Source organism: Ranitomeya variabilis, chromosome 4 (assembly GCF_051348905.1).
Source record: "Ranitomeya variabilis isolate aRanVar5 chromosome 4, aRanVar5.hap1, whole genome shotgun sequence".
Lineage (NCBI taxonomy): Eukaryota > Metazoa > Chordata > Amphibia > Anura > Dendrobatidae > Ranitomeya > Ranitomeya variabilis.
The window spans coordinates 306,222,893-306,294,981 of NC_135235.1; the positions used below are offsets into that span (position 1 = coordinate 306,222,893).

The following is a 72,089-nucleotide window of genomic DNA, read 5'->3' on the forward strand; positions in this document are numbered from 1 at the left end:
ATTTTAATGTATAAATATATGAGGGGACAGTACAAAGACCTTTCTGATGATCTTTTTAATCATAGACCTGAGACAGGGACAAGGGGGCATCCTCTACGTCTGGAGGAAAAAAGGTTTAAGCATAATAGCAGACGCGGATTCTTTACTGTAAGAGCAGTGAGACTATGGAACTCTCTGCAGTATGATGTTGTAATGAGTGATTCATTACTTAAATTGAAGAGGGGACTGGATGCATTCTTCAAGAGTATAATGTTACAGGTGATATATACTAGATTCCTTGAAAGGGCGTTGATCCAGGGAACTAGTCTGATTGCCGTGTGTGGAATCGGGAAGGAATTTTTTTCCTCAATGTGGAGCTTACTCTTTGCCACATGGTTTTTTTTTGCCTTCCTCTGGATCATCATGTTAGGGCATGTTAGGTTAGGCTATGGGTTGAACTAGATGGACTTAAAGTCTTCCTTCAACCTTAACTCTGCTGTTCTGTTCACATTTGCTATACACTTGTACTGTTCCCGGGTCAATATGACCCGACCTATTAATTCTTGATTTTTAGCTACTCTGTTTTATTTGAATACTTTTTTCATTGTTATACTGTATGTGAACATGGTTGATTATAAACAAATGAAAAATTTAAATTCAAACTTAATAATTTTATTTTTTTTTCATAAAAAGGTTTCACAGGCTTTTTACAGTTATCTTTGATTGTTGGAATTCTGCACACAAATAACAAAGAAGCTTTACATTACTATTACTAAAACATGAAATTTTACTTTTTGAAAACAATATTTATAAATCAACAAATGAAAAATCATAACCTTTTTAGAAAGAAAAAAGAAAAAACTGAACATGTTCATGCGTTTTTACAATCACATTTGTAAATTACAATTTTACATTTACCAATATAAGCATTTAGAGCTGTCACATCTAATTTTTTCCATTTATCACCATAAACTACTTGTCCCTCAATGTTTGTCATTTGTATTATAATATTTAGGATAGTCATATTTAGGAACAATGCGAATGCTGATCCTAAATCAGATATTCTTGATGTAGCGTACCTTGTAGGACCAGGAGTAGCCTTTATGATATTTTCAGAGGACAATCTACCAGCCTGACTAGGCTGCAAGTTCCAAATTACACACTTGTTTTAAGACGGGATTTCTTGCATCCGGCTAGTTGTCTGGGTATCATGTTCCTCTTCATACTCCACTTCAGAATCCGAATTTTCAACATTGCTTTCCATCTCACTCATGTGGTCCTCCTCTTCGGACATTATTTCCTGTGGGACATCATCTTCTGAATCAGAGGCGTTGACAAGCTCTTCCAATTCAGCGTCAGTCAATATACTTTTTCGAAACATTTTTATCTAAGTTTGGAAAATAAAATAATAGTTGTAAAGATATGTATTCACAGCGTCAGTCAATAGACATTTTAGAAACATTTTTATCCAAGTTTTGAAGAAAAAAAAAGAATACCTGTAAGGCTATGTGCACACGTTGCGGTTTTTACCGCGGAACCGCAGCGATTTTGACGCTGCGGGTCCGCAGCAGTTTCCATTGCGTTTACAGTTACATGTAAACCTATGGAAACCGCAATCCGCTGTGCACATGCTGCGGGAAAAAACGCGCAGAAACGCAGCGGTTTACATTCCGCAGCATGTCACTTCTTTGTGCAGAATCGCGGCGATTCTGCACACATAGGAAAGCATTGATCCACTATGCCCACGATGCGGGAAGTAAGCGGATCATGTGTGGATGGTACCCGGGGTGGAGGAGAGGAGACTCTCCTCCAGGCCCTGGGAACCATATTTGTGTTAAAAAAAAAAAAGAATTACAATAAAAGGATGATATACTCACCTCTCAGCGCTGCACGCGGCCGTCCAGTTGCAGGGTTGCTATGCGAGCAGGGCCTGTTATGACGTCGCGGTCACATGACCGTGACATCACGAAGGTCCTTCTCGCACAGCATCTTTGGAACCGGACCGCCGGGTGCAGCGCCGAGGAGATCGGGACGTCAGAGGGTGAGTATAACCATTTTTTATTATTTTTAACATTACTATTGATGCTGCATATTGCTGCATATGCAGCATCAATAGTGCAGGAGTAAACCCGCAGCGGAAACCGCAAGACGAACCGCGGTAAATCTGCAGGGATAACCGCAGCGGTTTTGCCCTGCAGATTTATCAAATCCGCTGTGGGAGAACCCGCAGAGGACCCTCCCTACATGTGCACATAGCCTAAAGATGTGTATTCACAGCTCAGTGCTCTCTCTCACAGATTCCAGTGTCTCTTTCACAGGACTTAGCTTCAGGGTGTAAGTCAAATGACTGGTGTCCAATTTATAAGACAACAGTGTCTTCTCTCACAAACTGAAAATGCATTTGACTAAATAAATACTTGATTACTCATAACAGTGAAACCCCCAGCCTTTGAATGATAGACAACCAGTCTCCTCTCTCACAAACAGCAAATGGATAATACTAGATAATTACTTGCTTACTGATAAGAACAGTGAAACCACCACCATTTTGAGATGAAGTACACATAAAAAAACCATAACTTTTTCAGTCAGAAATAATCAGAGACCTGTAGAACAGTATAAAATGCTATCGGGTCATATTGACCCGAACAGTACAAGTGTAACAATCAGCATGTAGCAAAAATTAAACAAAAAAACAAAAACAAAAAAAATATATAGAGCTCCACAAATGAGGAGAAGTCAAGATACCACTAGTTTCAAATCCTCATATAAAAAAATCTACAGGGTCTCAAAAATCATTTCGGGTCATATTGACCCGAACAGTACAGCAGGGTTAATAGCTATGTTACTATATACTGCTGCTGCTGCGATTTGAAAAAAAAAAAAATGACATACCTCTCATCGCTGGGCATCTGTTGCTGGTGTCCTAAGCAGCGGGGACACCGGCGCGCTATGGGGGCCAGGTGCTGAAACCCGCACTTGTGAACCTGTCCCCGTTCCAACGCCGCGTGCCACTGTGCCTTCCGGGTCTCTGCAGTGACTGTTCAGGCAGAGGGCGTGCACTAACCACGTCATCACGCCCTCTGACCTGAATGTCACAGCCAGAGGAAGCGGAAGACACATCCCGGCGGTGGAAAGGGACAGGTGAATATCGCAATGCTCACCCTCCCCCATTATACTCACCGCCTCCTAGCACGGTCTCTGCTTCTCAGATGGTCTCTGGCGCCAGCAGCTTGATCCTATGTTCAGTGGTCACATGGTACCACTCATTAAAGTAATGAATATGCGCTCCACGCCTATGGGAGTGAAGTCGCATCCATATTCATTACTTTAATGAGCGGTACCATGTGACCGCTGTACACAGGAAGAGCTGCGGGCTCCTCAGACCATCGGAGAAGTAGGGAAGTGCAGAGACCGCGCCGGGAGCAGGTGAGTATGATGTGACAGCTGCCGCTCCCCCCTTCCCCGCCAACCCCCTGGGTCAATGAATCGAGTATAAGCCGAGAGGGACACTTTTAGCCTAAAAAAATAGCCTGAAAATCTTGGCTTATACTCTAGTATATATGGTACTTTTTTAAGGTTTCAGTTGAAGCTTTTATTGGGAACATTTTGCATGACAATTTAGATCACATTTATTCTGCACTCTACGCTGAGCACTTATATCAAGGTTTCCATGTAAATCTCCGAATGACATGATTCAGATGAAACCCCTGCTGGGTCTATTCACTATAATGACGCCTTGGAGCTTATGTCATGTCATGTTTATTTTCTCCCCCGCTGCATTCAGCAACGCACAGGCTCCAGGCAGCATAATAACACTATAAACCTGTAGATTAACCGCATATCTGCAAGTTATTATAGTTATTTCTGGGGACAGGTTCCCTTTAAAAGACCTGAACCTGAAATCAGCCGACTACACCATCTACAAGTGGGTGTTGTGCTTACAGCCCATCACCATGCAAGGTGATTGGCACTTGCCATAAAACACCAAGATTGGTAAATTCGACAATGGCGCCCTGTGCTCTTCACGGATGAGAGCAGGTTCGCACTGAGCACATGTAACAGACAGGACATTCACCTACATGACCAGTTTGACAGTGGTCGGTAATGGTCTAGGGTGGAATTTCTATGGAGGGCCGCACAGCCCTCCATATGCTCGTCAGAGGTATGCTGACTCTCATTAGATAACGGGATGAGATCCTCAGACCTATTGTGAGACCATATACAAGTGCAGTGGGACTTGAGTTCCTTGTGATGCCTGAGAATTCGAGGCCTCATGTGGCTGAAGTGTGTCAGCAGTTCCTGCATGATGAAGGCATTTAAGCTATGGACTGGCCCGCCCATTCCCCAGACCTGAGTCCAATCGAGCGCATCTGGAACATTGTTGTGAATTCTGCTTTTGGGCTCCCTCCGGTGGTTGTAGGTGGTAATGCAGTTGTCTCTGAGTTGCAGTCCTGGTCAGGTGTATCTGCTGATTGCAGTTCTGACTGGGGTATTTAGGCGTGCAGGATTTATTAGTCCTTGCCAGTTGTCCATGGTTGTTGGGAGGTTTTGGTCCTGGTTTGGTTCCTTCTGCCTTCTGCCAAATCAGCAAAGATAAGTGTCTGGTTTTGGTTTCTGTGGCACACATGCTGTGTGCTTAATAATTCTGTGCTATTCAGTGTTTTTTTTTGTCCAGCTTAGATTGTGTCAGTATTTTCTCAGTCTTGTTGGATTCTCTGGAGTGGCAGATATACATTCCATGTCTTTAGTTAGATTGTGGAACTTTTTGTATTATCTGCTGTGGATATTTTTGGAAGGGTTTTAATACTGACCGCTTAGTATTCTGTCCTATCTTTCCCTATTTAGCTAGAGTAGCCTCTTTTGCTGAATCCTGTTTTCTGCCTGCGTGTGTCTTTCCTCTCCTACTCACAGTCAATATTCGTGGGGGGCTGCCTATCCTTTGGGGTTCTGCTCTGAGGCAAGGTAGTATTCCTATTTCCATCTATAGCGGTATTTAGTCCTCCGGCTGTGTCGAGGTGTCTAGGGTTTGTTAGGCACACCGCACGGCTACTTCTAGTTGCGGTGTTAGTTCAGGTTTTGCGGTCAGTACAGTTTCCACCTACTCCAGAGAAAGTTCATGCGGCTCCAAAGTCACCGGATCATAACAGTACAACTGGCCCACTATGAGTTAAATGCATCTCAGAAGAAGGGAAGAAAGGTGTTGAGTCATTTTTTTTCTGCAGTTTGCTTTGCCTCTTCTTCCCTCTTTTTCTCTGGGTGGCTAAGGAGTCTTGTGTTAGCATGGATGTTCAGGAATTAGCTTCTCGTGTAGACCAGCTTGCTGCTAGGGTACAGGGAATTTCTGATTATATTGTTCAGACTCCTGTTTTAGAGCCGAAGATTCCTACTCCTGATTTGTTTTTTGGTGACAGGTCCAAATTTTTGAGTTTTAAAAACAACTGTAAACTGTTTTTTGCTTTGAGACCTCGATCCTCTGGGGATTCTATTCAGCAGGTTAAAATCGTCATTTCCCTGCTGCGTGATCCACAGGATTGGGCATTTTCCCTGGAATCTGGGAATTCGGCTTTGCTTAATGTAGATTCCTTTTTTCAGGCTTTAGGACTATTATATGATGAACCTAATTCTGTGGATCAAGCGGAGAAGACCTTGTTGGCCCTATCTCAGGGTCAAGAGGCGGCAGAATTGTATTGTCAGAAATTTAGAAAATGGTCTGTGTTGACTAAATGGAATGATGATGCTTTGGCTGCAATTTTCAGAAAGGGTCTTTCTGAATCCGTTAAAGATGTTATGGTGGGGTTTCCCACGCCCGTCGGTCTGAGTGATTCTATGTCTTTGGCCATTCAGATTGATCGGCGCTTGCGGGAGCACAGAACTGTGCGCGCTGTGGTGTTGTCCTCAGAGCAGAGTCCTGAGCCAATGCAGTGTGATAGGATTCTGTCTAGGACAGAACGACAAGGACTCAGACGTCAGAATAGGATGTGTTATTATTGTGGCGACGCTTCTCATGTCATTTCAGTCTGCCCTAAACGGACAAAGAGGATCGCTAGTTCATTTACCATCAGTACTGTACAACCTAAATTTCTGTTATTGGTGTCCCTGATCTACTAATTGTCATCATTTTCTGTCTTGGCGTTAGTGGATTCAGGCGCCACTTTGCATTTAATGGACCTTGAGTTTGCCAGGCGTTGTGGTTTCCCCGTGCAGCCCTTGCAGAACCTTATTCCTTTAAGGGGCATTGATGCTACACCTTTGGCTAAAAATAAGCCCCAGTTTTGGACACAGGTGACCATGCGCATGGGCCAGCCCATCAGGAAGATTGTCGATTTCTGGTATTGCATAATTTACATGATGCTATCGTGTTGGGTTTTCCGTGGTTGCAGGTACATAATCCTGTGTTGGATTGGAAGTCTATGTCTGTGACTAGTTGCGGTTGTCAGGGGGTTCATAATGATGTTCCTTTAATGTCCATCTCCTCTTCTTCCTCTTCTGAAATTCCAGAGTTTTTGTCTGATTTTCAGGATGTATTCGATGAGCCCAAGTCCAGTTCTCTTCCACCACACAGGGACTGTGATTGTGCTATTGATTTGATTCCAGGCTGTAAGTTTCCTAAGGGCCGACTCTTCAACCTGTCTGTGCCGGAACATACCGCTATGCGGAGTTATGTTAAGGAGTCTTTGGAGAAAGGGCATATTCAGCCATCTTCTTCACTGATGGGAGCGGGATTTTTTTTTTGTTGCTAAGAAGGATGGCTCCTTGAGACCCTGTATTGATTATCGCCTCTTGAATAAGATCACGGTCAAGTTTCAATACCCTTTACCTTTGCTTTCCAATTTGTTTGCTAGTATTAAGGGGGCTAGTTGGTTTACGAAGATTGACCTTCGGGGGGGCGTATAATCTTGTTCGTATTAAGCAGGGTGATGAATGGAAAACTGCGTTCAATACGCCCGAAGGCCATTTTGAATACCTTGTGATGCCATTCGGGCTCACTAATGCTCCATCTGTTTTTCAATCTTTCATGCATGATATCTTCCGGACTTATATTGATAAATTCTTGATTGTATATTTGGACGATATTTTGATTTTTTCTGATGATTGGGAGTCTCATGTGGAACAGGTCAGGATGGTATTTCAGATCCTTCGTGATAATGCTTTGTTTGTCAAGGGGTCTATGTGTCTCTTTGGGGTGCAGAAGGTTTCTTTTTTGGGTTTTATTTTTTCTCCTTCATCTATTGAGATGGATCCGGTTAAGGTTCAGGCCATTCATGATTGGATTCAACCCACGTCCATAAAGAGCCTTCAGGAATTTTTGGGTTTTGCAAATTTTTATCGCCGTTTCATTGCTAACTTTTCCAGCGTGGTTAAACCCTTGACCGATTTGACGAAAAAAGGCGCTGATGTGGCGAATTGGTCCTCTGCGGCTGTTTCTGCCTTTCAGGAGCTTAAACGTCGATTTACTTCTGCTCCGGTGTTGCGCCAACCGGATGTTTCCCTTCCATTTCAGGTTGAGATTGACGCTTCTGAGATTGGCGCAGGGGCCGTTTTGTCCCAGAGGGATCATGCTGGTTCCTTGACGAAACCGTGTGCATTCTTTTCCCGTAAATTTTCGCCTGCTGAACGCAATTATGATGTCGGCAATCGGGAGTTGTTGGCTATGAAGTGGGCATTTGAGGAGTGGCAACATTGGCTTGAGGGAGCTAAGCACCGTATTGTGGTCTTGACCGATCATAAGAATTTGATTTACCTCGAGTCTGCCAAGCGACTGAATCCTACACAGGCTCGATGGTCCTTGTTTTTTTCCCGTTTTGATTTTGTGGTCTCGTATCTTCCGGGTTCCAATAATATTAAGGCTGATGCCCTTTCTAGGAGTTTTTTGCCTGATTCTCCTGAGGTCCTTGAACCGGTCGGCATTCTGAAAGAAGGGGTGGTTCTTTCTGCTATTTCCCCTGATTTACGACGGCTTCTTCAGGAATTTCAGGCTGACAGACCTGATCGTTGTCCAGTGGGGAAACTGTTTGTTCCTGACAGATGGACTAGTAGAGTGATTTCTGAGGTTCACTGTTCTTTGTTGGCTGGTCATCCTGGTATTTTTGGTACCAGAGACTTGGTTGGTAGGTCCTTTTGGTGGCCTTCTTTATCACGTGATGTGCGTTCTTTTGTGCAGTCCTGTGGGACTTGTGCGCGGGCCAAGCCTTGTTGTTCCCGTGCTAGTGGGTTGCTTTTGCCATTGCCGGTCCCTGAGAGGCCCTGGACGCATATTTCTATGGATTTTATTTCTGATCTTCCGGTTTCCCAGAGGATGTCGGTTATCTGGGTTGTTTGTGACCGGTTTTCTAAGATGGTTCATTTGGTGCCTTTGCCTAAATTGCCTTCCTCTTCAGATTTAGTTTCGTTGTTTTTTCAGCATGTGGTTCGTTTGCATGGTATTCCGGAGAATATTGTGCCTGACAGAGGTTCCCAGTTTGTTTCTAGGTTTTGGCGGGCCTTTTGTGCTAGGCTGGGCATTGATTTATCTTTTTCCTCTGCATTTCATCCTCAGACAAATGGCCAAACTGAGCGAACTAATCAGACCTTGGAGACTTATTTGAGATGCTTTGTGTCTGCTGATCAGGATGATTAGGTGGCCTTTTTGCCATTGGCCGAGTTTGCCCTTAATAATCGGGCTAGTTCGGCTACTTTGGTTTCGCCTTTTTTTTGTAATTTTGGTTTTCATCCTCATTTTTCTTCTGGGCAGGTTGAGCCTTCTGACTGTCCTGGTGTGGATTCGGTGGTTGACAGGTTGCAGCAGATTTGGGCTCATGTGGTGGACAATTTGGTGTTGTCTCAGGAGGAGGCTCAACGTTTTGCTAACCGTCGTCGGTGTGTTGGTTCCCGGCTTCAGGTTGGGGATCTGGTCTGGTTGTCTTTCCGTCATGTTCCTATGAAGGTTTCTTCTCCTAAGGTTAAGCCTCGGTTTATTGGTCCTTATAGGATTTCTGGGATTATTAATCCGGTGTCTTTTCGATTGGCGCTTCCGGCCTCTTTTGCTATCCATAATGTCTTCCATAGATCTTTATTGTGGAAATATGTGATACCCGTTGTTCCCTCTGTTGATCCTCCGGCCCCTGTGTTGGTTGATGGGGAGTTGGAGTATGTGGTTGAGAAGATTTTGGATTCTTGTTTTTTGAGGCGGAGGCTTCAGTATCAGTTGATGGAAGGGTTATGGCCAGGAGGATAATTCTTGGGTTTTTGCCTCCGATGTCCATGCTGCTGATTTGGTTCATGCTTTTCATCTAGCTCGTCCTGATCGGCCTGGGGGCACTGGTGAGTGTTCGGTGACCCCTCCTCAAGAGGGGGGTACTGTTGTGAATTCTGCTTTTGGGCTCCCTCCGGTGGTTGTAGGTGGTAATGCAGTTGTCTCTGAGTTGCAGTCCTGGTCAGGTGTATCTGCTGATTGCAGTTCTGACTGGGGTATTTAGGCATGCAGGATTCATTAGTCCTTGCCAGTTGTCCATGGTTGTTGGGAGGTTTTGGTCCTGGTTTGGTTCCTTCTGCCTTCTGCCAAATCAGCAAAGATAAGTGTCTGGTTTTGGTTTCTGTGGCACACATGCTGTGTGCTTAATAATTCTGTGCTATTCAGTGTTTTTTTTTGTCCAGCTTAGATTGTGTCAGTATTTTCTCAGTCTTGTTGGATTCTCTGGAGTGGCAGATATACATTCCATGTCTTTAGTTAGATTGTGGAACTTTTTGTATTATCTGCTGTGGATATTTTTGGAAGGGTTTTAATACTGACCGCTTAGTATTCTGTCCTATCTTTCCCTATTTAGCTAGAGTGGCCTCTTTTGCTGAATCCTGTTTTCTGCCTGCGTGTGTCTTTCCTCTCCTACTCAGTCAATATTCGTGGGGGGCTGCCTATCCTTTGGGGTTCTGCTCTGAGGCAAGGTAATATTCCTATTTCCATCTATAGGGGTATTTAGTCCTCCGGCTGTGTCGAGGTGTCTAGGGTTTGTTAGGCACACCCCACGGCTACTTCTAGTTGCGGTGTTAGTTCAGGTTTTGCAGTCAGTACAGTTTCCACCTACTCCAGAGAAAGTTCATGCGGCTCCAAAGTCACCGGATCATAACAGAACATCTTGTTTCCTTCCATCCACCAACGCCACGTTGCACTAGAGACTGTGCAGGAGTTGACGCATCCTTTAATCCTGGTCTGGGAAGAGATCCCTCAGGAGAACATCCACCACCTCATCAGGAGCATGCCCAGGTGTTGTAGGGAGGTCATACAGGCAAGTGGAGGCCACACACTACGGAGCATCATTTCAGTTTTTTCAATAGATCTTAAAATAATAAGTTCCCCATGTAGATGTGATTTAAAAAAAAAAGTTCCTGTACTGAGATAATCTTATAACTATGCCCCCGCTGTGTACTGGGTAATGGCCGTGTCTGACCGTACAGGGACATGGTCTCATCATACCACAAATCCTGGGCAGGGGAGGAAGCAATACATACATGATAGCACGGGATCACAGCTGATTCTTTTTGTGACATAAATCATTTCACTGCCTGTTTTTAAAAATGTTAGTTTTACCTCAAAAAAAGAATTATTTGTTATCCCTTGCAGTAATGTCTGTACACTTTTTTGCGTCCTCACCTGTTCAGGAGTTGTGGTATGATCAGACTATGTACAGTCAGACACGGCCATGACACAATACATAGCAAGGACACATTTATAAGATGATCTCAGCACACAAACATTTTTTTTAAACACATCCAATTGTGGAAATTATTAATATTCCAAGATCTATTAATTAAAATGAACTTTGTTCATAGGACTACCTCTTTAACCCCTTTGAGACGAAGCCTGTTTTCACCTTAATGACCAGGCTTTAAAATCCTGGCCACTGTCCCTTTATGAGGTGATAACTCGAGAATGCTTCAACAGATTCTGGTGTTTCTGAGAAAGTTTTCTTGTGACATATTGTACTTTATGATAGCAGTAAAATTTCTTCGATATGACTTGCGTTTATTTGTGAAAAAAAAACTGGAATTTGGCGATCATTTTGCAATTTTCAAACTTTTAATTTTTATGTCCTTAAATCAGAGAGTCATATCACTCAAAATAGTTAATAAATAACATTTCCTACATGTCAGCCCAATTTTGGAGCCAAAATTATTTTTTGTTAGGAAGTTATACGGGTTAAAAGTTGACCAGCGATTTTTCAACAAATTTAACAAAACCATTTTTTTAGGGACATCACATTTGAAGTGACTTTGAGGGGTCTATATGATAGAATGGTGTCACACTTGGGTATTTTCTAAAAGCTGCACCCCTCAAGGTGCTCAAAACCACATTCAAGAAGTTTATTAACCCTTCAGGTGCTTCACAGGAGTTTTTGGAATGTGGAAAGAAAAAATAAACATTTACTTTTCTGTCACAAAAATTTTCCTTTAGACCTTATTTTTTTCTACTTTTGCAAGGGTAACAGGAGAAATTGCTCTGTACAATTTGTTGTGCAATTTCTCCTGAATACGCCAATACCCCATATGTGGGGGAAATCTACTGTTTCGGTGCATGGCAGGGCTTGGAAGGGAAGGAACGCCATTTGACTTTTTGAATGCAAAATTTGATGGAACAATTACCAGACTCCATGTTGCATTTGCAGAGCCCCTGATGTACCTAAACAGTGGAAACCCCCACAAGTGACACCATTTTGGAAACCACTGATGCGGGAAAAGCTCTCTGAGGGAAGTGGGAGGAGGTGATCTGAGGCCATCAACTGTTGTGAATGGTGATTGTATATAAAGGTGTTGTAATTCTGAATGTAATGATAATGAGACTGCTGGAAAGTCATCTGTACAGAACAGGAAATCCGGTATTATGCTTAGTAACATGTGAAAATTGCAATATTTCTGATACCGATAATGGAAAGAAAATAATTTTTTCTTCAATATAAATAATGATTTATTGTATCCTTATCATAATGATCTGGAAGACTTTTAAAATTAAGTCCTGGTGGGGGTCTGTTAACTTTAGATTTCAAATTCATTATTTTTTATAAAAATGTTACCTTTTGTCCTCTCCTTCATTAGACATGATAAAGGGTTTTAGGATGATACATAGAAAATATAGAGCAATACCTCTCCGATCCCCTACCCACCCCGCTGTGTTGGCTTACTGCAGGCATATGGCAGAGTTTGGAATATCATTGCTGATTAAAGAGCATCATTTCAGAAAGCTTGCGTAAAGTGCTGGATCCTTTTTTACAATGTTATATTGAGTTTACCTGTCGCTTGATGTTCACCTAGGCGTCCATGTAACCTCTAAGCATCATCAGCATTTTTAGCAATTTGGTGAGAACTGCTTTTTAGACTAATTATCTTCAAAAAACATTATATTATCTGTGTTAAATACCAGACTTTTAAGGATTTGATTGCAAGAGTATTTCCATTATTGAAACATCTTTCTTTCTCTGTCAACAGTTCCTGTAAATTTCAGACCCTGAAGATTAAAAAAAAATTAAGCAATGCCGCTTTCACCGCCTTCAACAAAAAGAATTTCTGTTCTTTACAAATGGTCATCAGGCTGCCCTACTGTAAGTGGGAAAATAGAATAAATATATATATATATACACATATATGTGTGTGTGTGTGTGTTCCATAATGTCCATAGTAACCGTATCTTCATATATATGTACACTGATGCACTCACAGAGAAGGTCTTGATTAGCTTTGGTTTGCACTGGATCCTTGAACTTGAATCTACTTGATTGTCATGTCTCTCCTGTATGTATATAGGAAGAGTCCGCTCAGTTCCCTGGAGCATCACTGTGATAAGCCGTTTGGGAGAGTCACCGGCGTTCCATAGTGAAATACAGCTACGTTCAATTGTTCTGCCAGGCTCTGCTTCGTGCTGCCCATGTTTTAGGCAGCACAAATTAGTTAGCAGGTCCCTTTAATGATTCCCATGCAGTCTACATACTGTATATTGCATTACATTACTGTAGACAACAACTACTATGTTCATCCACTGTTGTTTAGTGAGATGTTGTCAAGTTGTTAAATTGCTTTAATCATTTAGGCAACATGCAAATAATCAAGTTTGTATTTGACTTCCTTTTTCTGCTGTCATTTTCACGCAATTAGACATTTTATCTTTTATAATTTAAAGTGTAGTGTACCAGTAAAATACGATTTTGTCAAGAAACCCATTGACAAAACTTTATATTACGATTAGTTATATACCACCTGATTGTGGAAACTGAATTCAATTGCCTATACACCTGATCGTGGGAACTAAGTGAAGTTTAAACAGCTATTGCCACATAAAGTGTATCGCATTCACTTCACCTCCATACAGGGCCATACTGCCCCTCTGCAACATACAAACACAAAGCCCCTCTTCAAAAAATTCACACTGCCCCCTCTTTAAAAAAATACACACAATACTGCCCCTCTGAAAAATACACACACACACTGCCCCTCTGCAGAATATATACACTACTCTTCTGCAAAATACATACACACTACCCCTCTGCGAAATATATACACACAGACACAGCACCTCTGCAAAATACACACACACTGGCTCTCTGCAAAATGTATATACACACTGCAAAATATATACACACACACACTGTCCCCCTGAACAATATATACATACACTTCGCCATTTTACCGATACCCGTAGCGTCTCCATTTTTCGTGATCTCGAGTTGGGTGAGGGCTTATCATTTGCGCGCTGGTGCAGTTATGATCTTTTGATCGCCCATTATTGCATTTTAATGCAATGTCGCGGCGACCAAAAACACCTAATTCTGGCATCTTGACTCGCTACACCATTCAACGATCGGGTTAATCCTTTTTTATATTGATAGATCGGGCGATTCTGAACGTAACGATACCAAATATGTGTAGTTTTTTTTTTTTTTTTTTAATTGCTTTATTTTGAATGGAGCGAAAGGGGGGAGTGATTTGAACTATATTTTTAAAAACTTTTTTTTTTTTTTTACTTTTGGCATGCTTCAATAGACTCCACAGGAGACTATATGGCCTCTTTCACACTACCGTCGTACTCGGCCCGTCGCAGAGCGTCGGGCCGACGTACCGACTCCAGCGTTGTTTACGCCGCACAACGGGGGCAGCGGATGCTGTTTTTCCACGCATCCGCTGCCCCATTGTGAGGTGGGGGGCGGAGTTCCGGTCGCACATGCGCGGTCGGAAATGGCGGTCCGTCGGCCGCAAAAAAACATTACATGTAACGTTTTTTGCAGCCGACGGTCCGCCACAACACGGCGCAACCGTCGCACGATGGTTGCGACGTGTGGCAAAGCGTAGCGACGCTAATGCTAATCAATGGTGAAAAAACACATCCTGCAAGCACTTTTGCAGGATGCGTTTTTGCAGCCAAACGACGCATAGCGACGTGCAGTGCACGACGCTAGTGTGAAAGAAGCCTAAGCTGCCATAACTTGATTGTGTTTGCTACATACAGGTGATGATCATACCACCTGTATGTAGCAGAATTACCGACTTGCTATGAGCACCGACCACCAGGTGGCGCTCACAGCAATCCGGCACTAACAATCATAGAGGTCTCCAGGAGACCTCAGGTTGTCATTCCAACACACCAGTGACCCGCGATCACGTGATGGGCGTGATTGCCGGTAGCGCATGTTAAATGCCGCTGTCAGCATTTGACAGCGGCATTTAACTAGTTAATAGCCGTGAGTGGATCGCGATTCCACCCACGGCTGTTCCGGGCACATGTCAGCTGTTCAAAACAGCTGACATGTCCTTGGAAAGATGTGGGCTCACCGCAGGAGCCCACATCAAAGGTAGGGATACCGACATCGGCGTAAATCTACGCCATTTGTAGGATAGGGATTAAATGTGCTAGCGTCTAAAAGACCCAAATACAGGAGCATCACACAAAATTAGAATATAATCAAAAAATTAATTTATTTCAGCTCTTCAATACAAAGAGTGAAACTCGTGTATTAGGCTGCTTTCACACTAGCGTCGGTACGGGGCCGTCGCGCTGCGTCGGCCCGACATGCCGACGCATACTGTGACAAAAATGCCCGACGTGGGCAGCAGAAGCAGTCTTCAGACGCTTCCGCTGCCCCATTGCAAGGTCCGGGGAGGAGGGGGCGGAGTTTCGGCTGCGCATGCGCGGTCAAAAATGGCTGTCCCGACGCACAAAAAACGTTACATGTAACTTTTTTTGTGCCGGTGGTGCGCCAAAACACGGCGCAACCGTCGCACGACATAATGTTGATGATTATGGCTTACAGCCAATGAAAACCCCAAAGTCATTATCTCAGTAAATTAGAATACTTTATAACACCAGCTTGAAAAAATTATTTTATAATCTGAAATGTTGGCCTGTGAAAATTTATATTCAGTAAATGCAGTCAATACTTGGTCGTGGCTCCTTTTGCATCAATTACTGCATCAATGCTACTTTGCGTAGAGGCGATCAGCCTGTGGCACTGCTGAGATGTTATGGAAGCCCAGTTGCTTTGATAGCAGCCTTCAGCTCCTCTGCATTGTTGGGTCTGATGTCTCTCATTTTCTTGACAATACCCCACGGGATTAAGGTCAGATGAGTTTGATGGCCAATCAATCACAGTGATACTGTGCTTGATTGGCCAGCAAACTCGCCTGACCTTAGCCCCATAGAGAATCTATGGGGTATTGTAAAGAGGAAGATGAGAGACACCAGACCCAACAATGCAGACGAGCTGACGGCTGCTACCAAAGCAACTGGGCTTCCATAACATCTCAGCAGTGCCACAGGCTGATCACCTCCATTTGCCGCATTGATGCAGTAATTGATGCAAAAGGAACCCCGACCAAGTATTGACTGCATTTACTGAACAAACATTTCAGTAGGACATTTTGGATTTTAACCCCTTCATGACCTTGGGATTTTCCGTTTTTCTGTGTTCGTTTTTTGCTCCCCTCCTTCCCAGAGCCATAACTTTTTAATTTTTCCGTCAATTTGGCCATGTGTGGACTTATTTTTTGCGGGACCAGTTGTACTTTTGAACGACATAATTGGTTTTACCATGTCCATTTTACCATTTTTTTTAATTTTTTTTAACTTTTTTTTTTTACTTTTGCCATGCTTCAATAGCCTCCATGGGAGGCTAGAAGCAGGCACAGCACGATCTGCTACATAGCAGCGATCTGCTGTTCGCTGCTATGTAGTAGAAAATCAGGTGTGCTGTGAGCGCCGACCACAGGGTGGCGCTCACAGCTGCCGGGGATCAGTAACCATAGAGGTCTCAAGGACCTCTATGGTTACTATTCTGAAGCATCGCTGACCCCCGATCATGTGACGGGGTCGGCGATGCCATCATTTCCGGCCGCCCGGCCGGATGCGGTAGTTAAATGCCGCTGTCTGCGTTTGACAGCGGCATTTAACTAGTTAATAGGCTCGGGCAGATCGCGATTCTGCCCACGCCTATTGCGGGCACATGTCAGCTGTTCAAAACAGCTGACATGTCCCGGCTTTGATGCGGGCTCACCGTGGAGCCCTGCATCAAAGCAGGGGAGCTGACCTCGGACGTACTATCCCGTCCGAGGTCAGTAAAGGGTTAAAAATATTTTTTCAAGCTGGTATTATAAAGTATTCTAATTTACTGAGATAATGACTTTTGGGTTTTCATTGGCTGTAAGCCATAATCATCAACATTAACAGAAATAAATACTTCAAATAGATCACTCTGTTTGCAACGACTCTGAATGATATATGAGTTTCACTTTTTGTATTGACGAACTGAAATAAATTAACTTTTTGATGATATTCTAATTTTGTGAGATGCACCTGCTCATTTGAACATTGGAAGGGAGAGGAGTATGTGCAGCGGAAGGTCTGTCGTGCGTGCCTACAGAGAGTGCCCTGTGGCACGCATGCCATAGATTCGCCATCAATGGCATAGTGGATGGGATTTCAAGAAATGTCCACTATGCGTGCACAGAAACCTGCGGCTCACCCTTCGAAGATGGGCATGTGGCGCGTCTCTCCTAACTGCAGCATGTCCAATTCTCTTGCGGAAACACTGGTCTCTGCAAGAGAAATTTCACTAGTAGAATGTATTGGACGCGGTGAATCCGCACAGTTCAGTGAAAACATGCGGTTTCACCTGCATTCAATAGGCTTCAGCGCTTTAGACACAGCAAACATAAGCTGCATCCAAAGCACTGCCACTACTGGATCGTGTGCACCCAGCCTCAGACTCTAGATGAGAAAGTGATTTAGAAAATAAAAAGCCACAATGGAGTAGAGAGAGACTTTGAAAGTTTGAAAAAACAGTGCTATATTACAGTAGAATCTCCTCTCCATTGACATTACTGGGGAGGGCTGGGGGCATAGACATCACTCGGAGGGCTGGGGGGGCATCGACACAACTTGGCTATGCTAAAATAAGCATCTGCATATGTATTCACCCCTTTTGCTACAAAACCCCTAAAAATTTCTGGTGCAAGCAATTACCATCATAAGCCACATGCTTAATACAAGGAAATCCACCTGTGTGCAATCTGTGTCACACGGTCTGTCGGTATATGCATATCTTCCTGAAAGGCCACTGACGCTGCAACACCATGAAGCAAGAGGCACCGCTAACCAAACATCATAACATGTATATTGTCATTGTACAAAATTACCCATTGGTGTACAACACCAGTAGACCATAGATTTTAGTAAAAGGGTAGATAAATAAGGAAATAATGTGTAATAAAATTTAACTTTTAATGTATATAAATAAAAACCTTTTAAATTCACAAACATCCAATAAGGATGTATATTGGATCACAATAATATATTATTAATTCCAGCTGTGATCCACTAATTCCTTATAAATGTAAAATATATTATTATTTATAAGGGACAACTGTAAGAGAACTCTTTTTTTTGTATGATAGATTAATTACTGAGCCTGAGAGGAAACTTTAAATTGCACAGTCACCAATTAGTGATTATAAGCCTGTAATTAGTTTTGGATGATCTTATACTGTATTGTCAGTCAAGATTATTAATAAATTGTGACTGATCCACATGTGTCTGTTTATTGACTGATGTGTACATAGAATATGTTTTACTTAAGAGCATGGCTCCGTCATCGTCTCTGTTTCAGACAGATCGCATTTGATAGATTAGATAGATTATAGATCTCCTGTGATAGGCTATATGCTTGCCATTTATGTAGGGCAGCTTAAGTTGAGTGTTGTAATATGAACTTGTTTCGTCCAATATTGGATTGGCGGCTATTCATTCCACTTTGATAGTCGCATCTACAATACAGACCAAAAGTTTGGACACACTGTTAGGAGTTGAGTTCCCGCCACTGCACAGGGGGAATCTCGAGCCATGTCTGCTGCGGTCTCCCATTCTGCATCAGCCGCAGTGGAGCCTGCTCAGTGGAGATGTCGGTCCCAGAGTCTCACTGAATCTAATACTGTGCAAAGGGTTACTGCCTCTCCAGGCTCTGCTATTGTACCCTGCACTGGTCTGCAGCAAGCAGGCTTTTCTGGGACTAAGTCCTACTTTGCACACACTGAGCATGCCCAGGGTAAGATCTCTCAATGGAGATCAAGGGTCACATGCTCAGGTACTGCAGCAACTTCCATTGGTCCTCCAGGAAGGCCCTGTACCTGATCAAGTTCTGTGGAAGTCTTCCATTGGTCCTTCTGGGAAGGTCCAGAAGTTGCTGCAGCTATAAAATGTTCTCATGACCGCACAGCCCTGCGCTAGTATCGAATGTGTACAAGCTCAGTGCCAGTGTGCTCGTGTGTGTGGTCAGGGACCCGGCTGAAATAAGCCCATAGAATGCTGGCACCTCCGTCGAGGAATTTTGTGTATATGCAGTCAGGGACCCGGCTGAAATAAGCCCATAGAATGCTGGCACCTCCGGCGAGGAGTTTCTTATGAGTGAATTCAGGGCTGGCTAATAGCCATTAGAATCCCGGCTCCACCGGAGAGGAGCAGCGTGTTTGCTTTGGACTGCATGACCACTGTCAGCTCTACTCAGTAGCTCTGTTCCCTGTGAGCTAAACTGGCCACAGTGATCTCTTTACTACGGGCTCTGTGAAGTTACAGAGTTCGTTTATACTAATTTACTTCACCGCCTTACTTAGCAGCGGGTTCTTTCCTGCACGGTGGATCCCGGGTTGCGAACGCACCTATCTCGCCTAATAAATATATTCGGTGCGTTCCGCCAACCCTAACACACACCTTCTCATTTAAAGATTTTTCTGTATTTTCATGACTATGAAAATTGTACATTCACACTGAAGACATCAAAACTATGAATTAATACATGTGGAGTTCTACTTAACAAAAAAGTGTGAAATGACTGAAAATATGTCTTATATTCTAGGTTCTTCAAAGTAGCCACCTTTTGCTTTGATGACTGTGTAGCGCCCCCACTGCCGCAGGGCCGAGGGGTACCCGGTACCGGGCCTCTGAGTCTCTGCTCTGGGGTGGTCACGTGGTTAGACCCGGTCCGTGACCCTGCTGAGGGGCGCACAATGATAGATGCGATGGTAATGTTGCGGTGCAGTGTAGGTCGTAGTAAATAACGAGGACACCAGGTTGCAGTCTCTTTACCTCTTTACTGAAGGTTTTAGAGTCCTCAGTCCAGAGTGCTGTCAACAGGGCTGTCAGAGACCGGCCGGTCCAAAGGCACATCAGGAGTTTCCTTTTCAGGTGGGAATCAGTGTCTACCTTCTAGCGCTGGGTGTTGTAGTTCTTCCCTGCTGAGCTCCCGGGATAGTCCTCACAACTGATTCTGCCTGTCTCTGATGTTCGTTCTCTCCGTCCCCCAGGTGATATGGTAGGACGCACCCGTATGACGGGGTAGGCCTGGAGTTCTTCCGGGACCCTAGAGTCGCCCCTCTCCCACAGCTGCCTCCGTTGTCTGCTTAGGTGATTTGTGTGAGACAGCCAACCTATAATTGGCTGCCCTGCCGTGGTTTGCAGTAGTACTTAGAGTCTCTTACTTGCTCGGCGTTCCGGCCACCGACTGTTTGCGCCTCAGAAGGATGTTGCCTCGGTCTAACAGCACGACTCCTTCTGGTCCTAATTCCTCTTTACTGTATTCCCGTTGTTCACTGGTTAGTTCTGCTCTTAGGAGTCTGCCAGGATCCCATCCCTGACAGGTCCTCTCACTAGCTCTTCCCAGTTACTTCTCTCCCTGTCTTCCTGTCCAACCCCCAGTTTTACCAGAGTGTGAGGAGTGGCCTACTAGATAGAACCACCCCCCCTGGCGGCCGGAGTGTGAAGTCTAGTGTGAGTGTTACCTGGTCAGAGAAACTCCTTTAGTGCAATCAGACGTAACACCACTCCCCTTAGTGGCAGAGCGACATTACTGCAACGACCAGGACTCTGGGGCGCTGCAACTGCTTTGCACACTCTTGGCATTCTCTTGATGAGCTTCAAGAGGTAGTCACCGGAAATGGTCTTCCAACAATCTTGAAGGCATTCTCAGAGATGCTTAGCACTTGTTGGCCCTTTTGCCTTCACTCTGCGGTACAGCTCACCCCAAACCATCTTGATTGGGTTCAGGTCTGGATACTGTGGAGGCCAGGTCATCTGGCGTAGCACCCCATCACTCTCCTTCTTGGTCAAATAGCCCTTACACAGCCTGGAGGTGTGTTTGGGGTCATTGTCCTGTTGAAAAAAAAAAAGATGGTCCAACTAAACGCAAACCGGATGGAATAGCATGCCGCTGCAAGATGCTATGGTAGCCATGCTGGATCAGTATGCCTTCAATTTTGAATAAATCCCCAACAGTGTCACCAGCAAAGCACCTTCATACCATCACACCTCCTCCTCCATGCTTCACGGTGGGAACCAGGCATGTAGAGTCTATCCGTTCACCTTTTCTGCGTCGCACAAACACACGGTGGTTGGAACCAAAGATCTCAAATTTGGACTCATCCGACCAAAGCACAGATTTCCACTGGTCTAATGTCTATTCCTTGTGTTCTTTAGCCCAAACAAGTCTCTTCTGCTTGTTGCCTGTCCTTAGCAGTGGTTTCCTAGCAGCTATTTTACCATGAAGTCCTGCTGCACAAAGTCTCCTCTTAACAGTTGTTGTAGAAATGTGTCTGCTGCTAGAACTCTGTGTGGCATTGACCTGGTCTCTAATCTGAGCTGCTGTTAACCTGCGATTTCTGAGGCTGGTAACTCGGATAAACTTATCCTCAGAAGCAGAGGTGACTCTTGGTCTTCCTTTCCTGGGGCGGTCCTCATGTGAGCCAGTTTCTTTGTAGCGATTGATGGTTTTTGCCACTGCACTTGGGGACACTTTCAAAGTTTTCCCAATTTTTCGGACTGACTGACCTTCATTTCTTAAAGTAATGATGGCCACTCATTTTTCTTTACTTAGCTGATTTTTTCTTGCCATAATACAAATTCTAACAGTCTATTCAGTAGGACTGTCAGCTGGGTATCCACCAGACCTCTGCACAACACAACTGATGGTCCCAACCCCATTTATAAGACAAGAAATCCCACTTATTAAACCTGACAGGGCACACCTGTGAAGTGAAAACCATTCCCGGTGACTACCTCTTGAAGCTCATCAAGAGAATGCCAAGAGTGTGCAAAGCAGTCATCAAAGCAAAAGATGGCTACTTTGAAGAACCTAGAATATAAGACATAATTTCAGTTGTTTCACACTTTTTGTTAAGTATATAATTCCACATGTGTTAATTCATAGTTTTGATGCCTTCAGTGTGAATGTTCAATTTTCATAGTCATGAAAATACAGAAACATCTTTAAATGACAAGGTGTGTCCAAACTTTTGGTCTGTACTGTACCTTTGCGCAGACAGTTGGGATGATCGTATATTATTTGACAGCTGTTATGGCGATCTCAAGAGCCAACTTTATTTCTTTTATACCTTTATTTTCATGCACTCCGCTATTCACACCACTGAATTAGCCGCATCTACTGATACACAGCTACTGTGGGTGATCGCATGTGATTATAGCGTATAGATAGATATTTCAGTCTTTGCTTGGGAATTCTACAGCACCTACTGGGTGACCTTTATTCTCTGTGATGCCTCTCTCAATGCCCTCCTTGCCCTGACTGAGCGTTTTCATGGGTGGCCCTCTCTTGACAGGTTTGCTGTTTTACCATGTTCTTTCCATTTGATAATAAATTTGATGGTGCTTTTGTGGGTCATCAGAGACTGTGATTTTTTTTATAACCTGATCATGACTTGTACTTTTCAACGACTTATTTGGATATCTCCTTGGTCTTCATGATGTTGTTTGGTTCCTGGTGCCTCTGGATTAACGGTGTTGCAGCCTCTGTGGCCTTTCAGAAAAGGTGTCTATATTGACAGACCATGTAACACTGAGGCCTCCTTCACACTTACTGGTGACTTCTGTACTGGAAAAATAAGTACTGGTGAAATCCGTGTTCCATGTCCGGGTACCATCCGTGTGTATGTATGCGACATCTGTGTGCTGTCCGTGTCCCTTTGCTGTCAGTGTGACATGTATGGAGTGAAATACAGCATAGAAATTAAAGAGTTTTATGTATTATTAAATATGTTCAAAGATGGAGCTAGATAGTATCAGTGCTTTGTGTGCTTATTTTTTTGTACTTTTACTTACCGTATATACTCGAGTATAAGCCGAGATTTTCAGCCCATTTTTTTGGGCTGAAAGTCCCCTTCTCGGCTTATACTCGAGTCATACCCAGGGGTCCGCAGGGGAGGGGGAGCGGGGGCTGTCTATACTCACCTGCTCCTGGCGCGGTCCCTGCAAATCCCTGGCTTCGCCAGCAGCTTCTTCCTGTAGTGAGCGGTCACATGGTACCGCTCATTACAGTAATGAATATGCGGCTCCACCTCCCATAGAGGCGGAGCCGCATATTCATTACTGTAATGAGCGGTAACGGTGACCGACCGCTCACTACAGGAAGAAGCTGCGGGAAGCAGGGACTGCACAGCGCCAGGAGCAGGTGAGTATACCGGGGAGGGGGAGCGCTGCGTGATATTCACCTGCTCCTCGTTCCGGCGCCGCTCCATCTTCTGCAGTGACGCTGAAGTCAGAGGGAGCGGTGACGTGGTTAGTGCGCGCCCTCTGCCTCAACGTCAGTGCAGGAGACGCTGAAGACTGAGCGGCGCCGAAACAAGGAGCAGGTGAATATAGCAAGTGCCAAGGGCCTGAGCGACGGAGAGGTATGTGATTTTTTATCGCAGCAACAGCGAATGGGGCCATAAAGTTTGTGCAGCACTATATGGGGGCCATAACGTTTGTGCAGCACTATATGGGGGCCATAACGTTTGTGCAGCACTATATGGGGGCCATAACGTTTGTGCAGCACTATATGGGGCCATATCGTTTGTGCAGCACTATATGGGGCCATAACGTGTGTGCAGCATTATATGGGGCAAGTGTCTATATTGGGCAACTTATGGGACCATAACGTTTGTGCAGCACTATATAGGGGCCATAACATTTGTGCAGCACTATATGGGGGCCATAACATTTGTGCAGCACTATATGGGGGCCATAACATTTGTGCAGCACTATGTGGGGCAAGTGTCTGTATGGGGTCATAATTAACTTTTGTGCAGCACTATATGGGGCCATAACGTTTGTGCAGCACTATATGGGGCAAGTGTCTGTATGGGGCCATAATCAACGTTTGTGCAGCACTATATGGGGCAAATATCTTTATGGAGCATCTTATGGGGCCATAATCAACATTTGTGCAGCATTATATTGGGCAACTGTGTCTATGAAGCATCTTATGGGGCCATTATTAACCTTTATGTAGGATTATATGGGGCATATTTTAATATAGAGCATCTTATGGGGCCATCATGAACTGCATGGAGCATTATATGGGGCTACTGATTCAATATGGATATTCAAAAACACTTAACCTACTGATGTCTCAATTGATTTTACTTTTATTGGCATCTATTTTTACTTTTGACATTTACCGGTAGCTGCTGCATTTTCCACCCTAGGCTTATACTCGAGTCATTACGTTTTCCCAGTTTTTTGTGGCAAAATTAGGGGGGTCGGCTTATACTCGGGTCAGCTTATACTCGAGTATATACGGTACTTTATAAAGACATAAATAAATAAAAAAAAATTGACATGGGGTAACCCATAATTTTCCTAACCAGCTGAGGAAAAGCCAATGGCTGGGGGCTGATGTTAACATACTGGGAAGTAAGTGGCCAGTACCCATATAGATTCCATACTATGAATATAGCAAATTTTCCTTTATTAAAAAATTGTTTAGTACATTTTGTTGGAAAAATGAGAGAGTACATTTTGCTGGGGAAAAATATATTTCAAACATTGTGCTGATGTATAGTAGAGATGTGGGAAATGTTATTTATTAACTATTGTGTTTGACATGACATGACTCTGATTTATTTAAAGACCAAAAAATTACATTTGAAAACTACAAAATTTTCACAATTTTTGTCAATTTTTTTTCTTTTGAAAATAAACGCAAGTTATATGTTACTACTATCATAGAGTACAATATGTCATGAAAAAACAATCTCGGAATCAGTGGGATATGTTGAAGCTTCCAGAGTTATTACCTCATAAAGTGACACTGAGTGGTAAAATTAGGCCCAGTCATGAAGGTGAATACAGACTTGGGCTGTAAATGTGTTAATAGCCTAGGAATGGGCCATGGATATGGACCCCCTCCCAGACGTCAGAACAATAGAACATCAGCTCCCAGCCACCCAAGAAATGGCGAATCAATTACATGCGCCAATTCTGGATCTTAGCCTCCGCTCTTCCCCCTTGCCCTGGTGTGGTGGTAAGTGGGGTATTAGTTGTGGGGTTGATGTCAGCTGTTTTATGTCGTGTACCAGACATCCCAATTACTAACATTTATATGGGAAAGTAGGATCCTGCTGTATATAAAACGTCTAAAGGGGTGGAGTGCTCAGTCAGAGAGCTTAACTATACCAATATCAAAAGACTGGCTGGCACAACCAAACAGAGAACAAGTGCTTACTAAGAGTAGCCCCCTCCATACATAACAGTCAAATAAAGTAGCAATCTGTAGCATTATAGCATGCAAACTTGAAAAATATTAAATTTAAATAGCTTTACTGCTCTAGAAAAATTCAGAATACTTAGCGCATTTATTGGCCAATTCACATTTGCCCAGTAGCCGTCATAAGGCAATACCCGTTGCTGGGAACCTGCCTGGGTGAAGCCTCTCTTGGGCTAAAGCCTACATTTATATGGGAAGATAGTATCCTGCTGTTACTAAAAACGCCTGAGGCTGCGTTGTGGAGTGCTTAGTCTGACAAAAATAAGTATACTTATATCAAAAGACTGACCAGGACATCCAAACAGAAAACAGGTAAGAACAGGTGCTCAGTAAGAGTAACCATCGCCATTCCTAACCAACAAAGTAGCAATCTGTATCGCTATAGCATGCAAAAATTAAATATATTTAATTTTAACTGCATTAATGCTGTGGAAAAATATAAAAATTGAGAATCCTTAGCCATTAGTTGGCCAATTTATATTTATCTAATACCTAAAGACTGACTGGCACATCCAAACAGAAAACAGGTGGGAACAGGTGCTTACTAAGAGTAACCATAGCCTTTTATAAATCGCAAATAAAGTAGCACTCTGTAGCGCTAAGGCATGCAAATATGAAATATATTTCATTTTAACTGCATTAATGCTGTGAAAAATTATAAAAATTGAGAATCCTTAGCGCATTAGTTGGCCAATTTATTTGTACTCAGCAGTCACTTTAAGGCAATTCTCGTTGCTGGAAACCTGCCTGTATTTATATGGGAAAGTAGGATCCTGCTATATTTAAAAACATCTGATAGGTGGAGTGCTCAGTCAGAGAGCTCAAATATACTAGTATCAAAAGACTGACCTCCACATCCAAACAGAAAACAGGTGCTCACTAAGAGTGGCCATCTCCATTTATAACCAACAAATCAAGTAGCACTCTGGAGTGCTATAGCAAGCCAACATGAAATATATGAAACTTGTTTGGCTTTACTGCTCTAGAAAAATTGAGGATACCTAGTGCATTAATTGGCCCATTCATGTTTACCCAGTCACCAACATAAGGCAATTCTCGTTTCTGGGAACCAGTCTGTGTGAATTCTTTATTAGGCTAAAGCCTACATTTATATGGGAAGGTAGGCTCCTGCTGTTGTTAAAAATGCCTGAGGCTAAGGTGTGGAGTGCCCAGTCAGAGAGCTTACGTATACTAATATCAAAAGACTGACCTCCACATCCAAACAGAAAACAGGTGTGAACAGGTGCTCACTGAGTAGCTATCTTCTTTTCTAACCAACAAAGTAGCACTCTGTAGCAGTATAGCATGCAAATATGAAATGTAAACAATTTTATTTGCATTAATACATTAATGCGAATGCTTCGCGCATACATTGGCCATTTTATGTGCACCCGGCAGTCACTTTAAGGCCATTCTCGTTGCTGGGAACCTGCCTGTGTGAATCCTCTCTTGTGATAAAGCCTACATTTATATGGGGAGGGATCCTGCTGTATTTAAAAACAGCTGAGGGGTGGAGTGCAGTCAGAGAGCTTAATTACGCTAGTATCAAAAGACTGACTGGCACATCCAAACAGAAAACAGGTGGGAACAGGTGCTCTGTAAGAGTAACCATCGCCATTCCTGACCAACAAAGTAGCACTCTGTATCGCTATAGCATGCAAAAATTAAATATATTTAATTTTAATTGCATTAATGCTGTGTAAAATTATAAAAATTGAGAATCCTTAGCCATTAGTTGGCCAATTTATGTGTACTCAGCTGTCACTTTAAGGCCATTCTCGTTGCTGCGATCCTGCCTGTATTTGTTAGGGGTCGAGATCCCGTCTCTGCACAAGGGGAATCTCAGGCCATCTCCGCTGCGGTCTCCCATTCTTCTCCTGCCGCAGTGGAGCCTGCTCAGCCTGAGACATCGGTCCCAGCGTCTCACTCAGTCTGACTCTGTGCAAAGGGTTTCTGCTGCTTTTCCAGCTTCTGCCATTGAAGCCAGTGCTGGGCAGCGGCGAGCAGACGCTTTTGGGACTAAGTCTTGCTTTTTCCCTTCTGAGCCTGCCCAGGGTAAGATCTCTCATTGGAGACCGAGGGTCACATGCTTGGATCCTGCAGCAAAGCCCATTGGTTCTCCAGGAAGGTCCTGAAGGTGCTCAGGCTCTGTGGCAGCCTCTCATTGGTCCTTCTAAGAAGGTCTTGTACTTGCTGCAGCTATAAAAGGTTTGCATGGCCGCACGGCCATGCGCTAGTATCAAATCTAAGTTATGAGCTTTGCACCAGTGAGGTTACGTGTGTATGTGTTCAGGGACCCGGCTGAAATAAGCCCCTAGAATACCGGCACCTCCGGTGAGGAGATTGAGTGTATGGATTCAGGGCTCCGGCTGAAATAAGCCCCTAGAATACCGGCTCCTCCAGTGAGGAGATTGTATGGTTGAGTAACCACAAACTGCTATCTGCTCGGCAGTTGCTGTGTACTCCTGTGAGGTTAACAGGACACAGTGCTTTCTTTAGGCGACTCTGTGAAGTAACAGAGTTCGCTTCTACCGCCATATAGGGCCGCCATTTGCCAGCAGCAGGTTCTCTCCTGCACGGTGGACCCCGGGCTGCGAACGCATCAAATAACATCTGTCTATTTACTCGGTGTGTTCCACCAGCCCTAACAGTATTTATATGGGAAAGTAGATCCTGCTATATTTAATAACATCTGATAGGTGGAGTGCTCAGTCAGAGAGCTCAAATATACTAATATCAAAAGACTGACCTCCACATCCAAACAGAAAACAGGTGCTCACTAAGAGTAGCCATCTCCATTTATAACCAACAAATCAAGTAGCACTCTGGAGTGCTATAGCAAGCCAACATGAAATATATGAAACTTGTTTGGCTTTACTGCTCTAGAAAAGTTGAGGATACCTAGTGCATTAATTGGCCCATTCATGTTTGCCCAGTCGCCAACATAAGGCGATTCTCGTTTCTGGGAACCAGTCTGTGTGAATTCTTTATTAGGCTAAAGCCTACTTTTATATGGGAAGGTAGGCTCCTGCTGTTGTTAAAAATGCCTGAGGCTGAGGTGTGGAGTGCCCAGTCAGAGAGCTTATGTATACTAATATCAAAAGACTGACCTCCACATCTAAACAGAAAACAGGTGTGAACAGGTGCTCACTAAGAGTAGCTATCTTCTTTTCTAACCAACAAAGTAGCACTCTGTAGCAGTATAGCATGCAAATATGAAACGTAAACAATTTTATTTGCATTAATACATTAATGAGAATGCTTCGCGCATACATTGGCCATTTTATGTGCACCCGGCAGTCACTTTAAGGCCATTCTCGTTGCTGGGAACCTGCCTGTGTGAATCCTCTCTTGTGATAAAGCCTACATTTATATGGGGAGGGATCCTGCTGTATTTAAAAACAGCTGAGGGGTGGAGTGCAGTCAGAGAGCTTAATTACGCTAATATCAAAAGACTGACTGGCACATCCAAACAGAAAACAGGTGGGAACAGGTGCTCTGTAAGAGTAACCATCGCCATTCCTAACCAACAAAGTATCACTCTGTATCGCTATAGCATGCAAAAATTAAATATATTTAATTTTAATTGCATTAATGCTGTGTAAAATTATAAAAATTGAGAATCCTTAGCCATTAGTTGGCCAATTTATGTGTACTCAGCTGTCACTTTAAGGCCATTCTCGTTGCTGTGAACCTGCCTGTATTTGTTAGGGGTCGAGATCCCATCTCTGCACAAGGGGAATCTCAGGCCATCTCCGCTGCGGTCTCCCATTCTTCTCCTGCCGCAGTGGAGCCTGCTCAGCCTGAGACATCAGTCCCAGCGTCTCGCTCAGTCTGACTCTGTGCAAAGGGTTTCTGCTGCTTTTCCAGCTTCTGCCATTGAAGCCAGTGCTGGGCAGCGGCGAGCAGACGCTTTTGGGACTAAGTCCTGCTTTTCCCCTTCTGAGCATGCCCAGGGTAAGATCTCTCATTGGAGACCGAGGGTCACATGCTTGGATCCTGCAGCAAAGCCCATTGGTTCTCCAGGAAGGTCCTGAAGGTGCTCAGGCTCTGTGGCAGCCTCTCATTGGTCCTTCTAGGAAGGTCTTGTACTTGCTGCAGCTATAAAAGGTTTGCATGGCCGCACGGCCATGCGCTAGTATCAAATCTAAGTTATGTGCTTTGCGCCAGTGTGGTTACGTGTGTATGTGTTCAGGGACCCGGCTGAAATAAGCCCCTAGAATACCGGCACCTCCGGTGAGGAGATTGAGTGTATGGATTCAGGGCTCCGGCTGAAATAAGCCCCTAGAATACCGGCTCCTCCGGTGAGGAGATTGTATAGTTGCGTAACCACAAACTGCTATCTGCTCGGCAGTCGCTGTGTACTCCTGTGAGGTTAACAGGACACAGTGCTTTCTTTAGGCGACTCTGTGAAGTAACAGAGTTCGCTTCTACCGCCATATAGGGCCGCCATTTGCCATCAGCAGGTTCTCTCCTGCACGGTGGACCCCGGGCTGCGAACGCATCAAATAACATCTGTCTATTTACTCGGTGTGTTCCACCAGCCCTAACAGTATTTATATGGGAAAGTAGATCCTGCTATATTTAATAACATCTGATAGGTGGAGTGCTCAGTCAGAGAGCTCAAATATACTAATATCAAAAGACTGACCTCCACATCCAAACAGAAAACAGGTGCTCACTAAGAGTAGCCATCTCCATTTATAACCAACAAATCAAGTAGCACTCTGGAGTGCTATAGCAAGCCAACATGAAATATATGAAACTTGTTTGGCTTTACTGCTCTAGAAAAGTTGAGGATACCTAGTGCATTAATTGGCCCATTCATGTTTACCCAGTCGCCAACATAAGGCGATTCTCGTTTCTGGGAACCAGTCTGTGTGAATTCTTTATTAGGCTAAAGCCTACATTTATATGGGAAGGTAGGCTCCTGCTGTTGTTAAAAATGCCTGAGGCTAAGGTGTGGAGTGCCCAGTCAGAGAGCCTATGTATACTAATATCAAAAGACTGACCTCCACATCCAAACAGAAAACAGGTGTGAACAGGTGCTCACTAAGAGTAGCTATCTTCTTTTCTAACCAACAAAGTAGCACTCTGTAGCAGTATAGCATGCAAATATGAAACGTAAACAATTTTATTTGCATTAATACATTAATGAGAATGCTTCGCGCATACATTGGCCATTTTATGTGCACCCGGCAGTCACTTTAAGGCCATTCTCGTTGCTGGGAACCTGCCTGTGTGAATCCTCTCTTGTGATAAAGCCTACATTTATATGGGGAGGGATCCTGCTGTATTTAAAAACAGCTGAGGGGTGGAGTGCAGTCAGAGAGCTTAATTACGCTAATATCAAAAGACTGACTGGCACATCCAAACAGAAAACAGGTGGGAACAGGTGCTCTGTAAGAGTAACCATCGCCATTCCTAACCAACAAAGTATCACTCTGTATCGCTATAGCATGCAAAAATTAAATATATTTAATTTTAATTGCATTAATGCTGTGTAAAATTATAAAAATTGAGAATCCTTAGCCATTAGTTGGCCAATTTATGTGTACTCAGCTGTCACTTTAAGGCCATTCTCGTTGCTGTGAACCTGCCTGTATTTGTTAGGGGTCGAGATCCCATCTCTGCACAAGGGGAATCTCAGGCCATCTCCGCTGCGGTCTCCCATTCTTCTCCTGCCGCAGTGGAGCCTGCTCAGCCTGAGACATCGGTCCCAGCGTCTCGCTCAGTCTGACTCTGTGCAAAGGGTTTCTGCTGCTTTTCCAGCTTCTGCCATTGAAGCCAGTGCTGGGCAGCGGCAAGCAGACGCTTTTGGGACTAAGTCCTGCTTTTCCCCTTCTGAGCATGCCCAGGGTAAGATCTCTCATTAGAGACCGAGGGTCACATGCTTGGATCCTGCAGCAAAGCCCATTGGTTCTCCAGGAAGGTCCTGAAGGTGCTCAGGCTCTGTGGCAGCCTCTCATTGGTCCTTCTAGGAAGGTCTTGTACTTGCTGCAGCTATAAAAGGTTTGCATGGCCGCACGGCCATGCGCTAGTATCAAATCTAAGTTATGTGCTTTGCGCCAGTGTGGTTACGTGTGTATGTGTTCAGGGACCCGGCTGAAATAAGCCCCTAGAATACCGGCACCTCCGGTGAGGAGATTGAGTGTATGGATTCAGGGCTCCGGCTGAAATAAGCCCCTAGAATACCGGCTCCTCCGGTGAGGAGATTGTATGGTTGCGTAACCACAAACTGCTATCTGCTCGGCAGTTGCTGTGTACTCCTGTGAGGTTAACAGGACACAGTGCTTTCTTTAGGCGACTCTGTGAAGTAACAGAGTTCGCTTCTACCGCCATATAGGGCCGCCATTTGCCAGCAGCAGGTTCTCTCCTGCACGGTGGACCCCGGGCTGCGAACGCATCAAATAACATCTGTCTATTTACTCGGTGTGTTCCACCAGCCCTAACAGTATTTATATGGGAAAGTAGATCCTGCTATATTTAATAACATCTGATAGGTGGAGTGCTCAGTCAGAGAGCTCAAATATACTAATATCAAAAGACTGACCTCCACATCCAAACAGAAAACAGGTGCTCACTAAGAGTAGCCATCTCCATTTATAACCAACAAATCAAGTAGCACTCTGGAGTGCTATAGCAAGCCAACATGAAATATATGAAACTTGTTTGGCTTTACTGCTCTAGAAAAGTTGAGGATACCTAGTGCATTAATTGGCCCATTCATGTTTACCCAGTCGCCAACATAAGGCGATTCTCGTTTCTGGGAACCAGTCTGTGTGAATTCTTTATTAGGCTAAAGCCTACATTTATATGGAAAGGTAGGCTCCTGCTGTTGTTAAAAATGCCTGAGGCTAAGGTGTGGAGTGCCCAGTCAGAGAGCTTATGTATACTAATATCAAAAGACTGACCTCCACATCCAAACAGAAAATAGGTGTGAACAGGTGCTCACTAAGAGTAGCTATCTTCTTTTCTAACCAACAAAGTAGCACTCTGTAGCAGTATAGCATGCAAATATGAAACGTAAACAATTTTATTTGCATTAATACATTAATGAGAATGCTTCGCGCATACATTGGCCATTTTATGTGCACCCGGCAGTCACTTTAAGGCCATTCTCGTTGCTGGGAACCTGCCTGTGTGAATCCTCTCTTGTGCTAGAGCCTACATTTATATGGGACGGTGGGATCCTAAGATATTTAAAAACAGCTGAGGGATGGAGTGCAGTCATAGTGCTTAATTATACTAATATCAAAAGACTGACTGGCACATCCTAACAGAAAACTGGTGGAAACAGATGCGTCCTAAGAGTAGCCATCTCCATATATAACCAAGAAGTGCTCGCCCCCAGTGATAACAACTCATACAGGGAAAAGAAGTGCACGCCCCCAGTGATAACAACTCATATAGGGAGAAGTGCTCGCCCCCAGTGATAACAACTCATACAGGGAGAAGTGCTCGCCCCCAGTGATAACAACTCATATATGGAGAAGAAGTGCTCTACCCCAGTGATAACAACTCATACAGGGAGAAGTGCTCGCCCCAGTGATAACAACGCATATAGGACGAAGTGCTCACCCCCAGTGATAACAACTCTGTGAAGAGCGGAACAAAAATGGTTACCTCAATGAACCAAAAAGGAATTTGTGATCAATATTGACCTGTCCATTCAAGGACATTTTAGCTATAGTGTGAAATCCTATTTTTTGTTTGTGAAACTGCCACTTAGGCGAAACTGTACTGTTTTGTTTGTTGTGAAACTATCACATAGCCGAAACTGTTTTTTTTGTCTTCTCTTTTCTCTCTTTGTTTAAACAAGCAAAACTTGTATAACCACTGAAACTACCTGTACAACTATATAAAGAGGGGATAGCACCTTGAAGGCAGGCGTGCTTCGGAGGCTTCCCAGTGATATACTATACGAGACGTGTCTTGTGTATTATTTCTGGTGATTCCCCACTTCCAAAGGCTGCTCCGACTGAGTGTGGTCCCGACATTTCCTGGCGCCTGAACAGGGACCCGAGGTCTGTGTACTCCTTCAAGAACACCGGCAGAATACGAACGAAAAGAGAATCTGGGATAATGGACGGCAGATGAATAAAAACCTGGCCAGGTAAGAGACACTGTTAGATCTCTTATATCTGCCCTGCACTGTCCGTAAGATTTTCTGTGTCGTGTCCTTTAGCGGGTAGTTCTAGTAGAGGAGGATACCTATAGCTCGGGTTCTTGAACTACTTAGGAATTGACCACCTCACGGAGTACGGCATTGAATGAGAGTGAATGTGAATAGAAGGTGTGTGGAAGTTGGGAATAGCCCTATAAGCCGCCCAGGGTGTTGAAACAGAAGAAGTGACTGTCCCACTGGGCAACGTGGTTGCGTCCTTTCGGGGAGACCTCCGCGCCTATGTTCAATCTCTGATCCTGTCTTTGACGAAAACCTGGTGACGGATAAGTGTATGATAGTATGAGCCCAGGACAGATAAATTAGCCTGGGACAAGATACGTTGTATTTTGATCCTCTGTCTGGTTGCATTTGTGTTGTTTGCTATAGGTGTAGGAATCAGGATTTTCTTACATCAACACGGTACGCAGAAGCCGTTAAACATCCTAGCTCCTTAGGAAGAAGGTAACGAGGTATTCTCATACCCAAACGCCACCTAGGGCAAGAAAAGAAAAAAAGCTCAGGATAAGAAAATGGGGAATAAGCAAACAAAGTCGGAACCAGAAGAATTAGATATCTATACTATCATAAAGGAGAGAAGTGGTGAAGATGCCACTAAGGGGCTGAGAAAGATTTTTAGTAAGTTTGGAGTTACTAAGGCAGAAGCCTTTAGTAGAAAAAAATGGGAAGGAATTCAGGAAAAAAAAAAAGGCATAATCAGAGACAAGAAATGGATAGATCAGATCCAAGCGTTGATTGATGTCTCTAGGGTAGCAGAAAAAGAGGGATGGACATATAATCAACAGAATAAAAAGTGGTGTATTAGACCCGCAGGCTATGGAGAAAAACAAAATGTGGAATATAAGAACACCCCACCCCCATACCTTAACCCACATGCCCCATCTTTTCTCCAAACACCACCTCAAAGTTTAGCCGGACCAGGAGGATGGGTATGTCCGCACTGTGGACAACAAAATCCAGACTGGAGAAATGATTGCCTAGCCTGTGGTACACCTAGACATGGCGCTGTACTTGCCCCTGTTAGGGTAGTACCAAGACCCTTTAGGGAACCTGGTGCTGACGGAGTAATGGGAACTAGATATCACCAAACTCGACAATATTTCCCTTGGTCCCCCGCTGAAGGCATGTCTCTCTTGCATAACGCACCAGATCCCACCCAGTGTCCAGTTAGATTTGCACAATATATACAGCAAATTATGCAGACTCACGCTGGAGTTTGGGCAGATGGAGAAGAATTATGTAGAATGAAAATGACTCCTGGACTCTTCCAGGAGCTATTAGCAAATCTACAGGTACATAGGCCCCAGGCAGGAGATGGTGCCTTACAAACGATAGAATCAGGTACGCAATTTGTAGATCACTTAATGGTTTTTATGAGGGAAAAACAGAGGCAGAGAGGAACAACGGGAGTGGTGGCTCAGAAATCTGGACAATCAGTAGATGAATATTATCTAAGTGTAGAAAATAATTTCAGAGATGAAGGCATGGATCTAACCGCTTCAGGAATGATGAGGTTAGTTACAAAAACCTTTATAGATGGATTGTCTCCAAAAGTGAAGGAAAAGCTTAAGGCCGCAACCCCTGATTGGAGAACCTTGGAAGACCCACACCTGGCTAGACAGAAAGCTGTAGGGATAGAAATGGACTTAAGAGAAAATTCTAAGCCAGTAAGAATTGCACAGGCTAATACTGGCTCTGCTAATCAAAAGTTTACTTGTCATTACTGTAAGAAGCCAGGACATTTCCAAAGGGAATGTAGGAAGAGAAAAGCAGATATAGATTCAGGAACCTTTGTACCCAAAAATAGGATAAATAACCCAGCGCCTGATCAAACAGACAGCTCAGAATGACTGAAGGTTATGCAGGTCTCTCTTCCTTCTAGAAGACCAATAATACAAGTTGAGGTTGAGGGTAAAAATGTACCTTTTCTGATAGATACGGGAGCAACATCCTCCATTTTAAATCAAGACTTTTTACCATATCCTGACAATATATCCTCAAAGGTAACATATGCAGAAGGGTATGATGGTAAAATTCAGGCGTTGCCCTTTACAAAACCTTTAAATGTGAGCTTTGGCCCTAAAACCTTTGTATCCAAATTTTTATTTGCTAAAGGTGCACCTACCTGCTTGCTGGGTACTGATGTCTTAAGTAAAATGCACGCAAACATCCATTTTAGAGAAAATGGCACAGTTATGCTGACCATCCCTGAAGATGCAGAAACTCTGGAACAATATGTTAGAATACAGGCAATGGAGGATTTTCCCGAAATTTACACTCAACAAGCAAAAATTGACTTGTCTCGGGTTCCTGACAGCCTATGGGCAAAAGGAGACACTGATGTAGGATTCTTATCAGTAGCTCCTATACTGTTAGAAACTGCCCCGGGAACCATTTTATCTCAGCTTAGGCAATACCCCATCAGCGCCCAGCAAGAACTGGCGATTTCTCAACAAAATCAGGATTATGTGTTACAAGGTGTTTTGGTAGAAATCAGGTCACCCGCCAATACACCCTTATATCCTGTTAAAAAGAAAGTTTCCTCCAAAGAAACTATGGTGAAATATCGCATGGTGCACGACCTACGGGAAATCAATAAGGTTTTGGCACCGGTCACCCCTGTGGTACCGAATCCTCATACCTTACTGTCTCAAATTCCCAGCACTGCTGCATATTTTACGGTAATTGACTTATCAAACGCATTTTTTTCTATGCCACTACATAAGAACTGTTGCCATTTGTTTGCCTTTACATTCAAGGGTAAACAATTAGCATGGACAAGATTGCCACAAGGTATGGTACACTCACCAACTTTGTACTCTGAAGCAATGCAGACCGTGCTGAAAAATTTCACCCCAGAACCAGGAGTAGTCATTCTACAGTATGTAGATGACTTACTTATTTGTTGCCCTGATGAGCAGACGGCAGTTACCTCAACTGTTAATTTCTTAATTTTCCTAGCGCAAGAAGGCTGTAAAGTAAATAGACAGAAACTCCAGGCTTGTCAACAAACAGTCGTGTTCTTAGGTCACTGCATATCACAGGGCATCAGACACCTCACACCTCAACGTACGGAAGCCATACGTAACATGCTTGAACCCAGGAATCACAAACAGCTGCGTGCTTTCCTGGGTATTGTTTCACACTGTAGACAGTGGATCATACATGCAAGTCAACTCATGCAGTCTTTATATGACTGTATTGCCAACACGCCATATTCACTCAGTGAAGAGGCTAAACAGTCATTTTCCTCTTTGAAAACAGCACTGGTATCAGCTCCGGCTTTGGGACTCCCAGACTACACTAAACCTTTTCAATTGATGGCAGCTGAGATATCCTCACATGCTACAGGGGTGCTCACACAAAAACATGGAAACAAACAGAGACCTGTGGCATACATATCAGCTCATCTGGACCCTGTAGCTAGAGCCGCACCTTCTTGTGTAAGAGTAGTAGCCGCAATTTCACTGTTATTAGATAAAGCTTCTGAGATTGTTCTTGATCACCCACTTCTAGTTCAGACCACTCATGATGTACATGGCATTCTTAACCAGGTCCAACCTAAACATATTTCAATGGCCAGACACCTCCGTCTCCAATGTTCCCTACTACTGCCGCCCAACATTTCCTTTGCCAGGGTTCAGACTCTTAATCTCGCGTCTTTGCTCCCTTTAGAGTCTGAGGGGGGTACCATACCTGAGGAAACTGCACTCTCCAACTCCTTTGACCCATCAGAGTCAATGCATGATTGTGTACAATTAATGGAACAAGAGACTCAGGGCTTACGTAATGTACGTGACAAGCCACTCTGTAATGCTACATTTGAACTTTTCATAGATGGCAGTAGATATGCAGATATGAATGGACAATTTCATACAGGTTATGCGGTAGTAACTCAGCATAAAGTGCTGAAAGCAGAACCTCTCCCTGCTAAACAGTCTGCACAAGAAGCAGAACTTATGGCATTAGTTGAAGCTCTAAAAATAGCCAAAGATCAGACAGCAAACATATACACTGATTCTAGATATGCACATGGCATTATTTTCGATTTTGGCGTAATATGGAGAGCCAGAGGTTATATGACTGCTTCAGGCCAACCTGTTAAACATGCCTCCCTCATTAGACAGATTCTGGAGGCAGCACAAGAAACTAAAGAAATAGCGGTGATAAAGGTAGCTGCACATGTGAGACTCGACACCGAGGAAGCCAGGGGTAACGATAAAGCCGACAAAGCAGCAAAACAGGCAGCACGTAAACCCTTACATCATGCCCACACACTAGATAGCTCTGAAGATGATGAGGAGAGATTGAAGGAAGCTCAGAAACAGGTAGACGACGAAGAACGAGGGCAGTGGCAGAAAAAAGGGGCAGAAGATCAGCAAGGATTATGGAAAAAAGGAACTTTGTTGTGTTTACCCAGAGCCTGGTACCCCGCAGTGGCGAGTGACCTCCACCTACCTACGCATGTATCGGCAAACGGTATGACGCTCAAGGTAAAAGAAAGGTGGTTGGCTCCAGGCTTTGGTAATTTTGCTCGGAACATGTGTGCTGCATGCGCTATATGCCTGGCACACAATCCAGGTCAGACCATTAAAACCAAAACCAAGCATCATGTAAGACCACTGTATCCCTTTCAAAGACTCCAGATCGACTACATCCAGCTTCCTAGGTACAATGGATACGAATATGTGCTTGTGTGTGTGGACATGTTCTCAGGGTGGCCAGAGGCTTATCCAGTTCGTAAAGCCTCAGCAAAAACTACTGCCATTAAAATAGCACATGAACTGATACCCCGTTACGGCATGCCTGAGGTGATCGAGTCAGATAGGGGTACCCATTTTACTGGAGAAATATTCCAGAATGTTATGAAAATGTTGGGAGTAGAAAACCAGTTTCACACTCCGTATCACCCACAGAGTTCAGGTAAAGTGGAAAGATTAAATGGAACAATAAAATTAAAAATCCAGAAGGCCATGGCAGAAACAGGAAAGCCTTGGACCGAGTGTCTACCACTTGCCCTGTATTCCATCCGAAACGCCCCAAGGGGGAAGGCTAAGCTGTCACCACATGAGATTCTTTTTGGTAGAGCAGCAAATTTGGGTTGTTATTTTCCACAACGAATACACAAGGAAAAGACGCTGCTCCAAAGGATGCACACCACAGAAAATAAAACAAAGATATATATATGTATAATATAAACAAGGGATTTTTATTAACACACAGCAACTTCAATACACATAAAACATAATTAAAAACAGTATAAAGTAAAATTGGCACATAGATAGATAACGTGTGCAAAATACAGAGTACAAGTCTGCAAAAACCAGCATATAAATAGCAGGAGTGACCCTCTGGCTCATGGAGCTGATAATGAATGATCATACAGGTGCACCACCTTTATGAACAGCCCAAAGAAACTATCCTCCAACCTGGGAAAACTACTGAAGTGTGGACGCCCAACGTGCGGGGCAAAACCACCTAAATTCAGTGATACCTATGATGACTTATGCAGTCCCAGTAAATCCCATGTCTCTAATAAGATGGGTGGGCTGAACATACCCAAGATGGAGAAGGTAGGCACACCAGCTCCAGACGCAGACAAAGTGTGTGCCAAAAAGAGAGAACGCCCAACGCGTGTCGCCCTTCTCAAAAGGGCTTCGTCAGGGGACATGGGATTTACTGGGACTGCATAAGTCATCATAGGTATCACTGAATTTAGGTGGTTTTGCCCCGCACGTTGGGCGTCCACACTTCAGTAGTTTTCCCAGGTTGGAGGATAGTTTCTTTGGGCTGTTCATAAAGGTGGTGCACCTGTATGATCATTCATTATCAGCTCCATGAGCCAGAGGGTCACTCCTGCTATTTATATGCTGGTTTTTGCAGACTTGTACTCTGTATTTTGCACACGTTATCTATCTATGTGCCAATTGTACTTTATACTGTTTTTAATTATGTTTTATGTGTATTGAAGTTGCTGTGTGTTAATAAAAATCCCTTGTTTATATTATACATATATATATCTTTGTTTTATTTTCTGTGGTGTGCATCCTTTGGAGCAGCGTCTTTTCCTTGTGTATTCCTCATGCTTGGCTGCTTGGTTGCACCCCGTTGAGATATTTTATTATAACCTGTATTGGTAGTGCGCTCTATTTTTTGGTTTTCACAAGAGTTATTTTCCACAACAACTGATGTTGAATACTGAGACTTTAACTGCTTATATACAAGAATTACAAAAACGTTTAACTAAAGTGCATTCGCAAGTTTTTGCTTCCCTTCCAGATCCAGAAAATCTCGAAGGAGGCCACAAGTTGGAACCTGGTGAGCAAATCTACGTGAAAAGACACACCAGAAAGACTCTGGAACCGAGATTTGACGGACCTTTCCAAGTCCTGTTAACAACTCCAACAGCAGTCAAGCTTGAAGGAAAGGCATCATGGATACATGCAAGCCATTGCAAAAAAGCAGTATAAGACTCATGATATTGATGTTAATAATGTTAACCTCAACGGAGGCATGGGAAAGATTGAATTCTCTAGCCCCTTTGAACAATAGATTCGTACAACATCATAGAAAATTAGTGCATGATTTGTTAAATAATACGCAACCCCTGGCAGATTGTTGGATCTGTACCCATTCACCAGTATCAGCCACAAGTATACCTTTTCTAGCAGTTCCCGTGTCAGCTGAAGAAATATTCGCTTGGCCTAATTGTTCAGACAACCTGGCCAACAACCAACCTGGCAATACTAGACTATGGAATACTACAATCGCCATACCAGTTGTGGGATGGGTAGAATTTCCTTGGTGGCAGGGCAATCTTACAGGAAAAATAGGCAACTTACAATATTTAGCACTCAGAGGAGGAGCATGGGTACCTAGGAACTGATTTAGGACAGGTCCCCACTGAAAATCTACAGCTCAGTTTCAGTACAACCACCCCTTCCTCTGATGCTTTCAAACCTACAGTATTGGAAAGGTACATACATAATAGAAAATGGGAACATTCCGAGTTGTTCCCCCAAGGTGATGCAAACAGTTGTACAAGTAAGCCGGGGAACCTGGTTTGTAATGAATCCGATGAGTATGTCAACGGAATGCATGTATGTGGGAATCCCGCAGCCGGGTACTGTAGCCCCTTGGGACAAAAACCCTCTTGGTGTATGCTTCAGAATGTATCTAGTTTTGTGGATTTGGCTCACAGATTGGTATTGCAGCACTCAGCTTTGTGGGATCTGCCTGAGGGTACATTTTGGATATGCGGAGAAGGAGCATATAAATGGCTTCCCGTAGGTATAAAGGGTACTTGTACATTAGGACGCCTAACCCCGGCTACTTTCATAATTTCGAACAAACAAGTGAATATGCAAGCCGTGCCCAAGCACACACTGTATAAAAGAGCTGCAGATAACTCACCACGTCCCTCGGGGAGGCCACATATAGTACAAATGGGAATTCCCAACAAAATTGCTAGTACCATTTTTATTTATCCTATGTTAACACAGATGTGGGATAAATTAGTTAGAGCCACGGATTATCTAGATGACCAGATTTGGGATATATTGGACATATTAAATACTAGTATAGCTGTACAGAATCAGCTTATAATAGTCACTAACCAACATACCCTGGTATTGGATTACCTAACTGCCTCACAAGAGGGTATGTGTCAAATCATCGGACCCACCTGCTGTCATTATATAGACCCGGATAGTACTATGAGTATGAGATTTAAATTAGAAGACGTACAACGACTCAGGGATCAGTATGACAAAGACAATGACCAAAATAAGGATAGCTGGTGGTCAGATACCTTTTCTTTTCTTAACCCGGCCAATTGGTTCAGGGGGATCGGTGGGTGGGTTACCGGGATTATGCAAAGCCTAATACATACAGTTATAGTTATTGTAATTATATATGTATTATTCAAGGTTGTACTCAAGGGTATCTCGGTATGCACAAATAAATTTTGTGTAATGGATGCGAGAATATAAAGTTGTTTTTTTTTGTAATATCACAAAAAGAATGACTAAAATAATCGTCTATATGACAAGGTTTTGAATGGAATATGTCAAAGGGGGGATTGTGAAGAGCGGAACAAAAATGGTTACCTCAATGAACCAAAAAGGAATTTGTGATCAATATTGACCTGTCCATTCAAGGACATTTTAGCTATAGTGTGAAATCCTATTTTTTGTTTGTGAAACTGCCACTTAGGCGAAACTGTACTGTTTTGTTTGTTGTGAAACTATCACATAGCCGAAACTGTTTTTTTTGTCTTCTCTTTTCTCTCTTTGTTTAAACAAGCAAAACTTGTATAACCACTGAAACTACCTGTACAACTATATAAAGAGGGGATAGCACCTTGAAGGCAGGCGTGCTTCAAAAGCTTCCCAGTGATATACTATACGAGACGTGTCTTGTGTATTATTTCTGGTGATTCCCCACTTCCAAAGGCTGCTCCGACTGAGTGTGGTCCCGACAACTCATACAGGGAGAAGGGCTCGCCCCCAGTGAGAACAACTCATACAGGGAGAAGTGCTCGCCCCCAGTGAGAACAACTCATATAGGGAGAAGTGCTCGCCCCCAGTGATAACAACTCATATAGGGAGAAGCGCTCGCCCCCAGTGATAACTCATATAGGGAGAAGAAGTGCTCACCCCCAGTGATAACAACTCATATAGGGAGAAGAAGTGCTCACCCCGTGATAACAACTCATATAGGGAGAAGTGCTCATCCCCAGTGATAACTCATATAGGGAGAAGTGCTCGCCCCCAGTGATAACAACTCATACAGGGAGAAGTGCTCGCCCCCAGGGATAACAACTCATATAGGAAGAAGTGCTCGCCCCCAGCGATAACAACTCATGTAGGGAGAAGTGCTCACCCCCAGTGATAACAACTCATATAGGGAGAAGTCCTCGTCCCCCGTGATAACAACTCATATAGGGAGAAGAAGTGCTCACAACCAGATAACAACTCCAATAGGGAGAAGTGCTCTACCCCAGTGATAACAACTCATATATGGAGAAGTGCTCTACCCCAGTGATAACTCATATAGGGAGAAGTGCTCGCCCCAGTGATAACAACTCATATAGGAAGAAGTGCTCGCCCCCAGTGAAAACAACTCATATAGGGAGAAGTGCTCGTCCCCAGTGATAACAACTCATATAGGGAGAAGAAGTGCTCACAACCAGATAACAACTCCAATAGGGAGAAGTGCTCTACCCCAGTGATAACAACTCATATATGGAGAAGTGCTCTACCCCAGTGATAACTCATATAGGGAGAAGTGCTCACCTCCAGTGATAACAACTCATATAGGGAGACGTGCTCGCCCCCAGTGATAACAACTCATACAGGGAGAAGTGCTCGCCCCCAGTGATAACAACTCATACAGGGAGAAGTGCACGCCCCCAGTGATAACAACTCATATAGGGAGAAGAAGTGCTCGCCCCCAGTGATAACAACTCATATAGGGAGAAGTGCTCGCCCCCAGTGATAACAACTCATATATGGAGAAGTGCTCTACCCCAGTGATAACAACTCATACAGGGAGAAGTGCTCGCCCCAGTGATAACAACTCATATAGGACGAAGTGCTCGCCCCCAGTGATAACAACTCATACAGGGAGAAGGGTTCGCCCCCAGTGATAACAACTCATACAGGGAGAAGAAGTGCTCGCCCCCAGTGATAACAACTCATATAGGGAGAAGTGCTCACCCCCAGTGATAACAACTCATATAGGGAGAAGAAGTGCTCTACCCCAGTGATAACTCATATAGGGAGAAGTGCTCGCCCCAGTGATAACAACTCATATAGGAAGAAGTGCTCGCCCTCAGTGATAACAATTCATACAGGGAGAAGAAGTGCTCGCCCCCAGTGATAACAACTCATACAGGGAGAAGAAGTGCACGCCCCCAGTGATAACAACTCATATAGGGAGAAGTGCTCGCCCCCAGTGATAACAACTCATACAGGGAGAAATGCTCGCCCCCAGTGATAACAACTGATATAGGGAGTAAAGGTGCTCACCCCCAGTGATAACAACTCATATAGGGAGAAGTGCTCGCCCCCAGTGATAACAACTCATATATGGAGAAGTGCTCTACCCCAGTGATAACAACTCATACAGGGAGAAGTGCTCGCCCCAGTGATAACAACTCATCTAGGACGAAGTGCTCGCCCCCAGTGATAACAACTCATACAGGGAGAAGGGCTCGCCCCCAGTGATAACAACTCATACAGGGAGAAGTGCACGCCCCCAGTGACAACAACTCATATAGGGAGAAGTGCTCGCCCCTAGTGATAACAACTCATCTCCCTCACCTCCAGTGATAACAACTCATACAGGGAGAAAAAGTGCTTACCCCCAGTGATAACAACTCACATACGTAGAAGTGCTCGTCCCAATTGACTACAACTCATACAGGGAGAAGTGCTCGCCCCCAGCGATAACAACTCATATAGGAAGAAGTGCTCGCCCCCAGTGATAACAACTCATAGAGGGAGAAGAAGCGCTTGCCCCAGTGATAACAACTCATATAGGGAGAAGTGTTCGTCCCCAGTGATAACAACTCATATAGGGAGAAGAGCTCACCCCAAGAGATCACAACTCATATAGGGAGACGAGCGCTTGTTACACCATCTGTGGCAGGATGGAGAGATGCAGGGCAGAGATTTGTATTTTACAATAATAATTACAAATACATTGATATGGGGCGTGGCCTAGCTCTTGCTATGTGAAGAAGCAAGAGCTGTGAGCTCCAGTCTGCAACCCTATACAAAGCGACTTAAATCGACTACAGAGACCAGGAAAAGCTTTATTGGGAGCCAATCTTGATAATATAGCTGCTGGGAACAAAATGAGCCCTAAATCGTGTCTCTAGCCTCAGGGGATCCTGAGATTTGAATTCTGAACAGCGTGCAGCTCTCCCTGAGGAAGACGGGCGCCATCTTGGAGCCGCATGGTGGGAGATTTGGCCCCTGTATACTGCTGCCTGATCGGAGGAAAGAAGACATTGCCTCATCGGGCTCTCGTGCAACTCAGGGCAGAGGATTTATAACTCCTTTTCCCTTTCATTGCATCGGAAATCAACGCTCATATCGGAGAAGCCTTCCTAAGCCGCATTTAAATCTGTGGTAAGCGGCAGAAGAATCCTCCCCTGGAGTGCTAATAACCTGCTGCCGGGCTGGCATAAAGACCGAAGGTGCCAGGTACGGAGTGCAAAGGAGACTTCCTCCCCCCCTTCTCAAAGCTGTTCGCTAGACTTTGGCAGCCTGGCTACGGAGCTCACCGTAGTTGGACGCACTGGGACAGACCTCCCTTCACAAGCATTGCTGGCTGAAGACAGCGGCTGCAGGATCCGGGGACACAGACGCAGCGGCGCCACCTCTTCAAGCAGGAACTAAGGAGCCCGGCTGCTGTTTGAGACAGGAGGAGAGACAGACGCGGCGACTAGCGGTAAGCGATTCCTATTACCACCGCTGCTCGTGTACTCATCCCCTCACCGCTCCCGACGCTGCCCCCCTGTGGGTTCCTGCAAGCGGCCGCCGGACCTGTGCCGCGATTGAAGGAGCCGGATAAGGAGCGCAGGAGCGACACCCCCTCAAGCCGGGCTCAGGACGTCAGCGGAGACTACCGAGACTACCGCGACTGTGAGCATTCGAACAGCCCTCCTTCTCTTTAACACCGTCGGCAGAGGATTGCGGCTGTAAGACTCAGAGAAAGCGATACAGCAGTGCTGGCTCTGCGGGCAGGAGTTGGAGTACCCGATCACAGCACAGGATCAGAGAGGAGACCGACACAACAGACAACAGCACGGGTCGCAGTATTCGTTCTGGAGCTCCTGCACCAAAGTAGAGACAGAAGCATCACAGCATCGCCATACGGGCACAGGTAACACTCTCAGCGGGAGCCGCATTGTGGAATCTAGCTGATTCAGACAGCGGGAGCCATATTGTGGAACTCGATTGGTGGTACTGGCAGGAGCCGCTCTGTGGTATTAAGCTATAATTGTGGAGGGGAGCCCCACAGTGGAACATTAGTGCTGTTATTTGTGGGAGCCGTGCCGTGGAATACCATTTAGTTTATTAGCGGGAGCCACATTGTGGAACAGTGCTGAAATAGTGGGCGGGAGTCGCGCTGTGGACCGCTTTTATATTACCTGCGGGAGCCGTGCTGTGGAACTTAATGGGTGTTGTACACTGAGCCGGCGGTGTGGAACACCTCTGATACGCATAGGGGAATTTTCTTATCTGCGGAACCGCATTAAGTGTCAAGCTGTGCAAAGATACTGTTACTACCTTACTAAAGCTGTGCTACAGCAAGCTCCAAGCAAGATATATTGGAACCGAGCTGAGCTCTAACCATTCCACAGTCATAGAAGCTGCGCATTATTACTACTGGTGGCAAATTCCACACTGGAAATCATCACGCATATTATCTGTAGAAACTACATGGTGAATTATTGTTGTTTTTTCTTTTTTTACCTGAGAGAACTGTGCTGCGGAATATTACATCTCCAGGCAACCGTGAAAGTTATATCACAGAACTCTGCTTTTACTGTTATTACCTTGAAATTTGGTCGGTCCTAGATTGTAGATTCCTATAATACTGTATAAGATACATTGCGGGTAATCATTTACACCAATATGGCACAAAGAAGTGAAGTTAAAAAATTTGCCCCAAGAGGCAAAAACTCACAACATACATCCTTCTCCAGATCCACGGAAGACATTTCTAATACTCATAAACGCGACAATTCTAGATCGCCCATTAAACCTTTACCTCCTCTTATAGATAGAAACAGGATATCTGGATCCGCTTCTAGTGGCATCCCTAAACCAGGTTCACAAAAGTCAAGGCCCCCACTCTCTCCTAAAGGCAGTTCACACATCTCTCAGAATATTAAAGAACTTAAAAAACAAGCACCTGCTAACCTCAATACTGCCTTCTCTGAACATATGGATACTTCTAAATCAAAAAGAGATATGGCAGCTAGGGATCTGATAGAAGGTTCTGAGTCTGAAGACTCAGATTCATATAGAGACTACTCTCCCAATGAAAGTCCTGCTATACGCAGGAAAATGGACGATCAATGTCCACTAGAGGAGGAGAAACTGATCCCTAACGAAAGCTTCTTTCAAAAAATGTCTGACCTTATTGACAGAAGACTTGAGACAGGCCTGAGCAAATTTTAGATCTCATTTTCTGAGATTTGTGAGGGAATTACAAAAAAACTAGAACTGAGTGAAAAGAAGGTTAAAGAGCTAGAGAACAAGACAGAGGCCCTCGAAAAACAAAACTCGGACATGAAAACTGATATAATTAATCTACAATTCAAACTAGCAGACCTCGAGGATAGAAATAGGAGAAATAATATAAAGATCAGAGGTATTCCTGAAAACATTAACCAACCAAACCTCTCCGATTACACCAAAAACCTATTCAAGTCCGCCATCCCTGAACTAACTGACCTTGAACTATCTATTGATAGGATTCATAGACTACCCAGGCCCTCCAAAATTTCTTCAGACAAGCCAAGAGATACTTTGCTAAGAATTCACTTCTTTGAGACCAAGAATAAGATACAAAACTTTTTGAGAGAAAAAGGTACATTCCCAGAACCATACTCACATATAAAAATATTCGCAGACTTATCAAAACACACCATCGACGTCCGTAGATCTTTCAGAGAAATCACTGCTAGACTAAGGGACAAAGGGATTGCGTATAAATGGGGGTTCCCCACAAAGCTCCTAGCCTCTTATAGAGGCAAAGTGATCCCTCTGATAAGTCCGGATGAGGGATGGGACTTTCTTAAATTCTTGTCTGGCTGATGGATTTGTCTGAAATTTTTTGGTACCTAAATTGGTCTCTCACATCTATTACGGGTGCAGCCGGGGGCTCATTACACGAGTTTTTCCCCTTTTAATAGAAGAGATCTCATCAAGAGTGAGATCCTTCAAGAGGACTTTAGAAAGTTCTCATATATCAAGTTTCAAGTATATTGGTTACTGTTATTGCTAGTTTCATTGTTTATAACGAAATTTTTCTTTTGTGTCAATCTTCTTAGAAATAAAGTTGTCCTGTGTTCAATGTCCCTGCGGAGCCTGTCATACAATGTCAGGGGTCTCAACAGTCCCTGGAAAAGATTCACAATATGGAAAGAGATCAGACAGAGCAAGGCAGACATCATATGCCTTCAGGAGGTAAAGCTGATCGAAAACAACCACCCTCCCTTCTCGCATAAGAATTATCCGCACATCTTTTCCTCCCTACAACACAAAAAAAAGCTGGTGTAATTACCATAATCAAAGATTCTGTCCCTTTTCAGATGACTGAGGAAATCAAAGACCCTCTAGGCAGATTCCATATTCTGGTCTGCTTAATTAATAATACTTCTCACACTATAGTCAATGTATACGCTCCAAATCGTAGACAAATAAGTTTCCTTAACAAGATTCTAAAGAAAATCAAGACCCACCATAAAGGAGTTCTGCTAGTGGTGGGAGATTTTAATATAGTCCCAGATGGGCATATTGACTCATCCTCAATCACCCGCCATCTAGCTCCATCTATCAATAACTGGCTCAAAGAAAACGAACTTTACGACGTCTTCAGGTGCCTTAACTTTTCCTCACGGGAGTTCACACATTACTCTTCTGTACATAAGACCTCCTCAAGGATTGATTTAGTTCTGACGGACATCTTTTCTCTGAATACATTTGAAAGTGTAGATATCCTTAACAAGTCATTTTCTGACCACTCCCCAGTACTATCAAAACTTAATCTCTCCCAAATGCCCCAAAATACCTTTTCATGGAAATGCAATGCCACCCTCCTCAATATCCCTGAATATAAATCTGAAATAGAAGAGACTATCAGAAATTATTTCAACGAAAACTCCACAGAGGGTATCGGTCCTCTTTATGGAACGCTCATAAAGCGGTCCTGAGGGGTAAAATCATGCAGATTTCAGCTAGGTATAACAAATAGAAAAGGGAGAATATAAAAAACCTACAAGAACAAATCAGAGTTAAAGAAGGAATACAAAATACCCTACACCCACCCTCATCAGATATCCACTTAGATGTACTCAACCTTAGACAAAAACTAAAAACAGCCATCCTATCTGACTACGATTCAGCAATAAAAATATCAAAATTTAAGGTTTATTCTTCTCTTAATAAACCGACGAAATTCATGCTAAACAGACTAAAAAAAGAGAGAATTAGAAATAGAATTTCCAATATTAAAAATGAGCAAGGCGAGATAAAATTTCACCCAAAGGAAATTGCCGACACCTTCGCCGAGTATTATCACAGTCTCTATAATTTAAATATAGATCCCAATATCCAACACCCAGACAAATCAATTATAAAAAACTTTTTGGAGAATATACAAATTCCTGAAATAGACCCTGCAAATTTGGAGGTTCTGACCTCACCGTTCCGTGTAGAAGAAATAATAAACATAATACACAACCTCAAATTACAGAAATCCCCCGGACCCGACGGTTTTGTCGGCGAGTATTATAGAGCCTTCTCTGACATTTTATCCCCGTGCTTGGAGCAGGTCTTTAACAGAGCATCTATGTGTGGTTCCTTTCCAAAGGAAATGTTAGAGGCTACGATAGTCATGATTCCCAAGGGCCAGAGTGACTCGGATAAGGTTCAAAATTATAGACCTATCTCACTTATTAATTGCGATCTGAAAATTTATGCAAAAATTTTAGCTGAAAGGCTGAAGGAAGTTCTCCCTGGACTGATTCACAACGACCAACAAGGTTTCATTTTGGGAAGACAGACCTCAGACGGAACCAGGAGGCTTCTAAACATAAATAAAATTAAAGCAAACCAATCCCCTTCACTATTGATTACGCTAGACGCTGAAAAAGCGTTTGATCGCATAAATTGGGACTACCTTAGGGCCGTCCTGGATCGCTTTGGCTTTGGTGGAGAACTGACCACATCTATATTTGCTTTGTATTCCTCCCCTAGCGCGCGGATATATGTTAATAACCAGTTATCCAAAACATTTTCAATAAATAACGGCACCAGACAAGGGTGCCCACTATCTCCGCTTTTATTTGCATTGGCAATAGAGCCGTTGGCGATCCAAATTAAGAATAACATACTGATCAGGGGTATTGATACTCGCCGACAACACAAAATCAGTCTGTTCGCGGATGACCTGCTGCTGTCTCTCTCCGACCCAATCACATCTACTACTACTTTGCTTGAAATTTTGGAATCCTTCTCGGAGGTTTCCTATTTCAAAATTAACAGAAAAAAATCCAAAATTCTTCAATTTAACTTGGATAAACAATCTGAAAAAATCTTGCGAGAGAGGACGGGTTTCATATGGGAAGAGCCATAATGAAAGGACGTTGTTGCTGTCACATGTGATGTCACACTGACATAGAATGTTGTGAGGTTATACAATCTCTGCGCACGGTGACATCAGCGCCATTTTCAGAGTTGAAGCTTTTGCTGAGATTCTACCTTGGCCTTAAAAGTGCAAGCTAGTTTGTTTCATACATCTAGTGCTTTACTTCTACAGCTTTTTATTGATATTTAGCACCATAAAATCTGTGCCATCAGAGAACTTCATTCTCGTTTTCTATTATTCCACCATCTCAGCCCCGGAAAAGCCATAACTTCCCGGGAGCTGCATCAGCTAATGGCTGACAAGACATGGATGAGCAGACCAGAAAGTAAGGGTGAGTGAGAGAATATTCCCACCTTATAGGAAGCTTTTCTGTTAGGAGCTTTCCCTCGGGTACCGGCTTCAGGACACTCAGTGCATCCTCCATCTTACCATTCATATTCCTTGGGGGCTGATTTAGCTGCTGTCTGGTTCCACCCCTGCTTTATGGTGCTGCAGAGAGGGGATACACTGAGCAAATTTATTTACCCCAAACATTAATCAATTGTTCCTCCCCTCCCTAAACCAAGAAGAAACCAAGAAGCATCAGCAAGTTCTATCCCTTTGGTCCAAAAGTGTTCTTTTTATGCAATGTTGCATTATAGAAATTGTTATTTCTTTATAGGTCATGCTACGATTGCCCATCAATTGAGATCTTCTCAAAGGGATCAGAGGAGACCAATTACTACTGATGGACACCGAACAGACACCACTGCCATCACTGCGAGAGGGAGACAGGTCAGAACTCCTCTGTGGCAAAGAGGACAAGAGAGCCGGGAAAGAAGCCGCTCTCCACTTAGACCGGTCCCTGCAGAGCTCTCCAGAGAAGTATCAGAGAGCAGAAGGGATGACAGTGGATCCTCAGACACCGCCACTGAGATTGAGTTCAGATGGCCATTTCCAGTTCCACCCAATCCCAGGCCCAAGGAGTTTCCAGCTGCAAGTGGATCTCCTGTACAACTCGCTTCCAAAACTCAAGACCGCATATTGTGAACCTTTCATAAAAATTAAAATGGGGCTGCTGCAACTATGAGTGACGGAACCCCAAAAAATAATGGTTGCCACCCATCCAGAAACATAGGGCCAGTCTCAGATTTGGGTCAATGCCCTGCTGTACTGCAGACTGATTTTCCCTCATTGCTATCTAACTGGTTAGATAGGGAGACCTATGTCACCTCATTGAGCTGCTTGATGATGGCCGGGGAACAGGGGGGAATCTGAATTTGACCCATAACTATGGGGTATGTTGATTTTTATGTACTCACCTGTATGACCTGATAATTTTCTTGAGGGTCAAGTAGGTGAATTAACTTGATCTGTGACCTTCCAGTTTTCCTCTATTTGCATATCATACCATGACTACGCAGTCATACTTTCCTTTTTTTTTAAATATTATTTATATGTTTTTTTTTTTTTTTCTAAAACTGTATATTTTAAATCATGATGAAACATGAATGGGAAATTTGGATTAATGTAACTGATTGGCTGCAGCGTTCACCTAGTGACTCCTCCTGGAATAGAAAGCCAGGATATTGGTGGAGAGGCAAAGTACTAAGGGTCTGGTAGGTGAGCATGTGGGTTTTCTTTTGCTTTTTTGAAATTTAGAATAACCATAAGAAACATGTTCTGCGTTGGCTGAGGTTTCTATAGGGAAAAATGCACAAATATAAATTACAAAAATACTCTTATTCCAAGACATCTAATATACTTAGTTTGTGTACTCTAATATTCATAAAATTATATATAAATCTTAAAACATAAGATGCCTAGAAATACTAATCTTTTTAAAATATAATATATAATAATAATATATAATCCAATATAATATATAATATAATATTCTATAATACTGTATATACTTTATATATAACAGAGAGAAGGGTCAGCCATAACGACAGCACGTTGTTGCTGTCACATGTGATGTCACACTGACATAGAATGTTGTGTGGTTATACAATCTCTGCGCACGGTGTCATCAGCGCCATTTTCAAAGTAGAAGCTTTGGTGAGATTCTACCTTGGTCTCAGAAGTGCGAGCTAGTTTGTTTCATACATCTAGTGCTTTACTTCTACAGCTTTTTATTGAAATTTTTGCACCATAACATCTGTGCCATCAGAGAACTTAGTTCTCGTTTTCTATCATTCCACCATTTCAGCCCCGGAGCTGCATCAGCTAATAGCCGACAACAAGATATGGATGAGCAGACCAGAAAATCAGGGTGAGAGAATATTCCCACCTTATAGGAAGCTTTTCTGTTCTGTTTTCCCTGTGGTAAGCTGCTTCAGGACACTCATTGCATCCTCCACCTTACCATTTATATTCCTTGGGGGCTGAATAAGCTGCTGTCTGGTCCCACCCCTGCTTTATGGTGCTGCAGAGAGGGGATACACTGAGCAGATATATTTGCCCCAAACAATCAATTTTTCCTCCTCTCCCTAAACCAAGAAGCATAGGCAAGTTCTATCCCTTTGGTCCAAAAGTGTTTTTTTTAATGAAATTTTCCATTATAGAAAATGTTATTTCTTTATAGGTCAGGCTATGATTGTCTATAAATTGAGATCTTCTCAAAGGGATCAGAGGAGACCAATTACTACTGATGGACACCGAACAGACACCACTGCGAGAGGGAGACAGGTCAGAACTCCTCTGTGGCAAAGAGGACAAGAGAGCCGGGAAAGCCGCTCTCCACTTAGAACGGTCCCTGCAGAGCTCTCCAGAGATATATCAGAGAGCAGAAGGGATGACAGTGGATCCTCAGACACAGCCACTGAGTTTGAGTTCAGACGGCCATTTCCAGTTCCACCCAATCCCAGGCCCAGGGAGTTTCCAGCTGCAAGTGGATCTCCTGTACAATTACATCAGGCAAACCGTCTGTTCAACATCATCTTTCAGCAGCAGGGAATGGGAGTGTTGACGCCTCCGCCACAAATGCGGCCACCATCACCACCTGCATAATATAATCATCTGCAGGAAAGGCAGCAGACTTGGAGAGTTCAGCAAATTAGGAACCTCCCAACAAAAAATATATCATCTCAGGAGGCCGAGTCGTGTGTCATCTGCATGACAGAATTTGAGACCGGAGAGGAAGTCACAGTGCTACCATGCAACCATTGTTTCCATCAGGGTTGCATTTCTACCTGGCTCAACTCCAACCTTCAGTGCCCCCTGTGTCGCAAACACTGCTTCCTTTTAAAATTCAGAGGAACATCTTAAAGCTAAACCAAGGAGTTCAGAGTTTGGCAGTGACACTAGGAGAGTCCATCTTCTACTGCAGTCCAGGTAAGAGAGAACTTAGCGATTACAACTGTATTATTTTCAAATGGGAAAATAAAAATTTACCTTAACTTCTATTCTGTCTTTTCTTTAGTTTACCATCAGCTTTGGGTAACATCGTACCAAGTATAAAGGGCTACTACCACCGACAATCACAAAGAACACTTGTTTTCTTGTCGCACAGTTCTCAGATGAGGATCAATGAATAGCAGTCTTCTTTCTGTGATTTTATAGAGACCCCGAAAGTCTATGTATGCATGGTCTCTGAAGAAGAAACCTTCTCCTGCACATGGCTATTTTCGGATGAACCCTCTTCACTCTTTCCTGTGAGGAACTTTTAAAGACTCTCTGGAAAATAGACATAGACAGGAGACCAGGCTCCAATATACACTGAAACCTAGACGTTTATTACAAGAAATATCAGCAAACGTCTGTGTGCAATGGGCCAACGATTGGGTCACATGACCTTGTTTATGGCAAACAAAATATGTATACATCGAATAAAGAATGTTATGCCAATTATACAGACTGCTTATCTTTCACCATATTTGCATGGTATACGGTACATATTGGAAACATCATAACATAGTGTGCAAAACAGTTGGATAGGTGACAAATGTCTTTTAAAAAAAAAGTTGTATAAAGTTAAAAAAGAATGAGCATACGTACTGAAAAGTCAAAATGCCTTGCTGTGCAAATGATCCATCTCTTGTCACTTCTTATAAAACCTTCAAGCTTCGAAAGTTGTGAACTGCCTACAAGACGTAATCGGTCTTATCTTCTAGCAATTTCAGTTTGGAAGCAGCCACTATTTTATATATAGAGTGCAAATAAAAGATTTTGGTAGTAAAGCCGCAACCAAAAAAAACCTACACAAAACATTACAAAAGACGCCCCCAGTGATAACAACTCATACAGGGAAAAGAAGTGCTCACCCTCAGTGATAACAACTTATATAGGAAGAAGTGCTCACCCTCAGTGATAACAACTTATATAGGAAGAAGTGCTCACCCTCAGTGATAACAACTTAAATAAGAAGTGCTCACCCTCAGTGATAACAACTTATATAGGAAGAAGTGCTCGCCCCCAGTGATAACAACTCATATAGGGAGAAGTGCTCGCCCCCAGTGATAACAATTCATATAGGAAGAAGTGCTCGCCCCCAGTGATAACAACTCATATAGGGAGAAGTGCTCGCCCCCAGTGATAACAATTCATATAGGAAGAAGTGCTCGCCCCCCAGTGATAACAACTCATATAGGAAGAAGTGCTCGCCCCCAGTGATAACAATTCATATAGGAAGAAGTGCTCGCCCCCAGTGATAATTCGTATAATAAGTGCTATCCCAGTGATAACAACTCATATAGGAAGAAGTGCTCGTCCCAGTGATAACAACTCATATAGGGAGAAGAAGTGCTCACCCTCAGTGATAACAACTTATATAGGAAGTGCTCGCCCCCAGTGATAACAATTCATATAGGAAGAAGTGCTCGCCCCCAGTGATAATTCGTATAGGAAGTGCTATCCCAGTGATAACAACTCATATAGGAAGAAGTGCTCACCCCCAGTGATAACAACTCACTCATATAGGGAGAAGAAGTGCTCACCCTCAGTGATAACAAATTATATAAGGAGAAGATCACACCTCCAGTGATAATTCGTATAGGAAGAAGAAATGTTCCCCAGTGAAAAGAGAAACATTGTCTGAACTTTAAAAAAAACATGAAAAACACTCCTTCATATAGTCACCAATAACGCATGAAATCAGGGGGGAAATTATTTTAAAAATGTGGCTAAAAATGCAATAACCAAACAAGATTGTTATGGCATAGTTTGGTGAGGACAGCTGCAGAAAACGTGGAAATAAAAAGCAACCAAAAAATTTTTTTACATTCACACTAAGTGTGAACACGGCTTTACAGATGTGTTTGGCAAAATGGCACACTTAAAATAAACTACAACTCGCTTCCAAAACTGAAGACGGCATATTGTGAACCTTTCATAAAAATTGAAATGTTGCTGCTGCAACTATGAGTGACTGAACCCCCCAAAAAAAGGTTCACACCCATCCAGATACAGGGGGACAGTCCCAGATTTGGGTCAATGCCCTGCTGTACTGCAGACTGCTGATTTTCCCTCATTGCTATCTAAGGCTACTTTCACACGTTAACTGCATTACGTCGCAAATCGTCTTTTTGGCCGAAAAAACGGATGCGTCAAAAAAGTGAAAAACGTATGCAACGCATACAGCATTTCGAGGGATCCGTCGCAAATCCGCTAAACATTTCCGTCGAAATACTGGATGCGTTGCATACGTTGCATCCGTTTTTACCATCCGTTGCATCCGTTTTTACGACGGATCCGTTTTTAAAATGGGAGGCTCCCAAATTTGATTGGCTACTGGAAAATATGGAAAACTATATAGTTACTGTTTTTACAGCCCATCTTTGAGGGTTTTAGTTTTGTGGCAGCGATGGAAGGTGTTCTTGTGAGGATTGCTAGTTTGGTTACCGACGTTATCTTTGAGACGAATCGCCTGGATATCATAGTGCGGGAGAAGGAGGCGGCAGCGGAAAAACGTAGGATGCTTCTGCAGGAACGGAGACGGAGGCGACTCTGGATACATCCGATTAATGAACTACGGATGATTCGGGGTGTCCAGTCCACTCTGTACCTGGAGTTGCGGCACAATCCACACAAATTCTACAATTACGTGCGGATGAGGATGGAACATTTTGACCTTTTGCTTCAAAAACTGGAGGATGTCATCCGAAGGCAGGACACAAGGATGAGGCTTGCCATCACACCGGCGGAGCGGCTGATGGTGACCCTGCGGTAAGCCTCTTTTTATTTCATTGCTGATATTGAATGTTATATTACATGCTACAGACAATACTGCGCTGACATATTGCGCACTATTTTCTGCAGCATGTAATTTTTGTTTTGTTTGCGGCCATTCCACTGTTTTTTTTTTTATGTCATTGCTCATATTGAATGTCCTATAACAGACTGCAGAAAATACTGCGCTGAAATATTGTGTTGCATTTTCTGCAGTTTTTTTTTTTTTGTGGGGTTTGTTGACATGCAACTGCTTTTTTTTCTGTCATTGGTCATTTTTAATGTTAGATTACATGCTGCAGACAATACTGCGCTGACATATTGCGCACTATTTTCTGCAGCATGTAATTTTTGTTTTGTTTGCGGCCATTCCACTGCTTTTTTTTTAATGTCATTGCTCATAGTGAATGTCCTATAACAGACTGCAGAAAATACTGCGCTGAAATATTGCGTTGCATTTTCTGCAGTTTTTTTTTTTGTGGGGTTTGTTGACATGCAACTGCTTTTTTTTCTGTCATTGGTCATTTTTAATGTTAGATTACATGCTGCAGACAATACTGCGCTGACATATTGCGCACTATTTTCTGCAGCATGTAATTTTTGTTTTGTTTGCGGCCATTCCACTGGTTTTTTACACCGGTTTCATGCAGGTTTTATTGTGTGTCCCGTCCTAAAAAAAATTTTTCACAGTGCCATTTATTGAAACTTTTTGATCTGTGCAATTTTTTCTAACATGGTGAATCTATGACTTCGCTCCATTACCAATTCCGGCTGGGCATTTCCACTATTTCAGGAATAGTGAAGGACACATGTCGGGCTATTTGGACCACTTTACAGCCAGAGTATATCCCCCAACCATCCATGGAAATCTGGTTGAGAAGTGCAGAACAGTTTCAGCAATTTTGCAATTTCCCAAATTGTGTGGGTGCAGTTGACGGGAAACATATAAGGATTGCGAAACCGGCAGGAACAGGATCGGAGTACTATAATTACAAGAAGTATTTCTCCATCGTTCTTATAGTCCATGAGCCGGGCCAGATATCGGTACCACCCGGAGTGACTAATTTTCTTTGGTATTTTTAGGTAGATGCATGTCTGTAGTTTATTTTTTGATATGATAGCCCTTACATATACGTAGCTTATTAACCCCTTCAGCCCTAGGCCTATTTGTACCCAAGTGCCTAAGCCAATCTGACCTGTGCCACTTCATGGGCTAATAACTTTGGAACGCTTTCACCTATCCAAGCCATTCTGAGATTGTTTTCTCGTGACATATTGTACTTCACGTCAGTGCTAAATGGGAGTCAATATATTTTACCTTTCTATATAAAAAAATGCTAAATATTCGGAAATTTTGGAAAAATCGGCAATTTTTTAACTTTGAAATTCTCTGCTTTTTACAAAAATACTGATACCCCCCATAATAGTTATTAATTTACACTCCCCACATGTTTACTTCATATTGGCATCATTTTGAAAATGAAACCTTATTGTTTTACGACGTAATAGGGCTTATAGTTTTATGCGCAATTTTTCACATTTACAGCAAAACCCACTTTTCAAAGGACCAAGTCACTTCTGAAGTCACTTTAAGGGGCTTACATAACAGAAACCACCCATAAATTACCCCATTTTGCAAACTACACCCCTCAAGCTGTTCAAAACTCATTTTTAAAAACTGTTAACCCTTTAGGTGTTCCACAGGAATTTTAGCAGAATGAAGGCGAAATTTCAAAATTTCATTTTTTTTCCAGATATTACATTGTAATCCAATTTTACCTGCAACCTAGCAAGGGTTAACGGCAAACCCAAACTTGGTTACCCTAATTCTGCAGTTTATAGAAACACCCCACATGTACTCGTAAACTAAAGTATGGGCACACAGCACAGCTCAACACGGAAGGAGCGCTATGTGGTTTTTGGGTGGCGGATTCACTGGAAGAAATCTAGGGGGCCATGTCACATTTGAAGGCTGCCTGAGGTACCCCCACAGTGGAAACACCAAAAAGTGACCCTATTTTGGAAACTACACCCCCAAGGAATCTTTTAGGGGGTATAGTGACCACTTTGACCCAACCAGTGTTTCACAGTAGTTGGAAACACTTGGTTGAGAAAATGGAAAAAGTGCATTTTTTACATGAAGGTGTCATTTTAGGCTCATTTTTTTATTTTTAAGAGGTGTACCAGCAAAAAATGCACCCCACTATTTGTTCACCAATCTCTCCCGAACACAACAACACCCGATATGTTGTCGTACACTGCAGTATTGGGGAACGGCAGGCCTCGGAAGGGAAGGAGCGCCAAATGACTTTTGGAGTGCAAATTTTACTGGAAGAAATCTAGGGGGCTATGTCACATTTGAAGACACCCTGAGGTGCCCCAACACACGCACACACACTGACACATACACGTACACACTGACACATACATGGTCGAGACCATGCTGGCCCTGGTTCGAGCTTCAAGAGAAGGCAACTGGATGCTTCACCTAGGAGCAATCCGACAGATGATACCATGGTGTTTTGCCTATGACAAGGTCAACTATGCCCGATACCTAACCTATTACTATGCCACAATGTCTCGGCTGCCCATAGAACACCCAGAGGTCCATGAATACTTCATGCAAGGTGGCTTTTCGGTCCAGATCGGTAGCAAGAATCCTTTTGGACGAATTCCTGTGGACCAGACCATTGAAGAGACAATCAACAAAGACACCCAGACACCAGGGGGCACAAAAGGCTTCAGCCTCAAAGTTGGAGCTGTTTCCAGGTTCTACCTGACATCAGAGTACCGCAGTATGTACTTGAGGCAGCTGAGGGCCCTGGTAGGCCAACAATATACTGACTTCAGCCATTCAGACCTACAGGTGTCTAGGATTAGAAGAGATGAAGCCGATGTCCAATCTTTCGTTCAACTGCTGGAGACAGGTTGGGTGAACCCCTTCAACAAAGAGCATAATGGTGAACTTATCAGTTTGTCAACAGCGACTGTAGCACCACCAGATGTAGCCAAAGACCTTCAAGGGGCATACAGTATAGGAGAGGATGCATATCAAACATTCAAGGATGAGCGTTTGGGTACCGATAAGCCAACTACATTGTTTCATGACAAGATGACGAAGAACAAACTTAAAACGTTCTCTAACATCCAAATGAAGACACGCAGACAAGGTCTTGGCAAGGAGGTAATTTTGAAGGCTGACAGAAACCTATTTGGCCAGATGATACTTGTAGCTGAGAACAGAAAGCTACAAATGAGTGATGTCTTGACTCATCCCCTGGGTCCATTGCCATGGGCACTTGCCAATGGTGATGGGTCTATCCGCAAGACCAACAAGGCTGCCCTCGCAAGGGAGTTGGAGAGGAATGCTCGTCCTGCAGAAGTGATCCCCGAGCCCTCTGCAACCATCATTGATGGGATGAGCCTGGTTCAGAAACTGAAGGGAAACAATGCAACATTTGGCCAGCTAGCAGGCACAGCAATGAGTCGCGCTATCCATGAGGGTGCTAAGAGCAAGCGCATTGATATTGTCTTTGACGTCTACAAGGAGACATCCATCAAAGATACAGAAAGAGTCAACAGATATGAAGGCACAGGGATCCATTTCAAGAACATTCAACATGGGCACAACATCCAGCAGTGGAAAAAGCTTCTAAGTAGTTCCTCCAACAAGGCAAGTCTCATAAAGTTTCTGGTAGAAGAATGGAAGGCGAAACACCACAGGGAGAAGCTTGAGGAGAAGGAGCTGTATGTCACATGTGAGCAGCTCTGCTTTAAGATCACCAAAGAACAGTGGGAAGAGGCTGCTGACCTTAAGTCAAATCAAGAAGAAGCAGACACACGCCTCCTTCTCCATGCTCTTCATGCAGCAGAATCTGGTTACAAGTCGGTCATCATCACTTCGGAGGATACTGATGTCATGGTCCTGTGTCTGGGCATGTGCCACAAAATCCCATCCCACCTGTTCCAGAAATGCGGTACACAGAACCGGACAAGATTCCTGGATATCACCACTCTGAGCCGAACATTGGGAGGCAGCGTATGTGATTCATTGATTGGTATGCATGCATTTACAGGCTGTGACACCGTCAGTGCATTCGCTGGCCGTGGGAAGATGACGACACTCAAGCAGTTGAAGATGAACAAGACATACCAGGATGCCTTTCAGGAAGTTGGTCGTTCATGGGAAGTGTCTACCGAACTTTTTGAGAAGTTACAGGAAATCACCTGCCACATGTACCTGCCAACTACCCAAACAACTGAGGTAAACAGGCTCCGTTATCAGCTGTTCTGTGCCAGACGTGGAGTGGTAGAGTCAAGTCAACTCCCTCCTTGCCAGGACTGCCTTTTCATGCATGCACTGCGTGCAAACTACCAGGCTGCGATCTGGAGGAGAAGTCTGCAGAGCCAGCCATGGGTTGCAAACCCAACAGACTGCGGTTGGATGATAGATAACGACGGAAAGCTTGTTGTCAAGTGGATGCAAGGGGCACCAGCACCAGAAGCTATTATACAGCTACTGTCCTGCAAGTGTGTGCGGTCATGTGAACTTCCTCAGTGTACTTGCCTCAGCAATGGCCTGAAGTGCACAGACATGTGCAGATTACAGACATGCCAGAACAAGGGTACTGAAGACGAGCCAGTAGAACAACAGTCAGATTCAGAGTCCGATGTTGAAGATATTATGGAGTAACATATATATATATATATATATATATATATATATATATATATATATATATGCACATGACATGTTCAGTGTGTATTTACATAACTTGGATTAAATTTTGTTACAAATACTACATCTAGTCACTCCGGGTGGTACCGATATCGTCATATTTGGTTCTTGGCTCATGCTAAAATTCCTGTGGAACACCTAAAGGGTTAACAGTTTTTAAAAATGAGTTTTGAACAGCTTGAGGGGTGTAGTTTGCAAAATGGGGTAATTTATGGGTGGTTTCTGTTATGTAAGCCCCTTAAAGTGACTTCAGAAGTGACTTGGTCCTTTGAAAAGTGGGTTTTGCTGTAAATGTGAAAAATTGCGCATAAAACTATAAGCCCTATTACGTCGTAAAACAATAAGGTTTCATTTTCAAAATGATGCCAATATGAAGTAAACATGTGGGGAGTGTAAATTAATAACTATTATGGGGGGTATCAGTATTTTTGTAAAAAGCAGAGAATTTCAAAGTTAAAAAATTGCCGATTTTTCCAAAATTTCCGAATATTTAGCATTTTTTTATATAGAAAGGTAAAATATATTGACTCCCATTTAGCACTGACGTGAAGTACAATATGTCACGAGAAAACAATCTCAGAATGGCTTGGATAGGTGAAAGCGTTCCAAAGTTATTAGCCCATGAAGTGGCACAGGTCAGATTGGCTTAGGCACTTGGGTACAAATAGGCCTAGGGCTGAAGGGGTTAATAAGCTACGTATATGTAAGGGCTATCATATCAAAAAATAAACTACAGACATGCATCTACCTAAAAATACCAAAGAGAATTAGTCACTCCGCTTGGTACCGATATCGTCAAATTTGGTTCTTGGCTCATGGACTATTATGGCTATTGCAGACGCAAACTGCAAGTTCCTTGCCGTGGACATAGGAGCGTATGGACGGTCCGACGATTCGCAAGTTTTTAAAAACTCTCCAATGGGTCGTTGCCTTTATGGAGAGACCTACGATTTTCCGTCAGCCAGACCACTGCCAGGAACAAGTGAACCAGCCATGGAATATGTTTGTGTAGGTGATGAAGCCTTTCAACTGTCGCCGCACCTACTGAAACCGTATAGTAGCCGGAACTTAACCCGTACCAAGCGGGTATTTAATTACCGGCTTACTAGAGCACGAGGAGTAGTAGAGTGTTCTTTCGGTATATTGACGGCGAAGTGGCGAGTTCTAATGATGGCAATCAAACTGAAAACCACAACTATAGATGAGGTTGTTAAAGCCTGTGTGGTGCTCCACAACTTTGTCCTTTCAAAGGAGCCCGTTTCCTTGGATGACGAAGAGTTGGAGACAACCTTGTGGGACTACCGCAGCAGCTCGGTTCGCTCTACAGGTTCTGTTACAAGGATGAGGGACCAGTTTGCGGATTATTTTTTGTCACCTGTCGGGCGGATCCCATGGCAAGACATGATTGTGTAACCTGTCTTCCATGTGTTTTGTTTATGTAAAAAATGTGTTTCTCCAAAAAAAAAAAAAGGCCCAAAAGTGTGGTTTTCTTGCTAGTAAAACCAATATGTTATACCTTTCACACGTCTGGTGTTTATTTTTATTTTACCTTTTTTATTTAGTTGCCATATTACCTTAATAAATCCACACACACACAAAGACTAGAATTTAAATCAGACAGAATTTTATTTTAACTCTTTTTTTTTTTTTTTTAATTTCTTTGCCAAAAAATTATATTTTTTATTTTCATTTTTTTTTTTTGAAAACTTTGCAAATTTTTTTAAATAACATTTACATAACTACATTACAAATCTTCAAAGTGTGGGGTGGAGATACAAGGGGAGGAGGGGCTGGAAGGTTGGACCACGTCGATAGGTGGGGAAACCCTACTTGTTTGGGGTGCAGTGGAAGGGGGGGTAAAACCAGGAGGCTGACCAGAGGGGGGTGGTGTTGGGGTAGGGGGAATACTTACTGGGGAAGAAAAGCTGGGCATGGAAGAAAACATTGGGGAAGGAATTTGGTTTGGTGGCCGGGATGGGTATGGGGACTGGGTTGGGTGTTGGGACTGGGTTGGGTATTGTGACTGGGTTGGGTAGTGGGACTGGGTTGGGTAGTGGGACTGGGTTTGGTAATGGTGCTGGTGTGGGGATTGGGGCTGGGTTTGGTAATGGGGCTGGTGTGGGGATTGGGGCTGGGTTTGGTAATGGGGCTGGTGTGGGTATTGGGGCTGGGTTTGGTAATGGGGCTGGTGTGGGTATTGGGGCTGGGTTTGGTATTGGGGGGTATGGTGTGGAAATGGGGCCTGGGGTGGGGCATGGTGTGGAAATGGGGCCTGGGGTGGAATTGTAGTGGATGTGTGGGTAGATTGGGGTTCGTTAAGGGCCTTCATTAGAGCATTATGGCAGGTATTCATTACCCGCATCTGTTGCTGAAGAGAAAGCTTCTCCATGCTTCTGAGCATGGATTGAAAAAAAAGATTGGCCGGAGACTGACTTACATCTGAATGCAGCCTATCCAAGCGACTGCTGGTTTCATGGCTTGTTTCACTGATGCGGGATTGCACCATGTTGAAACCAGCAGTCACTTGCTCTCCCAAAATTTTGAAAGAGCTTTGGAAGGATTCAGATGTAAGAACTCAGGAGCATAGCTCTTTTCCTGACCCCTCTGTCGCTGCCGCCACGAACCTAATGGTGGTCTCGAGGTGGCAGGATCAGAGGGGTGGGGTAAAGGGAACGCTATCTGTTCAGCATCAGATGTGAGCAATGAAGGCTGCAATGAAGGCTGCAATAATGCTCCACTGCTTGGGGCAGATGAGGTGGAGGGGACAGAGGGGTCAGAGGAGGGGTCAGTGGTGTGGGGCCTACCGACGTAGCCCTCAGTGGCGGACTCAGGAGGGATCGCTCCAGAGGGTGCAGAGGAAGATGCAGGTGCCCGGTGGCTGGAGAAGGTGCTGTGAAAGAAAAAACAAAATAAATTAATATATTGATATGAAAAAGCCCTGACTGAAACCAAACTAAGTTAGACAGGTTAACATGGTTATTAGTGGGCTGTAGAATACTTACACTCTGCTCAGCATGGTTCGCCTCAGGAAGGAGAGGGCCGTGCCATATTTATATCTGCTCCTCTTCCTTCCTGCTGAGCCACTCGGGGCCTGCATCTCCGCGTTGAATTCCCTCTTAAAGCGATCCCTCAGTGACCGCCACCGCTTCCTAACCTTTCCACCTGTGAAGACAAGAATAAAAAGAAAAAAAAATTGGTAAATGCAATACATTACAGTCAGCTCAAAACATCACTGAAAAGTGAATACTTACAATGGTGTTCAAAAGTCCTGCATAGGCGTGAAGAAAATTATATGTTTCATACTTCTGCATCTCTACAGTGAAACTGGTGGAACATATATGTTTTTGTAATCCCTCATTGTATGACATACTCATTTTTGAATGTCCCAAGCGTATAAATTGTTATGGTATGCGCATTTTTGATAATTTTTTTTACAGCATAACCATACCTACACCAGTACAGTGTGTAGAATGGTGAACAGGTTTCTAAGTTCATTAACTTCCAATGCCAGTTCACACAGACTTAAATTTTACTTTTTAAGATTTATTATTTTTTATTTAATTCAGAGTCCTGAAAAGGGCCTTTTGAGTGCATCTTAAGCTTCTAATACTTTATTGGCCATCCTTTGCTCTTGAGCACCAGCTTGCATCTCTGTGGCATTGAGTGAACAAGCTTCTGCAGATGTTCCCGAGTGATGATGTGGTTCCAGGCCTGTATCAGAGCCTCAATCAACTCACTCTTGGTCCTTGGCTGTTTTCTAGATATCTCTAATGATACCTTGTGCCACAAATTTTCAATTGGATTGAGGTCCGGGGACTGACCTGGCCAGTCAATAGTAGCCACCTTGTTCTTCCAACACCATTGGCTGCCATACAGCCCCGGACCATTACTTTCATCGGATGTTTCACAGAGAAGCTCAAACACTCTGGCTTGTACTCTTCATGTGGGAACCTTCTCACATAAGACTTGCCATCATTTCCTAAAATGCAAAAAGTGCTTTCATGACTAAATAGCACTTTTTCCCACTCCTCCTTCCTCCATTTTAAATATTTCAATGCCCACAGTTTTCGCCTTTGTCTTTGTATGGCTGTCATCAATGGCTTCTTTCGGACCTTGCACCCTCTCAATCCTGCTTCCAAACATCTCTTCCTAACAGCTGATGTTGCTACCTCAATATTGCACTTTTCTTGCCATTATCACAGAAGCTGAGGAGAGGTGAGCTTTCAATTGGCAAGGGATGTTCTTATCAGTACTCTATCCTCCCTTTTAGTTGACTTTCTGGGCCGACCAGATCTGGGCCTGTCCTGGGTAATGCCAAGCTGCTTATGTTTCTGCAAATTTCTTACGACTGTACTCTGATTACAGCCGACCTTCCTTGCGATCTGGGGGCCAGTATAACCCTCTTCATGTAGCACCACAACTCGCACACGATCCTCTGCTGACAAAAATCTGAAGGCTCCCATCATAAAACTCTACAGTATGTAGTAGTAAAAATATTACAGGGAGAGAATGCAAAATTGTATTCTGAAAAAAACCATATATAATATGTCATATTAGCATCGAAGATATTTGACAGAAAACATTTAAAACTTGAAAAATCAATTTATCCTATGCCTATGCAGGACTTTTGAACACCACTGTACATAGTTTACTCTGCTGCTGTGGATGAAGGTCCTCCCACCTTGGAAAGATGTTACGACACACTTCGTCCCAGAGCCGACGGGTGACACCGGTATCGGCATGCCTGCGGTCACCCATGTTCCACAGCGGCTCCCGCTCGCGAACCTCCTCGATGAGACTGTCAATGTCGATGTCATCATCGAACTCCTCTGCGGGAGCACGCTGTGAAGCCTGTGCAAACAAAGAAGAAAAACAAACAAATTAGTACACTGAAACACTAAAGTACCAATAGAATCCCCCTCCAAAAAAAAAAACTCACTGATGGCCGACCGCGGCGACGATTCCGCCGACCCTGGGAGAGGCTGGGAGAACCTTCACGATTTGCTGACTGGTCAGCAGCAGCAGCAGCAGCAGGAGACTGAAATAAAGGAAACAAATTCTCTGTAATGTAGGCATGTTTTCGGTGTTGTTATGTATGAAAATCTGTTTTGTGTATGGTGCAGTGTGATGTGTGAAGCAACTGTTTCACCACTACTTACACTTGGTTCCTCCTCCACTTGCATCTCTCCACCCATCTCGCCCCCTTCTGACAGCTCATCTGATTCAGCTTCCTGTTGAAACATAATTTATGCATGTAGTGATCCATAAAAATGTAATTTAAAAAAACTAAAAAAAAACCCATTTTTTGTGTTAACTTACCGATACACGCTGTTGCTGTTGAGGAGGGCTGTCAGAAGAGGACATTGTTGCTCAAGCTTGCTGCGGCTGTGGTCCTGGTGTATCTGTAAGTTAAAAGACACTTGCAATCTGCTCTACACATTGAAGTAGCAGATTTGGGGTCTTCAAAACTTACTTGAAAAGATTGGTGGTTGTGGTCCTGCTTGGGACTAGAGGCGGCGGCTTGCTGCGGCTGTGGTCCTGGTTGGGACTAGAGGCGGCGGCGGCTTGCTGCGGCTGTGGTCCTGGTGTATCTGTAAGTTAAAAAGACACTTGCAATCTGCTCTACACATTGAAGTAGCAGATTTGGGGTCTTCAAAACTTACTTGAAAAGATTGGTGGCTGTGGTCCTGGTTGGGACTAGAGGCGGCGGCTTGCTGAGGCTGTGGTCCTGGTTGGGACTAGAGACGGCGGCGGCGGCTTGCTGCGGCTGTGGTCCTGGTTGGGACTAGAGGCGGCGGCGGCGGCTTGCTGCGGCTGTGGTCCTGGTTGGGACTAGAGGCGGCGGTGGCTTGCTTGTGGTCCTGGTTGGGACTAGAGGTGGCGGCGGCTTGCTGCGGCTGTGGTCCTGGTCCCTGGTGTATTTGTAATAAGTATAATGGATTTATAGTTAGACCACCCCCTGAACTAGGTAATGTTTAAGATAAACACCCTGCTGAATTGATGTGAGAAATGTTCATTAAAGGTGAACACCAAAACCCAAAAACAGGTGCACCTTAGACCATTCATTTCCATGTCCCCAAAAAAATATTTAAAAATGTGAACCCACCATGTAAAAATATATTTACCACATTTTATTTTCAAAAATCACCTCCCCCAAAAAACCTTTAAAGTATAACCTTTATTAAAAAATGAGATGTCAACCAACTCTTTATTGCATGTGTAACCTTTGGTACATATACCAGTTTTAAATTTACCTTTCTGAAATGATACTACGGACATTTTTATTAACAAACATTTTATTATCTTTTTTTTTTTTCCTTCACATCACAATTGGGAGCTGAAATGCTGTTTATTTTAAATACAAGTACGGTACATCAACTGCGAATGGTTTCAACAGAAAATCAACACTTTTAAAATAGAAAAAATAAAACACACTCACACATTCAAACCACAAGCTGCAGACTACACTTTGCAAAAATACATCAGATTTAAAAAAAAAAAAAAAAAAGATAAAAAAAAACACACATTTAAATCACATGCTGCACAGACCACTATACTTAGTAAATCCATCAGAAAAAGGCAATTAACCAATTAGGCATGGACAAATGCACATGCAATCAACATGATGCGCACAAACATGCCTGGTATGTGTCCACGTTCAGGATTGCATCAGGATTTGGTCAGGATTTCCCATCAGTATTTGTAATCCAAAACCAGGAGTGTAACAATTAGAGGAAAAGTATAATAGAAATATATGCACCACTACTGCATTTATCACCCACACAAATACTAATGAAAAATCCTGACCAAATCCTGATGCAATCCTGAACGTGGGCACATACCCTCCCACATGAACAGGCATAAGATTGGCGAAGGCATAATAAGGTGCAGGCACATGAAGACATACTTACAAAAGCACACAGCCGTACAAAAATACACACACACACACACAAGCACATAAGCTTTATGCAAATACACATATGTACAACAAAGGCAGAAAGGTGGACCCAATCAGAAGACGCATACGCACACACATACACACACACGTAAAAAAGGCTGACAATCCTTTGGCTGGAGCTGCATGTCTTCACATTGGCTGGCATCAGGGTGGATCTGGACTCTAGCATGGCACTGGCTGTTGCAGGACGATGGCAGGCCTCTGGTTCTCTTCAGGTTTTAAAGGGCCACTGTCACCCCCCCCCCAGGCGTTATAAACTAAAAGAGCCACCTTGTGCAGCAGTAATGCTGCAGTCTAACAAGGTGGCTCTTTTAGTTTTTGATTAAGTTATTACCGCAATAAAACGTTTTAAAAATTGGCCAAACGTACCAGCGATTGTACCGGGAGGCGGTCCGAAGCGTCCTCTATGAATCTTCAAACTGCCGTCACTCTTCTCTTCAGGGCCGATGGTACCCGCCCCCTTCGCGTTGTTGCTTCAAATCCGGCGCCTGCGCTGTGCGTGCCTGCCTGGGGCCTGCGCAGTCTTCTTTGGCCGTCATCACTCACACGCAGGGTGCCTGACTGCGTCTGTGCGGGCAGTGCGGCCGCCCTGTTACTGAATCCCCGCCCCGCACTGTGTTATTCATTATGCACACTGCGGGGCTGGCATTCCTGGGCATGCGCACTGCACTGCGCTGTTCAGGCCCTCCCCCAGCTCGGACGTTCTCCCTTGTCTGACGTTCCCCCTGCTCCCCCGCCTTCCGGCATTATTTTCGGCTGCCAGATTCCAAAATCTGGTGAGGATTAGTGTATATGGCGGCAAGCTGCTGTGTGCTTTGTCTCTCTCTATGTGTTTGTATGTTTTAATGCAAATGCATATTTACACCAGCAGCAATGAAAATTTGGTACTTGTGTGGGTGGCCATAAATTACAAAGCACTGATGATCAATACTGTTTTTTGGGGGAGCATTATAGGTTTACATTGCGTTCGGGCAATACGTTTTGCGAATATAGCTAGCGTATTGCACCAGCGCAATGTCTTTAGCGGGATTGCTTTTGCCGATCCCGCTATCGCAGATCCACAATCTGCGCTAGCGAGGAACGGAGCTGGGACGCTGAAAGCAGCATCTGAGGTCCGACTGAAAATAACGGCACATCGCAAGGGCGTGCCTAAAAAATGGCATGCGCTAGCGATGCGATCCAGATCCTAAACACATTGCCGTCAATGGGTGCGCTAACGGACCCGTTGCATGGCGTAACTTGCGACAATCACGCCATGCAGCGTACTCCTTTAGCGTTAACCCATTAACGCTTAGTGAACCTATTCGTAACGCACTGAACATCACTAAAGGAGGAGGGGTCTGCATTATACCACATCAAAGAACAATAAACGTTGAGGGGTGACCATTATTACACCGTACTGCAGATCAATGCACGGTCAGGGGTCTGCATTATTATACCGCACTGATCATCAATAAACGGTGAGGGGGGATCATTATTATTCCGCACTATAGATCTATAAACGGTCATGGTGGAGCATTGAGTGGAGCACTTAAATACGTGGCACTGAAATACGTGGCACTGAAATACGTGGCACGTGGCAATGAAATACGTGTCACTGAAATACGTGGCACGTGGCAATGAAATACGTGGTACGTGGCAATGAAATACGTGGTACGTGGCACTGAAATACGTGGCACTGAAATACGTTGCACATGGCACTGAAATACGTGGTACGTGGCACTGAAATACGTGGCACAGAAATACGTGGCACAGAAATACGTGGCTCTGAAATACGTGGCACTGAAATACGTGGCACTGAAATACGTGACACGTGGCACTGAAATACGTGACACTGAAATACGTGGCACTGAAATACGTGGCACTGAAATACGTGGCACTGAAATACGTGGCACGTGGCACTGAAATACGTGACACGTGGCACTGAAATACGTGGCACTGAAATACGTTGCACTGAAATACGTGGCACGTGGCACTGAAATACGTGACACGTGGCACTGAAATACGTGGCACTGAAATACGTGACACGTGGCACTGAAATACGTGGCACTGAAATACGTGGCACGTGGCACTGAAATACGTGGCACTGAAATACGTGGCACGTGGCACTGAAATACGTGGCACTGAAATACGTGACACGTGGCACTGAAATACGTGGCACTGAAATACGTGGCACTGAAATACTGGAAAAAATATTTTAATGAAATAAAAACACACACTTTTTGACAAGTACTTTATTTTACGCTTAATCCATTTGAAGACCCTCGACCTGCAACAGAAATTAAAAAAAAACAAATTAATACTCCCTGGCCCTGTCCGCAGAAATCCAACGAGGGTCCCACGTCGATCTGCCATGGAGAACAGACACATCCGGAGATGTGTCTGCTCTCCACGGCTGCAGCAACACACTGACAGGTGCTCCGGCACCTGTCGGTGTCTTACTGTACATGCGCGAGAGTTTACCTGCGGTCATTGACCCCGGTACTCTCGCTTTACGGCACTACAGCGTGGGAAAGTTCACCCGCACCTGTAGTGCCGTAAATAGAGACGCCGGGCCACGTATTTCAGTGCAACGTATTTCAGTGCCACGTGTCACGTATTTCAGTGCCACGTATTTCAGTGCCACGTGTCACGTATTTCAGTGCCACGTATTTCAGTGCCACGTATTTCAGTGCCACGTGTCACGTATTTCAGTGCCACGTGTCACGTATTTCAGTGCCACGTATTTCAGTGCCACGTGCCACGTATTTCAGTGCCACGTATTTCAGAGCCACGTATTTCTGTGCCACGTATTTCTGTGCCACGTATTTCAGTGCCACGTACCACGTATTTCAGTGCCATGTGCAACGTATTTCAGTGCCACGTACCACGTATTTCATTGCCACGTATTTCAGTGCCACGTACCACGTATTTCATTGCCACGTGCCACGTATTTCAGTGACACGTATTTCATTGCCACGTGCCACGTATTTCAGTGCCACGTATTTCAGTGCCACGTATTTAAGTGCTCCACTCAATGCTCCACCATGACCGTTTATAGATCTATAGTGCGGAATAATAATGATCCCCCCTCACCGTTTATTGATGATCAGTGCGGTATAATAATGCAGACCCCTGACCGTGCATTGATCTGCAGTACGGTGTAATAATGGTCACCCCTCAACGTTTATTGTTCTTTGATGTGGTATAATGCAGACCCCTCCTCCTTTAGTGATGTTCAGTGCGTTACGAATAGGTTCACTAAGCGTTAATGGGTTAACGCTAAAGGAGTACGCTGCATGGCGTGATTGTCGCAAGTTACGCCATGCAACGGGTCCGTTAGCGCACCCATTGACGGCAATGTGTTTAGGATCTGGATCGCATCGCTAGCGCATGCCATTTTTTAGGCACGCCCTTGCGATGTGCCGTTATTTTCAGTCGGACCTCAGATGCTGCTTTCAGCGTCCCAGCTCCGTTCCTCGCTAGCGCAGATTGTGGATCTGCGATAGCGGGATCGGCAAAAGCAATCCCGCTAAAGACATTGCGCTGGTGCAATACGCTAGCTATATTCGCAAAACGTATTGCCCGAACGCAATGTAAACCTATAATGCTCCCCCAAAAAACAGTATTGATCATCAGTGCTTTGTAATTTATGGCCACCCACACAAGTACCAAATTTTCATTGCTGCTGGTGTAAATATGCATTTGCATTAAAACATACAAACACATAGAGAGAGACAAAGCACACAGCAGCTTGCCGCCATATACACTAATCCTCACCAGATTTTGGAATCTGGCAGCCGAAAATAATGCCGGAAGGCGGGGGAGCAGGGGGAACGTCAGACAAGGGAGAACGTCCGAGCTGGGGGAGGGCCTGAACAGCGCAGTGCAGTGCGCATGCCCAAGAATGCCAGCCCCGCAGTGTGCATAATGAATAACACAGTGCGGGGCGGGGATTCAGTAACAGGGCGGCCGCACTGCCCGCACAGACGCAGTCAGGCACCCTGCGTGTGAGTGATGACGGCCAAAGAAGACTGCGCAGGCCCCAGGCAGGCACGCACAGCGCAGGTGCCGGATTTGAAGCAACAACGCGAAGGGGGCGGGTACCATCGGCCCTGAAGAGAAGAGTGACGGCAGTTTGAAGATTCATAGAGGACGCTTCGGACCGCCTCCCGGTACAATCGCTGGTACGTTTGGCCAATTTTTAAAACGTTTTATTGCGGTAATAACTTAATCAAAAACTAAAAGAGCCACCTTGTTAGACTGCAGCATTACTGCTGCACAAGGTGGCTCTTTTAGTTTATAACGCCTGGGGGGGGGTGACAGTGGCCCTTTAAGCTCTTGCTGTAGTCAGTACCTCATACACACACAAATGCACAGGCACACAGATGCACACAAAAATTGCAATACTCACTCTGGCTCTATGGTGGCTGGAGTCTTGTGGCAGGCTTGCTGGAGTCTTGTGGCTGGCTCCTGTGGCAGGCTCCTCTGGCTGGCTGGGGTCTTGTGGCCGGCTGGGGTCTTGTGGCCGGCTGGGGTCTTGTGGCTGGCTGGGGTCCTGCTGGCAGTCTTCTCCTCTCTGGGTCTTGCTGGCATATGTGGGGTTGAAGGCCCAGGCCAGGTTTATATAGATTTGGGGGTGTCTGGCCAATTGGCAACAAATTCCAG

At 44.0% G+C, this 72,089-nt stretch overlaps 1 protein-coding gene across 1 annotated transcript; it reads left to right on the plus strand.

The window, feature by feature from the left end:
• The first annotated feature begins 12,430 nt into the window (after positions 1-12,430).
• On the plus strand, positions 12,431-50,739 carry LOC143768887 (uncharacterized). The gene is made up of 4 exons (XM_077257506.1): positions 12,431-12,548; positions 47,282-47,417; positions 49,851-49,930; positions 50,261-50,739. The coding sequence occupies exons 2-4, from the start codon at positions 47,329-47,331 to the stop codon at positions 50,626-50,628; spliced, it is 537 nt and encodes a 178-aa protein (XP_077113621.1). The 5' UTR covers positions 12,431-12,548; positions 47,282-47,328; the 3' UTR covers positions 50,629-50,739.
• The last annotated feature ends 21,350 nt before the right edge of the window (positions 50,740-72,089 follow it).

What these genes read in the sequence shown, in the direction of transcription:
- LOC143768887 (XM_077257506.1), top strand. Translation starts at nt 47,329, where the DNA reads ATGTCAGGGGTCTCAACAGTCCCTGGAAAAGATTCACAATATGGAAAG. An exon ending in ACATCATATGCCTTCAGGAG is followed by an intron (nt 47,418 to 49,850) that starts GTAAAGCTGATC and finishes CCACCATCTCAG; the next exon opens with CCCCGGAAAAGCCATAACTT. An exon ending in GAGCAGACCAGAAAGTAAGG is followed by an intron (nt 49,931 to 50,260) that starts GTGAGTGAGAGA and finishes ATTTCTTTATAG; the next exon opens with GTCATGCTACGATTGCCCAT.